The sequence below is a fragment of the Xenopus laevis genome, chromosome 8L, assembly GCF_017654675.1.
Source record: "Xenopus laevis strain J_2021 chromosome 8L, Xenopus_laevis_v10.1, whole genome shotgun sequence".
Lineage (NCBI taxonomy): Eukaryota > Metazoa > Chordata > Amphibia > Anura > Pipidae > Xenopus > Xenopus laevis.
In genome coordinates, this window is record NC_054385.1 from 62,970,687 (window position 1) to 63,042,278 (window position 71,592).

General features: G+C 38.8%; 4 protein-coding genes across 16 annotated transcripts in view; 2 read left to right on the top strand and 2 right to left on the bottom strand.

Annotated features, from left to right (window-relative positions):
- The first annotated feature begins 809 nt into the window (after positions 1–809).
- On the top strand, positions 810–7,026 carry rsph6a.L (radial spoke head 6 homolog A L homeolog). Its single transcript, XM_018230068.2, has 8 exons — positions 810–1,050; positions 1,541–1,775; positions 2,061–2,519; positions 4,850–5,137; positions 5,431–5,575; positions 6,045–6,162; positions 6,611–6,843; positions 6,877–7,026. The coding sequence occupies exons 1-7, from the start codon at positions 950–952 to the stop codon at positions 6,840–6,842; spliced, it is 1,578 nt and encodes a 525-aa protein (XP_018085557.1). The 5' UTR covers positions 810–949; the 3' UTR covers position 6,843; positions 6,877–7,026.
- Positions 7,027–8,682: 1,656 nt separating this feature from the next.
- On the bottom strand, positions 8,683–30,502 carry dmpk.L (DM1 protein kinase L homeolog). 9 transcript variants are annotated; one of them, XM_041572822.1, is made up of 16 exons: positions 30,222–30,502; positions 29,927–30,140; positions 25,498–25,589; positions 24,171–24,254; positions 23,892–23,987; positions 23,418–23,566; positions 23,177–23,270; positions 22,899–23,099; positions 22,287–22,535; positions 21,209–21,285; positions 18,892–18,994; positions 18,098–18,222; positions 17,316–17,419; positions 15,008–15,078; positions 14,444–14,518; positions 8,683–13,200 (listed from the first exon to the last, which is right to left on the bottom strand). In XM_041572822.1, exons 2-16 carry the CDS (start codon positions 30,057–30,059, stop codon positions 13,102–13,104), a joined length of 1,752 nt encoding a protein of 583 aa, XP_041428756.1. In that variant the 5' UTR covers positions 30,060–30,140; positions 30,222–30,502; the 3' UTR covers positions 8,683–13,101. The 9 variants fall into 9 exon arrangements, 8 of the variants coding, with proteins under 8 accessions (XP_041428756.1, XP_041428757.1, XP_018085559.1 ...); XM_041572823.1 differs by having other exon boundaries at positions 14,444–14,514; positions 22,272–22,535; positions 30,222–30,501; XM_018230070.2 differs by having other exon boundaries at positions 22,272–22,535; positions 30,222–30,501.
- Positions 30,503–39,059: 8,557 nt separating this feature from the next.
- On the bottom strand, positions 39,060–54,413 carry ccdc61.L (coiled-coil domain containing 61 L homeolog). Of its 3 annotated transcripts, none has more exons than XM_018229199.2 (14): positions 54,245–54,413; positions 53,532–53,758; positions 52,660–52,742; positions 51,589–51,749; positions 51,359–51,511; positions 50,878–51,088; positions 48,511–48,593; positions 48,138–48,331; positions 42,046–42,124; positions 41,893–41,951; positions 40,939–41,014; positions 40,334–40,403; positions 39,481–39,565; positions 39,060–39,382 (listed from the first exon to the last, which is right to left on the bottom strand). In XM_018229199.2, exons 2-14 carry the CDS (start codon positions 53,677–53,679, stop codon positions 39,288–39,290), a joined length of 1,497 nt encoding a protein of 498 aa, XP_018084688.1. In that variant the 5' UTR covers positions 53,680–53,758; positions 54,245–54,413; the 3' UTR covers positions 39,060–39,287. The 3 variants fall into 3 exon arrangements, with proteins under 3 accessions (XP_018084688.1, XP_018084689.1, XP_018084692.1); XM_018229200.2 differs by having other exon boundaries at positions 53,532–53,687; positions 54,245–54,402; XM_018229203.2 differs by lacking the exon at positions 54,245–54,413 and adding an exon at positions 54,009–54,194 and having other exon boundaries at positions 53,532–53,687.
- A 12,684-nt stretch (positions 54,414–67,097) lies between these two features.
- clptm1.L (cleft lip and palate associated transmembrane protein 1 L homeolog) overlaps positions 67,098–71,592 on the top strand; it is a 12,884-nt gene continuing 8,389 nt past the window's right edge. The window contains exons 1-5 of one of the 3 annotated variants that reach the window (XM_018230072.2): positions 67,098–67,255; positions 69,829–69,950; positions 70,307–70,430; positions 70,557–70,715; positions 71,513–71,592. The exon at positions 71,513–71,592 is cut by the window's right edge and continues 38 nt beyond it. In XM_018230072.2, the coding sequence (XP_018085561.1) occupies positions 67,229–67,255; positions 69,829–69,950; positions 70,307–70,430; positions 70,557–70,715; positions 71,513–71,592 (512 nt within the window). In that variant the 5' untranslated portion in view covers positions 67,098–67,228. Of the gene's footprint in view, positions 67,256–67,332; positions 67,502–69,511; positions 69,623–69,828; positions 69,951–70,306; positions 70,431–70,556; positions 70,716–71,512 lie in introns of those variants that run through there. The other 2 variants (XM_018230073.2, XM_018230071.2) reach the window with 2 other exon arrangements.

A 71,592-nucleotide genomic window follows, 5' to 3' on the forward strand; every position in this document is an offset into this window, starting at 1 on the left:
TGAGAGGGCATAAAGCGATTGCAGCTAGGCAGTCAGTCTAGATTTGGTTATCATATTAATAAAAATCATAGTGAAACCCAAGGATGTTGTCAGCTGCTACTTGTGTGCAAGGTGAATAGAAGCAGGCCTAGCTGCAAGAGGATGAGGAACATACTTGTTTGTAGCAAAGAAAAAGCATGTTTCCAAAGGAAGAATCTTCTTCAAAGTTTCCCAATAGGTAAAAAAAGCAAAGGGTTGTGATGTGCTGTATGTGGTAAATAGACCCTGCCATCAGTTATACAGCACACTCGCTTTTACTTTTACATATATCTTTGCCCCTGTGCTCTTCCTTCTGTCATCCACAATAATGACTGTATCAGTAATTTCCGTCTGTGACATCAGACATTTCCAAAGCCTCCCGACCCTCAAACATAATGTGATAAAATGTACTACAGGACTAGCCATCTATAGCAAACATTCCCCGAGTCCTGCACTGGGTTCGTATCAGTAAAATTGTACAACTTGCCATCTGCATCCATGTGAATCAACACGTACTTTATATGTAGTGATCCCAGCTGTAATTGAAAGAAACAATCACTGTATGAAACGTGTAATCCATATGGATTCAGTAAGTGAGATATATTTTTAATTTTAAATTAAATCTTTTTGAAATTGGCCTCAGGTGTGCATCCACAACCCCCCCCCCCCCCCATCGTTATATATTTTTAATTGACAAATGCTGTACTTTCACTATATCGGGATTTTGTAGGACTACAATTCCCAGCTGGCCGTGCGCATACAAGCACACACCCCGGAAATATGGGACAAAGCGTCTATTCGTATCCCAGCAACAAGCTTCTGGAAAGCTGTTACCGTAGCGACAAGTAGAGTTTAGTCTTCGCAGACTGCCCTTCTCTGTAGTTTGGGCAAGTTGTATCCAAGCGTCGGTGGCTCTTGAAATCAGTGTAAAATGGCGGACAGTTCGATCCCTGCGGCGCTAGATCCAGAAGAACTGCAGATACAAAATGCTAAAGCTTTTCTTCTACAAACGGACAAATCCGGCCTCAGTCTGTGAGTACTGCGCTCTCCTGTTGGGCTTGGGAGGGGGAAAGTGCGACTGATCAGGAGTGCAGTGGGTGCTATAATGGTTGTGGGCTGATCAGTATATATATATATAGGCAAAAATCTTTCAATTTCAATGTTGGCTAAATGTCTAGTGAGATATATAGTGAATAAGTACCCCCTCTTGTAATATATAAGGATATAAGTTACTGAGGAGTTCTGAAGGCCGAGTGTTTTTATACATATCATGGAACTCCGAGGTGGCTTCTAATATCCTCATATTTTGCAACAGGGGGAACTTTATTATAATACACAAATTTTGTGTCATGTGACAGAAATGACATCATTACTCACCGTTTATAAGGATATCATTTACAGAATATTCATGTCTCTTGTGTATTATATATGTGTATATATAGATAGATAGATATATATATATATATATGATTCACGTGAACTTTTACTCATGGCCTACTTGTTTCCAATGGTATCTACACAGGTATGAGCACTTATCTGCACTTTTGTCTCAGATTCTGTCCGAGCGCCCACCCAACGCTTTGGAGGTATTTGAAACACTGAGTACAGAGTTACACTGGTCTAGACTGAAGCAAGCGCCTGATGCCCTTCGTGCCCCGAGAGAGGAGTCTCATACCTATGACAAAGCTAAGGTTCACCGGGCACTCTTCACACGTGGAGACGGGGAAGGAGAAGACAGTGAGGCAGAAGGAGAGATGGTAAGGGAAAACTGTTGAGTAGAGGGGATTGGTTGGAAAGAAATGAGCACATTAAAAGTGGAACGTCATAGACTAGAATGGGGAGTAATAATAATACAGACTGTAATGGGACACATTGTTAACTGCACTGGGGTGTTAAGCTGTATGGAATATGTCAGTGCTGTATAGGGAGATGTTGTCATATGTACAGAGATCACGTTAGGATCCACCTATTTAAGATATGTGTCTGTAAATTTTAACTAACCTCATATTAGTTTTTTGTCATATTTTCCTATCATTCTTCAGACAGAGTCCCCTCTTCCCAACCTTCTTGACCTGGCCCACCTGTTGCAGCAAGGTGGTGTGAATCTAGGGCGAGATGAAGCAGTCAGAATATCCCTGGCTCTCAAACGTCTTACAGACACCCATCCACTGCAGGTCTGCCGCTTTTGGGGCAAGATTCTGGGCAGTGGGGGTAGTTACCTGGTATCGGAGGTTCAGTTCCGGGAGGGGGAAGATGATGAAGCAGAAGAGGGAGGCGAGGAAGAAGAGAAAGGAGAAGTAGAAGACGAGGTGGATGAAGAAGAGAATGAGGAAACAGAAGACCTGCCACCCAAATCCACATACCGCCCTCCACCTTTGATACCCAAAGAAGAGAATGGCACCGGGGCAAATAAATATGTGTATTATGTGTGTCCAGAGGCAGGAGCTGAATGGGTTAGACTGCCACCTGTTACCCCAGCTCAGATCATTGCAGCACGAAAGGTACCTACTCTATTCCTTTACCATTTAGCTCAGTGACCTAAGAAATAAAAGTGCAAAGAACTAGAGAAACAGACATGACACTCTAGCAGGTGACAACAAGACAAGGTCAATTGATTACTTTGCAATACATATACTTAATGGGGATATAAACCCAAAAAATAATGTAGGGAAATTCTCTCTAGAAACAATGCAGCAGACATCAGCCTTTCATGCTTCTTCACTGGTCTGTTAACCACTGGCTAATGCTACATTGTTTCCAAAGTCAGAACCAAACGGGGCAGAAAATAGAAAGGGAGAGGCAGATGCTGCTTTCAGTTACATGTACTTCTTGCTTTAAAACCATTGAAAAAGTGTCATTATTGTACTGATTACTGACAACAGCCTGTCATATTGAAAAATGACCTACATGCATTTTATATATGGTACCCACAAGGATGCACATAATTATACTGGGGTATTGTTTAGACTGCTTAGGAAACGGCATAACTGTTAGTGATTGCATTCTTATTTGCAGACAACGGTGCAACACCCATATACACAGTGATTTGCAGTTCAACAATTGTGGTGTGCCAATAATTAGATTCACAATTTACAACAAAAATTCAAAAGACAAAGCCTTTGACAAAACTTTTTTATGAGCGAAATATGCGTCATAGGTTTCCCAATGAGGGGGGTATACTATTTTTAACTTTATGTGACTGCCTGAGTAGAGACCAAATGATACTTAGCAGTGGTGGGCGTGAAGAAGAACACCAGGGGAAAATAATGTTGTACTGGTGTCCTGGTTTGTTTTCCCTTGCGAGGCAGGGATAGAGGTTAGGCTGAGCCCACCTGACTCTACGTTGCTCTAGATTAGCTCAGTTGCTCACCAATGCACACTGCAACAATTGGTCCACACACGAGCAGGGTTTTAACTTATGGGATTTCTGTTTTTTGGTCTGATCTATTGTACCGAATAGTTTTTTTTTAATGCAGATCATTAAAAGTTAAATTTTATAGTACTAAATTCTGCTTTCTCAATAAGTATCTAGAAATCATTAGTGGGGAGGTGCCAGTATGGGTTTTCCTTTTCTCTTTTGAATTGTTGTTGTAGACTGTTTTTATTCCCTATTAAGGAGATTCCTTCATAGGGAACAAACTACTGGGCTGCCAACCTTCAATTGGTCCTCAGTAAGCTGCAGGGACTGGCAGAGAAAAATTGTACTTTGAAGCATCTTTTTCTAAAAATGGTGCTCTTACGTTTTTTACTTTATCATAATTAGATCTCTTTACTGTAGAAAAACTTTTTTTTTATTAAAGGGATTCTGGGGAAAACAAGTTTTTTTTTTTTTTTTTACAAAATGCATTCGTTTATAGAACTCCTCCAGCAGAATCCTGCATTGTAACCCATTTTAAAAAGGGCTAACAGATTTTTTTATATTTAAATTTGAAATCTGTCATAGGGCTAGACATGTTAGTTTCACGGGAGCCCTCAGTCATGTGACTTGTGCTCTGATAAACTTTTTACTGCTGCACTGCAAGTTGGAGTGATATCACACCCTCCCCTTACCTCCTAGCAGCAGAACAATGGGAAGGTAACAAGATGACAGCTCCCTGACACTTGCATTGCTACAAATGCTCCCATTCCCCATCTAGTGGTAGATATAAGAATAGCACTCAATAGTTAAAATCCAAGTCCCACAGTGACTCCTCCAGTTACATTCAGTAGAAGAAACAATAGCTTATCTGAAAGCAGTTCCATTATGAAATACTGGCTCTTTCTGAATCAGACACAATGGCCTGAGATGGCTGCGTACACACCAATATTACAACTAAAAACTACAGTTATTTGTTCAAGAATAACATTTGAAATGGTAGAATTAATTATAAGCATACACAAGGAAATGTAGTGAAAAAAACTAAACCATAAAAATTGTCACTTTAACTTTTAAAATGTTATTAAATCTAATTACTCTTGTAGAATTTTAATGAATGGCAAAATCATGAACACGTTGGAGAATACTGATGACTTGTTTATCTCATTCACACAATAGATGTTCTTCAGCCTCCTATAGCTAATAATTGGACTTTGCTAGCTCTGAGCTGGAGAACAAATTGCATCAATATTTTCATGCAAGATTTCCAAATATCTGAAAAATGAAAAAGTGAATTTTAAAATATAAGCTTTATAGAAAGGAGCAGTTGGAAAAACAACTTCAACCCCACTGCTTTTAAAAATTATTAATATTGCTGCTCGATGGACTATGTAAAACCAGTGATGAAGATTTAGCATTTTGCTTTTACGTGATATGTACTCTAATCTCTGTTATATATTTATGTCTTTGCACTAGATTAGACATCTCTTCACAGGAAACCTTGATGCCCCTGTTATCACGTACCCCCCTTTCCCAGGAACAGAAATAAACCTGCTTCGTGCCCAGATTGCCCGTATTTCAGCAGGAACCCATGTTAGCCCACTAGGATATTACCAGTTTGGAGAGGAAGAGGGAGAGGAAGAGGAGGAAGGGGCGGTAAGGGAAACATATGAGGAGAACCCAGAATTTGAGGGGATCCCTGTGAGTGAGCTGGTAGAGAGTTTGTCCAATTGGGTACATCATGTCCAGCACATCCTTCCACAGGTAAGAGGGTCATTCTTCTCACACATAGCATTTGCTATTGCTCTAGTAACACAGGCAACTTGAATTTCCTTTTATTTATTTTACTTGATTGCCTGCTCTGTGGCTCAGTACCATTACCAAGTATCCTGGTAAAAATAATTGTTTTCACACCAGTCACAACATATTCACTATTGGAAAATTTATAAAGATGAGCACATTCCTCAAATAGGAGAGGACCTGATTTGCATTTCGATAGAAAATGTCATCTCCTGTATACGGATACTGATAACATACTTACAGAACTATTTTTTCAGGGCCGCTGTATCTGGGTTAACACTTCTGTAAAGTCAGAAGAAGAAGCGGATGAAGAGGAAGCAGAGGAAGAGGAAAAAGAGGAGGAAAATGAGCCAGAGCCAGAAGTTGGTCCCCCACTACTCACGCCTCTTTCTGAGGATGCAGGTACTGTCTTTACTGTTCTTGCACCATTATTGTTATTTCATAGATACTAACTACAAAAAGAGTAGTGACATTTTGTGGAGTGTAAGTAATTTTAGATGCATAGGCTCCTTGTACACACACCCCTCCCCACCAGCTGCATCTCCAGATAATAACCCTGTCCCCCCTTACCTGACCTCTGATGGCAGAACCTGTGAATTGGAGTGGCCTGTTCTCTTATTACATTGAATTTCTAAAAGGAGCATAATAAGTGTCAGTTATTTGTGTTTCATTTAGGCTTAGGCTGTGAATCTAGCCTTTAAGGCATTCACTCTGGTTCTCCTAGTTCGGTATACAGCCTACAACATGTGCCTGAAAGTTTATGTTTCAAATACATTAATATGTCTGTACATTAACTCTGATGTTGAGGAACTACAGTTTCTGTTTTTTTGTGTCCCAAAACACATTGTGTGCTTTCTTTCTTGGTGTGCAGAGATTGGACAGACTCTACCATGGACGGCATTCCTCTCAACACATCTAATTCCACATTATGCTCTTGCAGTCCTCCGTTCTAATCTGTGGCCCGGAGCTTACACTGTTGCAAGTGCCAAGTAAGACTTTGTGTTTCCTCAATTCTCAGTTGTCTCTTTCTCTCCCTGTTCCCACTGCAAAGATTGATTAGTTATTGTGTAGAACAATGGGTTCCAAAAAAATACAGAAAGCTTGCTTTATTTCATTAATATGAACATCTTAGAAGTAATGTCTGTACAAGATCATTTCTGTAGCTGCTTAAGGAAGTCCCAAATTTTGTTTCAGTTGTTTGGTTTACATTGGTTGTAAATATTTTCTTGTGCAATAAAATATCAGAGTTTTAAAATCTGAGTTAGATGATTATTACTGGATTTTTAAACGGACATTCAACTTCTGGTGACAGTCTGATTAACAGTCCCAGTTATGCCCCTAGGATTTGTCAAAATTGCAGGGTGGTCATTGATTCTTCATAGGATAATCTTTGTATTCTAACGGATAATGCCTAATTTGTTTCACTTGTATTCTCAGGAAGTTTGAGAACATCTATATTGGCTGGGGTTTAAAATACATCCCTGAAGGTTACAGTCCCCCTGCACCTCCTCCACCACAGGCAGAATATCCCAGTGGACCAGAGATCAGTGAAAGTACTGATCCCACAGTTGAAGAGGAACAGGCTCTAAAAGCCGCAAAGGAGGAAGCAGAAGCAGCTGCTGAGGAGATGGAAGAGGAAGAAGATGAAGAAGAAGAAGAGGATGATTAAGGTTGCTCCAGTGCGTCATGCGTGGGTGATTAAGGTTGCTCTAGTGCGTCATGCTCTGTCCAGTCATTTTCACTAAATTGCTATTTCTTTTGTAGCTGTTGTTTAAGAAAATACAGAAATTTTAAGGGGAAGTATATAAACACCCTTGTTCAATATAAGTACAATGAATAGGACTTGTACTGAACATAGTTTTTGCCTGTTGTTTTAATCATAGTGAATCTATAGTTTTGTTATTTTATGACCTAAACAGGGAAACAAACTACTGTTTTGGTCCTTGCAATGTAGATAATTCGATTACCAATATATATATCCCTCTCCCTTTATCATTTGTTTTGTTAGCAAGAGAAAAGCATAGATTTTTTGTGATTAAAATAGTAGGCATAATGTATGTCCAGCACAAGCCCTAATCATTGCACTCATGTTGAACAATGGGGTATACTCCCCTTTACACAAGACAATACATGTGTTGAGAATTATCAAAGCTATTTATATATAACACAGATCTCCCTAACTCATAAAGAGGTTTGTATGCCAGGTTATTTTATGTTTATTTAAATACAGTGCCTTGCATACGTATGAAACATACCCTTCACATGTTTTGCCATGCCATTAAATAACAAATGCTACACTAAACGTTGTTACACTACTTTGAAATAAAAATCACAAAAAAGTTATGGTATTTTCTTTTCTTTCAATCTAATGTTTTATGAAAATCTAAAAAAAACTTAATTATTATGTAGAACTTAAATATTATGCAGTGGTTGTCAAACTTTTTCAGTTAATGTCCCACCTTTGGAAAGGGCCCCTTTTAGCTCATGCTATGGGTAGAGAAACATCTGTTTCAGGATTATGTAGCACAAAAATCAATATTTGCCCCCAATCTCTCCCTAACTGGACTTCAAGCTGGGCTTTCAAGTTTATCTAGTAGAGAAAATGACAATTCTCACCCTAACTGGTTTTTAACCTGAGCCCCCAAGCCTCACAGTTTAGGAACCACAGATGTAGAGGCACATTTTCTACAATAACAAATCTTTTGAGAAGTGTACAACAGCTTTGGACAACATTTCAAAATGAGTTGGCCCATTATTTTTAGGCAGATTTTTTCTTTTTTTCTGGTTAGTCAGATGCACTTGAATTTTCAAATAGTCCCACAGATTCTACATTGGATTTAGATCTGAGCTTCGTAGGACTTTCACTTTGTTTTTGAGCTGCTCCAGTGTTAGTTTGCCTTGTGTTTGAGATAATTGTCCTGCTTGCAACATGAACTTTCTCCCAAGATTCAGCTTTATTATTTTGTTGTATTTATCTGCACCTGACCTTCCTTGTAAGAAGCTGCCCAGTCCTACTAATGAAAAGAAGCCCAAGCCCAACATCATGATGCTACCAACACCATATTTCACTGTAGGTATCAACAAAATCAGGAGTTCTGATTTGTATGGGAGACTCAAAAGGAACCAGGTGAAAGCATGTAAATTACTTGATGGAAATAATATCCTACTAGTATACAATAAAACAGATGCTCCCTGCCTAGCAAAGACTCGAAAGGCAGACGGCACTTCTGAAAATGGGGTTTATTGGAGTTCCTGCTGGAAAAACCTAACGCTTTCGGGAGTTATCCCTTAGTCACAGGGCAAGCCAACTGTATTAGGAAAATGCATAATTTTGTGGAGAGCCAATTCAAATTAAAGCCACATGGAACAGCAACAGAAGAGGATAGAGAAAAGTACTTACCCAACTTGACAACATCACTTGGGTCCAGAAAAAGGCTAAAAAAAACAACTGATTATTGCCTCAAAAGAGACATTTCAAAGTGTATCTAAATGAATTGTAAAACACAAAATAAAGCACACAACTCTTTATTAAAAACTATGTACAGTCATATCTACAAAATGCATAAAATATATACAGACTGTTTCAACAGTGATGAAACAAAAATATTTTACAATATATTATTATGTCTCCCTAAATAAAGGCACATCTATATTGATATTTCTAAAGCAACTATCAGTATAGATGAATATTTAACAATATATTATATCTGCCTAAATATACATTCACATCTCTATTTATTTTTGGAAAAGCCAATGTTGTACTCTGAGTGTGTATATTTATTTATATTTTGAAATTTCTGCATATAAATTAGTGACTGTACAGATGCTTATTTATATACACACGTGCACACATAATATGCATTACATGAAGCTACACAAAGGTGATTTTGGTGGATAAACATGTCCTATCCTTTGATAGGAGGACTATTTCTGGATGCTGAGCTATGGACAGCTGGGGTGCTTAGTTCTCAGTGCAAGGCTGCCATATTTGCATCCCCCTCTGAGGGCCACAATACTGTTTTATTTAGCAAGATACTCATTGGCACTGCAATGGTGTAAGTGTAGTGACTTGTGCAAAGTGTACATCACATCATCTGGACCATGCACACACTGAGATTCATAAAAAGCTGGTTAAATAGATATAAATGTGTTTGTGTAGCTTGCGTTGCATTCAGTCACACAGTGCTGTCAAAACTTATGTCATAGGCAAAGTGTGTTATGAAAAAAGTTCCATTCAGAGAATACACAATTTTCACACACAGGACACATCATTATGTCTGAACAAGGCAAAGCACGCTTTGTCCAGCACCATAAACTGCACAGGACTAGGACTCTGGACGGAAAACTATATTTCATTGGCACATTAGTCAGAGGCTAGTCATTTAACATAAATGATATAAGCTGCAAAGAAAGCAGATTTTCTTCACAGGCCCAGGCTTTATATGTAATAAATAGGGGTATGTTGCTGCCCCCTGAGGCAGGATTGGTGCTGACTGCAAGAACACAGTAACTTCATCACTGTAGCTTTTACACGAGATATAACAGAAAGTATTTCAAGAAATCTATCAAACAACATGCGTTTCCCCATATTGGTAAACAAACTTATCTCCTGCCAACAACCCTGCTTTGTTTCCTTAGATGGTGTTATCTCAATAGAAAAATTATTTTCATTATTACAACATTTAAGTGATATATATAGTGCAAATGAAAGGAGCGCTCTGATACATCAAACAGATCATACAAACTTGGGTTTAAAGTTAAACATAGTTATATAGACTGTAAACACTAAAAAAATAAACAGTGAAAAATGTCCCTTGGTGGTTCAGGAGAACATGGTGATTATTGATACAATATTGTCAGTTTTAGAGACAAAGCACATTTGCTTCCATGCATATTGTATCAGTGGGAAGTGGGCACAAGTATTGGAGTTGGTTGAATCCCTGCCAACAATTAATAATAGTTAGCAAGCTCCAAGATTTGCTTTAGGCTAATGTCATATAGGACTGAAACTGAGCCAGCTGAAAAACGCAGGCCAAGAATCAGCCCCTATGCTGGCATCAGTCTTGCTTGCACCCGGAACCATTACATCAGCACGGGTGCAGGTACACACAGCGGATTTTGGTGTCATAATGTGAGAGTTTGCATTTTAGAGCCATTTTAGAGCCAAAATCCAGCTGTGCACCAGGGCTGATGCAATGGTTCTGGGTGCAGGCAAGGAAGAAGTTGATGCCAATTTCCACAGGCTGACTTCAGCCCCTTTTTAGCATTCTAAGCATTAGCCTTAGAATTACCAAGTTCAATAAAAACAATCCTCTGGCTTCTATTTAAAATAGATGCAATTGCACAGATTTTTTTTTTCTGCATAATAAAGCATTCACAGGTAATGAAATGGAAACAATTCCTTCTGGTAAAACATTGTGAGCAGAAAACAAATCCCCCAGAAACCCATCAGAAACCATTTAGTCCAGACTACTAGACAGGTTCTTAACTCATGCAAGAACCAGGGCCAACACTGGCACTGTACATGTATTGCTTCTGTCTGCCTTCCCTTAGTCTGTCTGTAAGTCCACTGGATTTGTGTGTGCAAATTGGGGGGATGTCTCCAAATCCAACTAAGGAGACAAACTGGTGAGGGGATGGGGTTTGGGACAGGGGCTTAACTTGGGTGCCTGCTAACCTAGACCCGGCACTGACCAGAACTAACCCACCGGTGCCAAGCGCAGCCAGAACACAGATGCAATTGCTTTTTACATAATCACTAAGGTGCAAGCTTTTGAACCCCTTAGTGTTCCTGCAGAAACAGTTCTGTAGTGAACAGCATGACCAGTGCTCCAACTTTATATGAATTAGATATGTTTCCTTCATGTACAAAGAACAACTTCCTAATTTACACTAACTTGAAATACAAAAGAGAAAGTGCAGATGCAGTTATTATAGTCAATTTGTTCCTTGCTCTGGCTGGTTATGAAACACAGTGGTATTTATTAGGTTTAAATCTAAGAAAGTATTTTGAGACTGGAAAGTTTGATGCTCTTGTTATGTAGTTAACTACTGCCGTTATTTTGCATGAAGGACTCACACATACAAACACTCTTAAGGAAATAATGCTAAAATACTGCTGGTGAATATATTTATAAAAAAAGTCCAATAAAATAGAGAAATAAACCCCCTTTTAACAGACAAAATGAAGGGGGGTCTTATGTTGTTTGCACTGTATAAGACTGGGAAAATCCTTTTTGATTTAGTGTTAAAGCAAAAGGCACATACTGTTCCAAACTGTTTGATGAAATATGTGAGTTTTCACCTTATTACATGAGAGAAAATGATCATATTTCAAGATTGCAACACATTTTAATTTGTTGGAGGCCTTATACTGCTGACCTTAACATAAAGGTATCCTGCAAACAACAATGCGTGTAACCAACCTGTAGAAATATGTGTCACATCAAGTCCCTTTCTAGTTGGAGCACCTTATTTGGAAGCTTGACTTTTTACAGGGGAACTTAAAAACAAGCCAGATGGATAATCCTTGATTCTCATACAAGCACAAGCAGACCAAATGATGGTGTTATAAAGTGTAAAAATTATAGATTCAATTAACTAATATAATGGACATTTGTAAAAAAAAAAAAATGTAAGGCTGGAGAGATATAATGCAAAATAGCTTTACTATCTCAGTAAATGATGTTTCAGGACTGTGTACATGTGGCAACTTGTATGTATCTGGTCTTGTTGGGCATCTAAAGTGCTGTGTAAAGGATGGGAAGAGCAATGCTGGCAAGCACACAAACCAACACACCACTTCTAATGCTAAGAAAGACTGTGTCAGTACATAACACAATATATTCAAAGGCAAGGCAGCCTGGGTTCCTTCATGTATCACTTCTTTAACCTGGCACCCTTCAAGCGGCAAACTCTATCACTGTATCAGCAAATGTAACACTAATAACCACAGATACAGACAACTAAACATGATATGGGCCTGTTTATCATCAAGCAGCTCATGTCATCAGCAGTGGTAGCTATCAATGAGCAAGGGTTTCAGCGGCACAGCCATGTGATATATTAGCAGCTGCCCTGCTATGTACCCTGTCCTTCTAAGGCTTTATGAAGAGAGTGTGTTATGGTGAACAAGGTAAACAAATTACTAGTTATAACATAAGTCATGAAGGCTTCCCTCGCTTTAAGACTTCTAATTCTATGAACTATCTTATAAAAAGACACAGTTTAGTACCAAAGGCTGCCCACAAGTACTACAGTATCTCTCCTGCTTAACTAGAATTAATTGTCTATATGAATTAGTGCAATTGCCAATAGGGACAAATAAACACTTTAATTTTCCAACCTGAAGCGGACTGCTCAAAAGTGTTAACTGCATTTATGTGACTTGTAGATTCAAGTATATGTAGTTAATTGCACAGGTAAAAATCTAATTGGACTGATGTAAAAGCTCATGTTTAAACTACATGAACGATTTGACATGACACTCTTGTTAAGAGGACATGCTGAATACTGTGTTTAGATCAGACAAGATAAAAAACATCTGACCTTGAGCCAGATTTAATTTGATAAGAAAAACGTTGGTTTTATCATGTAAAAGCTCCATTGAAGTCTATGTGAAAATCTGGAATTGAATTAGGAGAAACAACTTTCTCTAAAAATCAAATCTGCCCAATCAGATTACAGTACAGCAGGGGGCGATCAGATTTTGTAAGATCCCACAACAAAATGTTGTTCTTCTGTATAAGAAGATATTGCGGGTCAGATAAAATCCGACCAACAAAATCTGATTTTGAGACTTTTACTTATCTTGATCCAAAACAAATCACTGTGTACAGAATAGGAGAAGGCTACATTACGCAGACTTTTGTTTCCTTTCTCAGTGTGACATGCTTCAGGATCTGACGCTTGTCTAGCAAGGATGACCTCTATGTGGGACATATCCGACACAGCAGATAGGATGGCCAAGAAGTGTCACTGGAACACAACAGGACATAACCCACCCAGGTGTTAAGAGGTTTAGGTATCTGTGGAAAATAAAGCAAAACAGTGATGCAGGCAAAAACTAATCAGTCACTTCAATAATAAAAAAGTAACAGTGGCAACAAATATTGTGAGACACGTTAACACACAGAGAGAGTAAGACAGACAAGGATGAAGGGATTCTAAAATATATAGTAAGTTTCCATTCCAAGATGAGATGAAACACAGATACAGTGACACGACAATACCAAGATACAGAAGGCATGGGATACTGTCCCTTATATGGCAGAATTATATTATTACAGTAGGACTTGTGTATGAACAGGCCACTATTTCCACTATGAGGTGCCATCTAATAATTAAGAGGCACAGAAATGGTGAAAGATGACCCTCTTTTCACCCTGTTTGGCACTAGGCATGTTTATGCTGTTAATAAACTAATACTGGATAGCTTACTGAGTCAATCCAGTGGCTTTACGGCTTTAATGCAAAGAGCACCCCTGATAAAGTACCACCTGATACATGGTTGAACACCTCTGGGTCAATCCCCTTATCCAGTGCAGCTTATACAGGTTTAGGACCTAGTAACCAAAATGCTCAGGACCTGGGGCTTTCCCTATGTGTTATATACAAGGCTGAGTGTTTTTAACTGCGAGATGACTTCTAATATCCTCATATTTTGCAACAGGAGGTACTTTATTTATTATAATACACAAGTTTTAGTGAGTCATGTGACAGAGAGCACCATTTCACCTGCCCAGCCTGCTCTGATAAACTGCACACAAGGGCACGTATTGATGCAAGGGAACACTGGATTTACTGCTTGCCTAGCAAATAAAAGAGACAAAAGGAGTCCTGCTGCTCATTCTCTCATATTTCTAATATAGGTGATATTGCTGTTTTGTTTGGCATAGTACTGAGGTAGCGCTGACACTGGGAACTTACACTGACTGTTTAACTCTTGAAAAATTACTGCAATCACATACATAAGGGATCTAGGAAGTGGCAGGGCCAGGCCCCACCACAAAAAAGACTTCCCATTTTTCCTTTCAACAATAATGAGACATAATGATGACATAAGTGAAGTGAACATTTCCTTAATTATGCAGGGATACACTGCAAAACAAATAAAAACTTGGCATGCAAATCTATTCTACAGTGGGAAAATTGTAGATGATAGGAGAGCAGGTGTTTTTATACCCAAACTAGTGGCATGCAGATAAACATGAGAACACATATAAACTGACCCCTCAGGGTTACACAGCAAGTGACATGCAGGTGACATACCCGTGAGAAGAGCAGCATGTGGCGGTGAACTGGTGTCACTAAAGGGTGACAATAGGAAGGTATACAGCTATCTAGCTGAGAAAGACAGAGAAAGTTTTCCAGTCAGCTGTAGAGATGCCAGTGTATTTGTCCCTCCCTCAGCCCGGTGGGTGCTTAATTGCTGACTTTCCTCCCATTCCAACAACCTTCACATCTACATTGTTGGATAGCCAAGAGTTAACACTGGGTTCTTGTAAATAAACAACAATAAATGCGCATTTTTAAATCTTTTGTTGTATGTTTGCACCAGCCAAGAACAATAAATTCTAGTTCACTTCTGAGTAACGGACAGTTACCACCTACCATAATTATTTGCATCTGCTCTGTCAGACAGCTTGTCTTTTGCCACATAACTGAACCATCTAAATCTTGGCCTGTTTATCTAGAAATCAGTTTTATATTCTACTTCTCTATACTGTTCCTTTCTTATCCCCCCCATCATCTTTTCATTCTCTTAAAGCACATGTTCCTACTCTAAAGTCAGGTTCTTCCATGCCTTCCCCAACAACTCTAGAAATGTCTCACTTGTCTATTCTTAGAGGTAGTTTCAAATTCCTGATTGCAGACTTCCCATCTCCGGGGGAGAAACACTTCTTCTGAAAGAGGATGTGGTGGAAGACATGAGAAAAGAATGTAACTGCGCACTGAAAGAGAACAATAGCTATAGAAAAGATGAAGTACTGTAATAATGAACAATAATGGATATACTGGAGATAAATGTTAAAGAGGAAGAGAGGTCAAGAGTGAGGGAGAGGGGCTGATACTTTATATTTAAGGGAGAGTTATAGGTGTGGAAGAAGCAATGGCCACAGTGAGACAAAGGAACAGTATAAAGTGTGGGAGAGGGGCAGCCGACAGCAGAGGTTTTTGTATTTTTTACACTCTATCGCCCTAATACATCCACCAATTTGCAGTTTAAACTTCGCTCAAGTTCCTTTTTAACTCACAACAAAGTTACAGATCCAAAGTATTTCAGAAATACAGCTGACAGTGACTGAGGGGAATAACCTTAGAGTTAAGGAAAAGGATAGCCTAAAGTGAAGAGAAGAGACAGCCCAGAGTGAGGGAAAGGGATTATCAAGCATGAGGGAGACAGACAGCTCAGACTGAGGAAGAGAGAGACGGTTCAGAGTGATTGAGAGGGACAATCGCAAAGTGAGGGAGAGGGACAGCTCAAACTGAGGAACAGAGACAGCTCCAACTGAGGGACAGAGACAGCTCAGTGATTGAAGGGACAACTCAAAATGATGGAGGGGCAGCTCAGAGTACAGTTCGGTGTGAGGGTGGGGACAGACAGGTGTGAAATGGAGAGAAAGCTAAGATTGAGTGTAAGACAAAGCTCAGAGCGTGTCAAGGACAATTTAAGAGTGATGAGAGGGACAACACAGAGTGAGGAAAACAGGCAGTTCAGAGTAAAGGGGCCACAAAGAGGGAGAGGGAGAGAGATTCAGTCCAGAGAGAAGGAAAGCGGCAGCTCATAGTATGGGAGAGGGACAGCTAAGTGTAGGAAAGCTCGATGTGAGGAAACGGAAGACTTAGGGGGGAATACACAAAAGTGGAGAGAGCCTGTTTTTGGGGTAAAAGTGGTGGTAAACTGGTGTAAAATACTTTCTCCATATTCACAAACAGAAATCCGCCTAAATTCCGACTCAAACGTCACTTTTCATTTTCTAGTGAAAGAAAGACAGTTTACAGACACTTTTATGAATTTGTCTTTCAAACGACATAAAAATGGCACAAAAACGACATTTTAAACAACATTTTCTCCTGACATTTTAAAAATGGAGCAAAGCTTAGTATTACTCTTCCCCATGTGTCAGATCAATTCTAAAATAAACTTTTCTGCTTTGGTTCACCCTATCTTCACTTCACACCTCTTGTAGGTGCCCCATTGGGGAATTATTATCATATTATCAAGAATTAGCATTTTATAGTCTGGGCACAAGTTTCTGTCTAATCCTATAGGTGTAAAAGCCTTATTAACAAAACAAGTAAAACACTGATTAAACAAAAAGTGTAATTTATACAATTTGATATGTAAAGTAAAACGTTTTTAACTGGCACATCATTTTACTAGTTTTAGCTTAATGAATGAGGCAATATTAGCAATTTGAGTGACTATATTATCTAAAGGAAAAGTAAAGGCATTTTTTTTAGTTTTGGCAGCAGACACTTAACCTAAGATAATAAAAACTATTTCTGAAACAAATCCCTATATTATGCAAAATAGCATTTCTTGTATTTAGACCCTTATATCTTTTTACAGAATTGGAATTACACAAACATGTAGGCAGATTTACAAAACCCAGGTTATCCTGAAAAAAATGATGTATAATTTTCCTAGGTAAAATAAACAACCTCCCCCAAAAATTCCAATTTGATGTATGACTGACAGGTGTAGTAAGAGCTACAGACAAATTTAGAAAAAATGTCATTAAAATGTGGTGCAAAAGACAAAATCTGAAAACTGTCTGTTTAAAAGAGAAATTCACAAAAGTGGAGATAGAGGTTTGTGAATTTGGTGGGAAATCCAACATTTTTATCTCTACTTTTATTTTGTCTCAGTATCAACACTTTTGTGAATTCCCCCCTTAAGAGTCAGGAAATGGAATAAGAGAAAGAGTTAAAGGATAGAGTGCATTAAGAATAGTAAAGATCATGGGGAGAAATAGTGAGAATATGAGGGGGAAAAGGATAAACTTATAACAAAAATGATTTATAAAATAGGGAAAAGTAATAAATATTTGGGAATGTGCACAGAAAAAAATGTAAACTCTCAGCAAATATAGCAATATTAGAGTTAGTAGAGAGCATAACAGCACTGGGGGCTCACCTCGCCTCTCTTCTTCTCTTTTCTCCTTCTCTCTCAGTTTCTCCTCCAGTGTGCGGATCTTGCTCTGTAGCTCAGAGTTTAACAGATCAGCTTCATTTAATTGACTGGGAAACACAAGCACAAAATTATATTCACACAACCACACATAGGGAAATATTTATCAAATAGAGCTTGCCGCAATTGTTCAGAGACAAATTTCACAGATTTTTATTCACTTGCATAAGATTAATATTTATGAAAGGTGACAACTCTAATTTCATCCTTTGATGAATATGCTCTTAAACATTCTGGGGTGTTCCCCTCTATTGATATCTTGTGAGCTCTAGTTTCCCTCCTGATAAATGAGTTCCAATACAATATATAGATGTTTGGGAGATACATGTAGAGAAACTCACATCTAGAAGTCAAAGTGAATAAGAACACCCGTGGAAAAATCCAGAAGGGAGGGGTATGAATGTACAGCTCATTGCTGTGTTGGATGGTATATCAAGGTGGATTGACAGATGAAAATATAAACACCAAGTGCTCAAGTTTCAGCAAAGATAAAATTTATATATTTAAAATTTATAAAATGATATAGGCACACTGAAATGTTTGTACCTACAACTATGTCCGGTACCAACACAGTCAAGTTATCCATATAATAAAGCTTATATATATATATATATATTGAACAAGTCACATTGTACTAGTACTGGGAGTACATTTTTCCATTTAACAGGTAGGGTGCTGCTAATGGAATAGTGTAAAAAACGTATACAGAAGGCTAGATGGGTTCTCACCTAGCCAGGTGCTGATTGTTTGATTTCAAGAGGCTGATTTCTGTACTTAAGGAATCTTGAGTTTGTATCTCACTCTCTAGAGCACTTTGTCGGTCTGACGGCAGCATGGATTCAAAATGTGAAGCCTAAATACATAAAAACAGATGGAGAGAACTCTTCCACATGAACATATATGCTCGGTGTTCAACTAAAATCTCAAGGAAAAGGGTAAACAAAGACAAAGCAAACTCAACTCCACGGTCCAAATATGAATTCAAAGACTTCAAATAAATACAGAACTATAAAAGTCATATGGTATAATCCATTTAAAAAATGAACTCTATTTCATGTAAAAACACAGAAAATGCTCAATATTATTGAAGATGGTCCCAGGAGCCCTTTTTCCTTTTTTAAGGCATTGCACATAAATGTTAAAAAAAAATTTACATACTACTACTACTACTTTATTTCTAATGTACCTTCTCTACATAAGCCCAACTGAATGAGTTCATCCCAAAAAATAATTCCTGTTTCTATATAAATCATTAAACATCAAAAACCCTCTACCTTATTATGCCAAAACGCTACCATCCACCCCAACATCACTGCGCATTGACAGGCATGGTCAGATATTGGTGTGGAACACAAAATTAATTTTCACACTGAAATCTGCCCAAACATTACACACAATTACCCAACTATAAACAATTTATATTCTCTGTGGCTCTATCACAGTGGAAGAAAAAATACCTGGTGTGCCATTATTATAATGCTTATACTGGAACATCCTACAGTTCTGGAAAATATATTCTTACCAAAGTATCTCCATGTGTTTTGTTTTGGGGGCTGGGTATTAGTCCCCTTTTACAATCACACTCATTCTTCAAGTTTCCCCAGACATGTTCCCTGTCATCCTCTCTGCCAAAAACAAAATGTGTCTTTATGAGTGTTGGAAGTTACCATTTATACTACATAAAGCAGGTTAGAACAAGGCTTTTTACAAGTTTTAGCGTTCAAGTACTAATTCTGAATTGTGGTTTGCCACGCCATAGAACAGGTATGTCAACTCACAAAATGTACAGTTTATTTTATAAATATAAGTATTATATAAATATAATATAAATCATAAAAATACATCCTTTAATTATACCATCCCCAAATTAACCATTTTTAACTGTCTGCTTCAGTTAGACTGTTTCAGATTTCTGTCATTTGATTAGACAATTAGATAGACCAGTGATTATTATAATGCATTACTACTGTTGCATCATTTTTGAGATGAGCAATTTTAATAACCTGGTTCAGATTTAGCAAATGTTGATGCAGCCACTGAGGCTCCTGGTGTCTATTTCCATACACAGAGCCAGACTCTGCATGCAATGCCATCAATGTGCAGTACAGCGCAGTGGGAGACAGGGGGTATAGAGTCAGCAAGCTAATGGTATAGACTGAGCAATTCAGCTAATGGTATAGACTGAGCAATTAAATCTCCTCACTGAAATATTCCACAAACATAGACTCCTATAACTGCACCTATATTGCATTTTTCAATTTTTAACTCTTTTCATCCATAATTTTACTCCTTTTTAAGAAACAAAGATTGAGGCCATAAAAAAATAAAGTACTACAAAGAAAAAGGCAATAATCATCACTATGATCTGCATTCTTGTTAAGCATCGCCTTAAGCATCACTTATAAGACAGATCTTAGTGTGTTTGGGAGGCCAGAGTAGTAATCTGAAGGAGGTTCTGCCAGGTCTAATCTGACTTTTTGGTATAACCTAGGTAATGGGTAATTTAAGATGGAATAGGGTTCCTTGCTGGTTTGGTTCTCTGTCATTAACCCTTAACGTGACAGGTGGAGGTGTGCCTACTAGGGGCAATAGATGTTGATACCCTTTCTCAAAGTAGGAGTAAACTCCTTATAATAGTTGTATTATATGTTTGAAAGAACATTATATTCAGTGTCGGACTGGCCCACCGGGATACCAGGAAAACTCCCAGTGGGCCCAGGCGTCAGTGGGCCATTTCCTATTTCTATGAGAATAAAGAGGCTAAATAGATGGAATAATAGGTTATAGTATGTAAAGAAAAGAGAATAGGCGAATAGAGGTTGAGTGAGAAAATAATCTTAGAGTGGGCCCCTGGTCTAAAGGTTTTTGGGCGGGCCCCTGGTCTAAGGACACTAATTATATTGCATTGAATGCAGGTGTCACCTCTGGACAAAATGCAATGGCTAGAATCGGTAGAAAGGGCACTCCCTCTATATAAGAAGGCTTATGAACGAAGGGGTCACCCGGAGGATTTTAATGCAATTTGGAAAGATTGGCTGATTGGTGATTAAAGGGTCTGGAGATGCATAGGGAGTTAATTAAGCCCATTTCACATTCAGCACACCTGTGTGCACCCATATAATTGATACACAACCTAACAAGTGCAGATTGTGTCTAGAGCATTGTTTAATGACCCCTAGATGTTTGAATTTCATATATCTATGCCTTGAACATTTGTTGTATTTTTTAATCTGTCTCAGCTCAGCTATCTAAAGCTACACTTCTTTAAAAAATATTATAAATTGTTTTCAAGCATCAGTAAGATACTCTTTAGTCTGGACAGTATTCCTTTAGTATTCTAATAAAGTATTTTTTGCAGATAAAAATGTACAGGTCAGAGTGTCATTAACTATCCAGCAAAATTGTTTGTCTGATTGGTTTCTCTATTAGGTTTTCCTCAAGAGGACAGTGAGTAATTTTGTCACTCAGTCAGTGCTAATGATAGAAGAACATGTGTTCATGTCATAATGTGGACTGCTGGGCGTTCTTGTGCCTTTGGATGATAGGTGTGGCACAGCATGATCTAAAAAGGAATGCAACAAACCTTTCTCTCAGTAAGCAGAGTATAAAAGTATCTGCCTCCATATAAATGCAGCATTTCAAAACAAAAAAGATCAGATTTTCTAAACAGGCATTCTTCATTTTCAATACTTCCTCCCCATTTATATTCCACAATTTCCTCATGTCTAATATATATATATATATATATATATATATATATATATATATATATATATATATATATATATATGGAATATAAAACAGATTAGTTGGAATAGCATGTAACCATTTTCGCTCACCTCACTGTATAAGAATAGCCAACAAATGGCAGATGAACTCCAAGAGGAGAGCTGTCTGCAACATCAGAGATTGTCTCCTGGGAACCAGAAGATAAAATGTTTTTTAAAATATGAAAAAATAAAATAAAAAATGAATCATGTTTTTTTTTCATCCAGCCATCTCCCTCAACTTTTACTAGAAAATCTAATGTCTGTTTAAAGAGACAAAATGAAAACATTTTGAGGGACAAGATAGATAAAGGTCCAAAAATTCACACCAGTGACCTTTCACCTCAAAACAACACAAACCGAGTTAAGTTAAGGGCTAGCAATGTTACTACAATATCACTAGAGTGAGTATTGTCTACAACAATAATAATAATAAGGGGTTCTGATTCTAAAACGCTATTGGGAACTGCACATACAGTAGGTTGCTACGGTTGTCACCTCTATATAAGAAGTGCAGTTGGTTAAAACTGATTATACAGAGTTCCTACTACTTGGCTGACAACAAACCTCCTTATGATTACCACAGATTTTGTATAGCTTTGGGGTAGACTGTGTAAGTAGGCAGTGTTCTTATAGCACTGGGGGCATGGCTAGCTGAAAATGGTCAGCTAGCAGAAAACACCAGGCATAGAAGCACTGCAGACAAACTTATAATTTGCATGAAAACTATATATAATAAATATTCCTCAGCACTTAACTCATTTAGCATGAACATTTTAGTATACAGAGGCCTTTTAAAGAAGTGCATGATCTAAAATCTGTTGATGCTAAAATTCATTAACATAAAGATAATGATTGAAAAAATACTCAAAATTGTCTTGTGGGCCATAAAATTAACTACTCAGAAAGAATGCAGCAGTCAATTCCCAAAGGACAAAGAATGAAAAGTATAAGACCTAACTTTGGTCAAATTATGTTGATTAATACAAGTAAATTGTATTCTTTAAAAGCAGATGCACTGTTCCTTTCAAAAAAGCATAGCGTGGTGAAGAATATGCCAGCAGGATAGAATGGTACCATAACTTATCAATGAATGTTTTAAAAAATAACAGACAGACTAACAACAGATACTCACACCTCCACCACTGACCATCTCTGAAAGCTGATCTTCAACCACATCGAAATTTGAGGTATCTGTGGCTCCCTCTGACTCAGGTACATAAGGGGGGATACTGTCCCGCAATCTCTCCCATTCAAGGCCAGCAAATAGTGGGTGATTCTGGAAATCCTGAAGCCCGCCTTTTCCCAAGCGGGATTCTCGCTCACAGATAAGAGATGAGATAAAGCTTAATGCCTCAGAGGGAACTTCACTGGAAGAGGGGGGGAATCTAAAGTGCTCCTGGTGGGGAAAGGAAAACATGTAAATAAAGTAAACGTGTGAGGTATGCTGGGTACTTGTGTGTCTTTCTTCTGGGGTACTGAATCACACAGCAAAAATCACAGATTTCCTAAACATAAAAGAAGACTATGGTAACTATGGATTCAATATTTTTCTGTTGTTTTATTGTAGTTCACCAAATTTCTCATGAGCCTTTGACTTTAGAAAGGTCAAAGGTTATATATAAATGTGTTATCACTGTACATGGCTGCAATTAAAGGACCATAACATTATTAATCCTCACAGTCACACTCCACAGGGGTAGGCCAGTCACGTGTCCCTCAGTGCTTGTCACTAAGGTTGTTTTTGTATCTTTACACTTACTTTATAGTGAATAATTTTTCCATAAGTTTCTACTACTGAATCAGCATAAAATGGAGTATAGCCAAAGTACATCTCATAAGCACAGACTCCAAGGGACCACCAGTCACATTCCACTCCATAAGACAAGCTTGGATCTTCTACAGCAAAAAGTATTTCAGGAGAAAGATAATCAGGGGTCCCCACTGCAATGGAGGAGGAGACCTGCAATAGCAAGAGAGAATATACAAATATAGAACATAAAAATGTAGACAAAATGAGGATAAGAAGGTAGGTCTTACTGTGCCATCTTCCCGAAGTTTCAAACAGGAGCCAAAATCTCCAAGACGTATGTGACCAGCACGATTTAGAAGCATATTATCTGGCTTAATATCCCTTAGATGCAATAGCAGTAGAGGAAGAGTTAACAAGATGAAATGAGAAAAGATATGAGGAAAAACAAAATAGTTAAATACTGTAAATTTAATCACAAAGAAACAAATACATTCAGGCATACTGCAGAAGGTAAGGCGAGCAACTAACCTGTGCACGAAGCCTAGAGAGTGAACTGAACTGATAGCCATAACCATTTCTGCCAGATAGAATACTGCCATATGAGTGGGAAATCCATCTGAGAATTTACTTAGAAGGGAGAGTAGGTCGCCACCCACATAATAATCCATTATAAGGTACTGAGGTGATAGAAAGTGTGTTACTGACATACCAAATGTGTTACTGTCTGTTTAATTGAAATAATATGACATAATATTACAGAAAACAGACTTACAGGATATGATTTATAAATTATTATAAATGTATATAATACTAGAATAGGAAGTCAAGGTGTACATGGACAGACTCATGTTCATTTATGTTATTCCCAAACTTGTTAGCTCTGGGAAAAACAGAATGAGAAGTGAATAATTTACTCATGTCTCTTTGCTTCACACAATTAGTGAACAATATCTCCCTAGGCCCTATGTCTCTGTCATAATATTAGTATAGCAAAAGACTTACTAAATAATTGTCATCCTGAAACGTAAAGTGTAATCGAGTTATCCATCTCTTGTCCCCGTTTACTAAAACTTCTCTCTCCTGCCTGTAACAGGCCACCTATAAACTCAGGAAGAAAAAAATATATAAGATGTACATTTTACATATAGCCCTTCCTTCCTTCTCTCTCTCTCTCGCTCTCTCGCTTTCTCTCTCTGTGCCGTAGCTATTTACTTTTTTCCCCCAATCTCTGGCTCCTTTACACACTCTTTCCCCCTTTTTTAAACTACAACAAGCTCTTACATCTGATCTCTTCAGAAGATCCCACTTATTCATTATCTTCATGGCATAAACTTGGGAACTGCTTCTTTTTCTCACAACTGCAACCTACAAAATAATACAAAAAACACAGTTGGTGACTGACATGATTTCTCACTAGCCCCTCAAGATACTTCATGAATTGAAATGTACTGAATGTGTCAATGAGCAGTACATCAGCAACATAATATGTTGTGCCTTACAAAGAAAGTTTGTCAGAGGAAGGTTGCTGATCTACAAGGTTTATGCAAGACAGGGTCAGAGCGGCAAACCTTGCAACAAAGAAAGCATACCAGATGGGAACATCAGCAAGACAGGCTGCCAGTATGCAGAGAGGCTTCTGCAGCCCCACAGAACTTACTCTCTTATTATGGCAGGAAAATCAAATGGTTTGCTCAAGGCTACAAGCTGAAAAGGGAATTCACCATAGAAATCAGACCAAGGCTTATTTCTTATTATGTATAAAGTGGTAAATGAGTGAAATGTGTTGCTAGCATTAATTAACATTAGCATAACATTAGGCTAAAACAAGTCAGGTAAGAAGGACATGTCTGATGTACCAATTGTTCAACATAAATGCAATGCATTGGGCTTGTGCTAAACATACTTGTTTAAATCACAAAAACTCTGTGATTTTTGCTATTTCTTGAGCTACATTAGGTAAACAGGGAAATCAAAACTACTCCATTTCACAAGATAATTAGATTACTAATCCACAAATAACCCCCCTACCTAATGGACTCCTGTTAATAAAACAGTCACAACAAAGGGTGATGAGGTTGATATACTGGTAATCGAATTTCCTACCTTGCAAGGACCAAACATGGAGTATCTTCAATTTCCCTTTCCCGTTAAGCACAAGAAATAACAAAAAAAACATAGATTTTCATGATTAAACCAACAGACAAAACATATTTTCAGCACGTCAATTTCTTTGCACTTGTTGAATCATGGGGTATACTGCCCCTTTAAATGAGTGCACCATCCAGCCAAATGTGCTACCTTACCCTTCTTACATCAATGTTTGCAGAGATGCGCTAAATCCAAGATTATGCTCATCTAAAAGGTGTGACTGAACAACTGAAATCACTACCTGTTTTTAGTTGATGCCATTTGTATGGATTTTAATATGCAAATTATAGGTTGGATACAGTTTAAGATTGTGATGATTATTTGGTGGAAGATACGGTTTTCAGCAAATGCAAAAATTATGGTGTCAGTACATCCCTAAAGAACAGTTTCCCTATAATTAAATCAGAGATGTTACTTTAATGTTTGGGTTATTTTTTTAATTTTCTACCAAAATCCTCACCTCACTGAACGCTCCTCTTCCAATGACTTTAAGGATGTCAAAATCACTTCTTTTCATTCTCTGCTCTCGTATATACTGGGCCACAGGGTCAGCTGTTAACAGGGAAATATACACAGTTCTTTATACTGACAACCAAACAGATTTGGGAACATTCAGACTAGATAGGCCAGGATGTTCTTATCTGTCAACATTTTCTATGTTTAAAAAAAGGATGATAATATCTTGGTACCTGTAACAAGATGTTCCTGGGAGAATGAGGGAATATGGCAACACATGCTGCTTTAGAACAAATGTTTTATTGAAATTTGATTTCACCAATGGCCATAGCTATACAGCCTGATAAAGATTTCAAAAGTGATAGCTTCCAGTAGGGATAGCTTTATTACTCTCATCTTCTCAGGTTTTTTTTGGTACATCATTGCACTGATCACTATAAGGCACAAACCAAGGGCAACATTTGTGGCTTGCTCCTGTCACGCCACATTTGTAGTTATTCTTGCATCTGTACTTTAGAGAAACCACCTACTTTAGAGAAGTAGGGCAACAGTGGGTCAGTTTTACCTTTAACCAGCAATGTACTGCCTAAGCAGCTGCACATGCTACACTATGTTCTGCCATATCAAGAGAATCGGTAGTGCATCGTAGCAGATCTGTGCAATATATATTGCTGAAGGATGACTGATATTTGGCAGGCATATAGTGTGGATATAATGTACACTTGGTGTACTGGAAGGAAGTATACTGGGAAATGTGTGATGTTTTGTGCACTATAATACAGCAAAAAAATGGTGCACAAAATGTAATGCAGGGGGAGTCAGGTGCAAGGGTCCATGCAATGAACACGGAGCAGTGTGTAATTTACAAAAGGGCCACTGTGGTGAACTCTGTACTATGCACAGTACAGCAGGGACATCATACAGTTGTAACATATAGCACAGGATCTGGAGAGAATTTCGTGCAATGGATTGCAGGGAGGTTATAGGTTGTGTGTTGGAGAACAACGAGGGACTATGAAATATACTGCTTTGGTATATGGTGGTAGAGAAACAATGATATTACTTGGTAGTAACAGTGGGAAAATAAACAGAGATAAGACAGGAGTGGCAGAAGCACACAGAGCCTAAAAAAAAAGTAATTTCCCAGTTTTGGCTACTTGCCTTCTAATATGTCACTTCCATTAACCTCACACTCCTACACTGGGTTATGTTTCTATATTTATCCTATCACTTTTAAATTGGTCCACTCCAGCTTCTATATCAGCCACAATGCACCACTCTATACCTACCAACGTTCTTTCAGCTGAGGTAGATAGAACAATATATCACACATCTGAAGGATACTGCACAGACTGTGTATGCATGGAAACACACACATAAACAGCACTTGGGTAAAAAGTACCAGAAGTTAAGTATACAAAGGGTGCAGTGAAATTATGCTGTTTTACTAAAAAGGAAGGGAATGAATAGGGTAGCATTATAAGAGAACAGATGTAAAAATAAGGGGCAATAAGAATTGATGGATATGTGAAACAACATGCATTGGCTGCAGAACATACAGAAACAACATGGCTTTGGAATAAATAATAGGAGAACACAATTTGGGAAGTGGTATATTTATGTGAAATAGTATTAGAAAATAAAATGTGAGGGGAGCGGAACAAGAACGCTGGGTGTGAGGGGAGCAGAGTAAGACCGCTGCCTTATATGGGCTCTGTCAGTCCACACTCCTACACACTCCACATATGGTTAATGTAAGAGCTTTACCTCCGTGTCTGGGGAATTAACCCTTTGGCCGACAAGCAACGCATTGGAATATAATAATCACTGACCATAAATTAGTTAAGGAGTGACAATTTAATGGTTCAATTCTACCAGGATAGAAAGACTCCCAGAACAGACCATGAGCTTAAAGATTTCTAGGCCCCACTGTTGTACTGTGGGATGGAGTGTATTGTAGCCCGCTCACACACCCTGGCCTTCGGCAGTTCAGCGCCTGGTGCACAGTGTTGGAGGGATCGGCACCCTCCTCAGCAAACGATCCAAGAAAACACTGGCACTCAAAAGCAAGCAAATGCAGGGTTATAGCCTTGCGTATTTTATTCTGCAAACGTGCAACGTTTCAGGGTCAGACCCCGAATGCTTGACAAAGGGATTTGACCCCGAAACGTTGCACGTTTGCAGAATAAAATACGCAAGGGTATAACCCTGCATTTGCTTGCCTTTGAGTGCCTGTGTTTTCTTGGATCGTACTGTGGGATGGACCAGTAGCTTGCAGAAGCCCTATACACACACATATATATATATATATATATATATATATACACATACACAGGTATGGGATTCTTTATCTGGAAACCCGTAATCCAGAATGCTCCAAATTACAGAAAGGCTGTCTCCCATAGACTCTCTTTTATCCAAAAAAAATCTAAATTTTTATTTCCTTTCTCTCCATAATAATAAAACAGTAGCTTGTACTTGATCCCAACTAAGATATAATTAATCCTTATTGGAAGCAAAACCAGCCTATTGGGTTAATTTCATGTTTATATGATTTTCTAGTAGACTTATTGTATGAAGATCCAAATTACAGAAAGATCCCTTGTCTGGAAAACTCCAGGTCCCAAGAATTCTGGATAACAGGTCCCATACCTGTAGTCATATACAGTGTATGTATTATATATACACACACACTAGAAAGATAAGGGGCTCCCACGTGACCCATGTCACTCACACACCACACTGAGCTTTCACTCTGTAGGAAAGACTTGTTCTGGACACAGTTATTATGCAGGTAAAATGCAGTGTTTGCGGTGTACTTTTATCATCCTTATGGTAGGATATAAATATATTACTTCTTGATTCTATAATTATTATACTATGTTATGAAGAGTAAAAAGAAGGAAAGATCTCTGTGTCACTGTGCAAGGTGGATGGACATGTCCTTATTATTACAGGGCGTTTAGATGCAGACACTCCCTGCATTATAAACTAACCAGTCAGACCAGTATAGACGAATGTATGGATATATGTATAGTGAGCTAGACACACATATGTGCAACAGATACACTATTTGTCAGTCCCTAGATGTCCAGGGCACTGCAGTCCATCAGAACTACAACCCCCAGAATCCTAAATAACAGCACCAGGACAAAGCTTACACTAGGCCAATCAAATAAAATTAGAAAAGTGATTCTATCACTATTCTCCTGGGTACCCAAAAGACTTGTGGATCCATGCTATCTGGCAAGCTAAAAAGTAGAGTATTGTAGCCCACCATGTACTAACTAAAGACATACGATTCACGTGAAGCTGGCATGTAAATGCCTTTACCATTTGGCACCATATGTGAAAGAAAAGCCCTACCCAGGACAGTGCTGCCCACGCTACAGGCTTTAAGCTGTTTTCAGCAACTCCCTGCAACTGTCTGAAATGCTGAGTTAAGCATCAGCTGGAGAGTGTTATGTATATTTATGTATGGTTACCTTTCTCCTAAACAGTTTTGTTATAACATTACAGCTAGTGTTTCTAGACTGGATAGGCCTGGGTCAGAAGTTTAAGCACAGCTGTGACACCAGCCCGTGACAGACATTGTCATCACACAATAGGGTGATGCTTACTGACGGAAAGTGACATTAGAATAGGCACAAAGCGTGACATAGTTTAATAAATACCAGTGATTCTAAAACAGCTAAAGCAACTGCAGTATCTGAAAGGCAAATGGTCAGTCCCCGTCACACCAGATGACAGTTAGTTCCTCATAGCTGCCAACTTCTGAAAAAAAGTTTCCACTGACACTGCTCCTGGCTCTGGGTGCCAACAGAGACTTGTTCTTTAAACTGGCACAAAGCAAACAACTTGTTATACACAATATACCCAGAATGGCCTCCTGTGATTGCAGCTCATTGTATAATGCTGAGTGTAGACTTGTCCTTATTCTTTGTACCTTACAAATGAAAGCAGTCAATCTGGATTTTCACAGCTCGTCTCTGGAGTTGGCTGGCAACTATGACACCTGGGCATGTCCCAAATTGGGACTCAATTGTTTATTCACAGCAGGGTTATTCAGTCTACAGCTTTGGTTGAAGTTCAGCTATGGATGCTGGGAGTTGAAGGGCAAGCTGTACACTGGGTGGCACAATGCAAAGTATTAATGACAATGCTTATTAGAAAAATGATGCCACAGGTGCAGCCCATGAGAGATAAATGTATAGGGGGCCATGGGGATTCTTTACTATCCGGCTGTCTGGGGTTGGCAGAGATTGTATCTACATGCAATGAATGTTTATATTGATCCATGCAAAGTATGAATAGAAAGCTAGAAGTGACACGTACTAACTCGCTGTGCTGGCACGACAGGGAACACTGGCTGTCACTGGGTATCAGTGGGTATTACTGGGTATCAGTGGGGCAGTCGGCACAGGGACACTCACCCCAGCTGAGGAAGTGGGCGATGTGCGTCTCATGTGAGAGAGGGGAAGAGGCGAGCTCGTTGCACACGCACAGCATCAGGTCGAGCAGGGCATCCAGAGGCAGGGGCGCCGGGGGCAGCTGTATCCCCTCCATCCTGTCAGCAGCACTCGCACTCAGTGCCTCCTCCTCACCATCACACGCTCAAGGGGACACATGCTCGGGCTCTTCCCGGCTCTGAAGTGATATAAGGAGACAAAAGTCTTCTCAGAGCCGCTGTCAGCAAGTGGCCGCTCCTCTCCGTGGTACGATACTTACTTGCTGCTACTCCTGAGCACTCACTGGCCGGCACCGACCTACAGACTGTTGCTGCTCCCTGTACTCAGTGGCGTGACATCAAGCACTAGTGCCCATTACTATTGCCGACTCCGCCACAGCATCAACACTTCTTCTTCTGACTCACAGGAATGAACAGGAGTGGCTCTTCCACCACAAGCTTCCCCACTTCTCTCCTCGCTTGGCTTTCCCTACTCCTGGCTCCCCTCACTGTCGCCCCGAACTTCTCTCCCCGTCTGTCCCTTCCCCGCTCCACCCACCTCCTCCATTTAACCCCTAAATACTCGTCTCGCCCGTGCTCCTCTCCGGTGTGACCACGCCCCCGTTGTCACCAACTCTTTCCAGTTATATCTTTTTCTGGCTGCTTTCTTGGATCCCCAATATCTTTTTGCACCCCAGAAAATGAAAGCAGGTATTTGGTTGGAAGGAAACAAGTAAATGGACTTTAACCTATGGAATCACGTGACAGCTGAGCCAAGAACATGTTTTATTAATTATTTCCTACAGAAGTGGATGGGCCCGAGGCAAATGCCATGATTCTATAGTTGTATTAGAACTACAACAAACAGCATCTCCCATAGCCCTCAGCTGTCATTGGGTTGTAATGTAGACAGCCCTGACACAAATTGGTGGGTGGCACAATAGAGCATATTTATTGATGCCCCCAGACTGGTCTTGCTTTTTTGTCTCTGCCCCCAAAAACAGCATTCATATTCCAAAATGTAAGTCTTGTGTTCCTCTAGCTTTTTGGCTACTAGAATTGTATGTGCGCATGTGTCCTGACTTATAGCCAGGCCCAGATTTGTGGAAAGGCCACCTAGGCTGGCAGGATTTTAGGGGGGGGCAGCGTGCTGCCTAACCACACCCACATTGGTTCAAAAACACTAGGGAATGCGCTGGAGATACAATAATTTTTTACATTCCCATACACCAATCCCCATTGCTCCTGTCCAGATGATGAAAATTTGCACAAATAAAGGTGAGGGGACAGGGGCGATGAACGGCAGTGGGCCTAGGGGCATCCACTATGTAAATCCAGTCCTGTCTGTCACCCCGTCCCCTCCCTTTTATTCACTCAAATGTCATCAGGACCAGAGCAATGGGGATTGGTGCACAGGAAATGTAATAAAACTATGGTATCTCCAGGGGGGACAAGTGTCCCGGGCCCGGCAGTGCTGAACTTTTGAAAGAGCGCTTGAGAGCGCCGAAACCTGCGGTCATTTTCGAAGTCCCGAACAGCCAAAATGTGGAAGTGCCGAAAAGCCGAACAGCCGAAGTCCCTAAGCGGCGAAAAGACCTGAAGCCACGAAAACAGCCAAAGCCAAACTCCCGAAGCTACGAAAATAGCGAAGTCGAAGTCCCGAAGCAGTGAAAAGACCTGAAGTCACGGAAACACCCAAAATTGAAGTCCTGAAGCGGCGAAAAGACCCCAAGTCACGAAAGGAGAAGTTGAAGTCCTGAAGCCACGAGTTCAATCCTACTGAACACCAATTTGTGGGGGTTTTTTTTAATCCCCTGGCTACCAATGTATTATTTTATTATTCTATAGACCCCTGCCACCAATGTTTTTTCTTTTTAAAAAATATTTTTGGGGGCCCCAATTTACTTTAAATTGTAAGGGGGGCCCTGGCACCAATGTTTTTTAACTCAATGTCTGTGTGGTTTTTTAATTGTGATGTGGAGTGGGCGGGATCTGGGGTGGGGCTTGGGTGCCAGAGTGGGCAGGGCCCAGAAAATGTTGTAAGGGGCCCTGTGTGGCGGCCCTGGTGGTTGGGCAACATGCCACCCCCTAAAATCCTGCCAGCCTTGGCCCGGGCCTTGGTGGTCTCTCCACAAATCATCGAGGCCTGCTTATAGCTGTGGCTGTTGTAGTTCATATAAAAGCTGGGGAAACCCAAGTTGGAAATCGCTAAAATACAGATCTGGACTGGGATTCACAAGAGGCCATTGCATTCCAAGTACAGAGAGGCCCAAGCAGCCCCATCAACCCAATAAATAGTCACTGGCTAAAACAATTTACAGCAGCCCCTCTGCCATTTGCCAGAACCCATAGATTGCCAGTCCGAGCCTGCTAAAATAAATACAGTTATAATAATAGAGATAAACATACACAGAAGAGGCTTCCACCCTATGGCCATTTAGTGGGCTTTCAGCTGAATTCCCAAAGATCCTGTGTCTTTCATTCACATAAGTTGAGGATGATTCACGAACAGCTGAGGAGCCAGCGGTTGGCAATTCACCCTCTATAAAAAAAGACTCCTGTGTGTGCCCATGTTTCATAACATCTTTTGACATTTTTTACATTACTGTATAAAGTATTTGCCAGCTAGCAAAGGAATGAGGTAGATAGGATATATATATATATATATATATATATATATATATAAGTGCACACATACAAAGAGCAATAGATAATGGATAGATGATCTGTGGATAGGCAGATAAATAGATAGAGCTGCCAGAAAAAGATATACATTTCTATCCAATTCTTTCCATGTCTTGCTCTCTATTCATAAGTTCCACAGGCTCTAAATATAAACATCCGAAAACTCTCCGCAATGGAATGTAACCAAACATAGTGCAGATCAGAGCACACCATTTAACTTCTCTCATTCCCCAGAGACATCTGCGAAGTAGCTTCCCTCTTCATTATCGGAGTGGTTACCCCTTCTGTTCCCATAGAGACTTTCAACAAACTACCATGCCATGTCATTTTCTTTTATCGATAGTACTGCTGTACACACCTACCTGCTACTTTGTCCTTGTCCTACTACAGAGAAGCAGATCATAAAAGGATAATGCCTCGCCTCACACATAGTTAAACATCTATCACCAGTAGCTATCAGCCCTCAGAATCAGCAGACAGAATAGTCTTAACCATTCCACTACAATAGAGTTCTATATTCCATCTTACATCTTCCCATGCTTGCAGTGTTCATATAGCAGTATAGGTTGTCACATCAGTCATGTATATCATATAATCTGTGTTGGACTGGAGTTTCTGGGCCTCCACCCCATTGTATACCATCCCCAGTGACCCAGTTCATCCCTGCATAGAATTGTTATGGTTTGTTTTGGTAATTTCAGCCTTTATTAGACCACGGGTAATGGCTGTTAGTAAAGGTTGCCATAGAAAGCCCTGGTATTAGGGATGCACCGAATCCAGGATTCGGCCTTTTTAAGCAGGATTCAGATTCGACCAAATCCTTCTGCCTGGCCAAACCGAATCCGAATTTGCATATGTAAATTAGGGGCGGGGAAGGAAATCACGTGAATTTTTGTTACAAAACAAGGAAGTAGAAAATGGTTTCCCCTTCCCACCCCTAATTTGCGTATGCAAATTAGGGTTCGGATTCGGTAGAGTCTTTCGCAAAGGATTCGGGGGTTTGGCCAAATCCAAAAAAGTGGATTTGGTGCATTCCTAGCTGGTATATATCAGACTGATACAACATGAGGGGTCATACACTCTCTTTTATCTTTCAGTTGTTCCCAATCATGTAAGCAGACAGGTAAAACCATTATAACAGAAGGGAGAGAAAAGGAGCCACAGCTCAACCTTAATGAAGATATGCTGGATGCCTGTGCTCTGTTAGATCTATAAGTCAAGAGCCTTAATATGAATCACAATGTTCAAAGTAATACCAACTAAATAACATGCAGTGATAACCAGTTATAAAACACTGGAAAAAGTGAGGTTCACTTTTGAGTTAACTTGCACTATGATGGAGAGAGTGATATTCTGAGACAATTTGCAATTTTTAAATATTTAAGGTTTTTATGAGCTTTTTATTCAGCAGCTCCCCAGTTTGTAATTTCAGGAATCTGGTTGCTACAGTCCAAATGGCCCTAGCAACCATGCATTGACTTGAATAAGAGACTGGAATATGAATAAGATAGGGTCTGAATAGGAAATTAAAAGTAGAAATTACAATAAATTGGTAGACATACAGAGAATTTGTTTTTAGATGGAGTACATAGCAATTTCTCACCAATATTTGTAGCTGTTCTGAACCATAGTTCTCTGCCAATTTGTGAAGCACTTACAGCAAAGATCTATTCTCAACTGCTGTAAATATACTGACAGCTGAACAATGAATATGTGAGTGTGATCCAGAGGATTTTTTTAGCTCATGCTGCATCAACATAGTTGCAAACTAATACCAGGATTAACATTTTGCATATGCAAAGGAACATTGATTGGCATGGTTTAATTTTCCAGTTTATATGCGTTGTCCTTATGAACGGAGTGCAACTCTGTTTGCTTACTAATTAGCCCTGATTTGACACTCTTGGGTTTAGTGTGCAAGCCCCCTGCCCCAGCAGCGAAGACAAGTTAAGACACCTCAGGACCCTTCCCCCCACCGCAACCCCAAGTCTACCTTTTTTTCCCGCTCGTGGCCACCACCGGGGGCCCAGGAGGCAGTGCCAATAGTGGGTCTGGGCCATTTTTTTTTCCCAGTGTCCGGCCAGGCCCAGTCCAACTTTGATAATGTTGGTCGTCTTTAGTAAAATATATCATTATAACTTTAGTACATTAGGTAAGCTATACAGTATGTAACTGATATTTTAGGGTTGCCACATACAATAGGACTGGATAATGAATAGGAGAGGACATGAATAAAAACACATATAAAATCATAGCCTCACAGTGCAATTTGTTTTTTTGGATGCCAGGGTCAGTGACCCCCATTAGAAAGCTGGAAAGAGGCACAAGAAGGCAGGAAATAATTAACAATTTATGTAATGGTCTTTTTTTGTTTTTAAATAGTTTTTTAAAGGAGAAGCAAACTATATTTTTCCTAAGCAGAGCGACATTAGAACAGTTTTCTCACCAGCAGGTGGCACTGTTGTAACAAAATTCATTATATTGCCAGTTATTAAAACTTAAATAGCTCTGAAACTGAAAAAAATAATGTAAATTGCTTAATTTCTTAGAACAGCACACTGAGAAAAGTTACAATAAATTTTTGGTTTACTCATTGTTTAAGAACAGGTCATTTTAGAAAACATTAAAAGGTGAACAACTGCTTTAACCAGAAACAAATCATTATAGGAACGAAGTAAAGCATAGTTTATTTTCCATTTAGGTCCATGTTGCCTCTCGTCTCCTTAGTATCACATTCCTTTTCCATATTTTTCAGGGACAGTAAATGTTTTAATATTATCCATGTTGAAACAGTGTATGAGTATGAGCTAGTGAGAATTATCGTTTGGCTACTTTAATTTTAGTAATTTTCCATGTGCAGTACAAAGGGAAACATCTTGAATGTTCCAAAACTAGCATACTAAAAGCATTTGGAATGTCAGGAATAATTGATCATCGTGCACACGGATTCTAGGCTTTAGGAGGACTGCTGTAATGTGCAGAAATCACAAATTAATATCCTCTTTCTACATGAGGTAAATTTGCTTAGGCAAATGATGCCACTGTTGTGACAATAATTTATTTCCTACCTAGATGCAAGTGATCCTCTGCATTGTAGTGTTTGTTAGTGACCCAACCAATTGGATTATAATGATAAATAAAGCATCTCAACACTAAAGGGGTAGATGATTTAATTTTTAAAGCAATTGTACCTCTGCTTTATGGTAATCGTAATAAAACACAAGAGATCTTAATTTAACGTGTTTTTTTAGGGTCTGTTTTTATTTTATTTTTTTTTTATTTCCCTTATTCAGGATTATATTTTCCACAGTTATGTTTTCAATTGCTCAACCAATTTTAGGTGGCAAGCTTTCTACTTATTACAACAGAATGCCTTATTTTTAGCAATATTATAAAGTGATCTCATTTAAAGGGGGCTAATCTAGGATACCTTGAATGGTAGTTAGAGTTGTACAAAAGACCTTTTTTTACAGAGCACGGGGATGATAGAGATCCATCCCGTTGCAATCTGATAGCAAAAAGGAAAAAGATTGCCAGCACACAGTTTGCCTTTAAAAGTAATTACAAAAATGAGGTGTGGGTACCATACTTTGGCCAAAATATGTAAGCTCACGTGCCACGTCAAGGCCCCTCATTGTACGCAAGTCCTACACTATCAATCAGCATTATAAGTTTGCAGTTGATGTAAAATCAAGTCCCCCAGCAAACAGTGTGACTGAGTAATAAGACCATGTTGATTTAAACTTAACTCAGAAGCTCTAGTGAGAAAGCAGGGAGCTTTTAAGCCCCAGCCAATTAAAATATACCTGTAGAGAATTCCTTGTTCTCAAGGCTAAATGGCAGCTAGAAGCAATATTTGGCTTCAATTCATTCACAAAACTGCTGCCCTCGGCCTAACCCCTGCTGTGACGTTGATCAGATGCTAGAAGCACCCTTGTGCTAGCGCTTGACTAAGTCACATACTGGAGTTGACCAGCTGCTGTAAACAATAAAAAGTCATTATTTGTACTCAAAAATAAGAAGAATTATTACAAAAATATGAGGTGTTAGTACCACACTTTGGCCAAAATATGTAATCTCTTGTGCCATTTCGAGGTCCCTCATTGTACGCAAGTCCTACAATATCTATTAGCATTCTAAGTCTTTAGTGCATTTAAAGAGATACTGAAACCTAAAATTAAACTTTTTTTTACATCTATTATAATATTGGCTTTGCAAGCTACTTCTAACTTTGCCATAAAGTATTTGCATGATGCTTTTACATTACCTGTCTGATCCCCCATGTTCCTGTATGAGGGGGCTGCCATATTTGTGCAGCTGGAGTCCGTTAGCATTAGAAACTTTAACGAACAGACTGAGATGGGACAGTCAGGTTGGCAAAGTCAGAGAGTCAGAGTGTCAGAGAGCCAGAGTGTCAGAGAGTCAGGCTTAGGAACTTCAACTAACAATTATATACAAAAACAAACCTGTCAGCAAAAAATGATCAACATGACCTATAGGTAACATTTAATGTACATTCAGATGCTAAAATTCATTTTTTAGTGTCAGTATCACTTTAATATCAAGCCCCCCCCCTCAAATCTGAGTAGTAAGACCATGTTGCACTAACCTTTAACTCAGGAGCTCTAGTGAGAAAGCAGGGAGCTTTTGGGCAGGACTCCACGGACGATTCTGGGGCGATCAGATTCTGCGCAAAAATGCAGGCATCACGTCAGATGCAACGGAAATAAGGCTAGTAATGCTATAAGGATCATGTGGCATTGTTGATGCAACACAACTGTCGGATGCAGAGTCTGCATCTGACAGTCTCGCCGCATCAATGCTGCGACACGATCCGACAATATAATTACTTATTTCCCTTATTTCCGTTGCATCCAGCGCGTCGGATCGCGGCGGAATCGTCCATCCTTGTTCTAAAAGCTGAATGGAAGGATTTGACTACAATTTGCACACGAAACACACCGATTTATTTCTCTAGCTTTCACACATTGATAAACTAAATTGATATTGATTTTTAAAAATCCCATAGAAATGAATAGAAAGTGGCTTACATTTTTTCTGTGGTGAGCTCTTATGTCACATTTTGATAAATCTGTCCCTTAGGAGTTGCGGTTTACCTTCTTTTTATCACTAACATTAAAGGACAAGGAAAATCTATTAATAATATAACTTACCAGACAGAGCAAATAATAGAGAAAATCCCACAATCCATCAGTGCTAAGGTCAGACTTAGTCTGTGCACTAGCCTGCGTGGGGAAGAGACACATGTGCATTATTATTGGGAGCCAGCTTTTTATTCATTCCAAAACAGCACACAGTGAAGAGCGGATGAATTCCAGAGGCCATCTTGATAATGTAGCACAAGGCAAAATGGCATCTGCAACAGAGCTGTAGACGGTAGACTTTGCAGAGGAAAACACAGAAACAGCAAAGGGGCCTCTATAACATACACTTAGAGGAAAGAGTTTCCTTGTCCTTTAATATGCTAAGATGTATTTTGCAACCATTTTGTTTCTCTTTTTACTAAACCTGGCATGCACTGAGTGTCCTAGATCTCCCCCACCAGAAAAAGAAAGATATATAATGTATCCCTCTTCTAAAACAGAAGTATAACATTGCATCATCTGTTATGTCCTTACTGTGAGTACAAAGACACTGGTTTTCTTTATGTAAAAGACAAACATATAAATGAAAAAAAACTGTTTGATTAAGCACATATATATTTGTGATCAAAACAATGAAACCTTATTGAAAGATCTCCTTAAAATACAAACAAAATAAATAAAATTTATGTATAAAACAATGCAAAAAAATAATAGTCACATTTAAATAGTGATCGGTGGTGCAGATGTATTTAGAGTTCATGTAGATTACACAATTTTAAAAAAACCTGATCAGTTAGATATCTGCTGGCCAGTAATGATCACACCAACCACTCCATGTGCTGTATGAATCATATTTCTAAATAATCCGAACACATTTGGCTGTTGTAGACTCTGCTAGGATTGCCTGCCTCTCTTCTACTTTGCCTTTCACTGGATCTTAAGTAAGATGGAGCATTATTGTGCAAAATGAAGTAACAGGAACTTGGATGAAGCAGAGCACACTCAAATGGCTTACCAGAGAACGCCTGGTGCACAGGGTGGAGGTACGGCAGTCCCCAATGTATAATTGAACGAAAGAAACTCTGGCACTCAAGGCAAGTGAAATGCAGGGTTCCCCCTTGCTTTTATTTCTTGTGCAGACGTGCGACGTTTCGGGGTTACCCCCTTTATCAAGCATGCTTGATAAAGGGGGTAACCCCGAAACGTCGCACGTCTGCACAAGAAATAAAAGCAAGGGGGAACCCTGCATTTCACTTGCCTTGAGTGCCAGAGTTTCTTTCGTACAAAATGAAGTAATCAACCGGTAATTTTGATTTCAACACAATATAATGAGGCTTTACGGGGTGAAGTGTGAGAAATGGCAGATGGATCTGTCAGATTACAGAGTGGTCAGGTATTAGACAATGATAAATGTCAGCCTCTCTCATTCTGATCTATATAATAAAAAACTAAGTGAAGCAAGATTAATTAGAAGGGAAACGAATAACTGCGTCCTAAAAGATTCCAACAATGCAATATGGCATAGGAATGTTATTTTGTCCATTTCAGTGCAACCACTTAAGTCAGAGTATCCAGATTCTTCATGTAATCTTGGAGTGCCAGCAGTCGGGCATCAATATCCGAGAGATCAGAAACTGGGTTAAAACGATTTTCTGTAAGGAGGCAAAAAAAAAAGGCAAAAATGTTCTGATACCTATAAAACTAATGGTCCAAGCAAAGACTGTGCAAAACAGAGAGGGTGGGATATTACCTTTCTCACTTTTCCGGTCAGTTTTCCTGTCATATGTTGGGGTACTGGAAAGCCTTTTTCTTCCTGAAGATCTGTTCCTTGTCCCCTAAAATAAAGGGTAATTCAATTTCTTAATTTTAGGGATTAGAAATGGACAGCAACATAAGAATGAATAGATGTACCAAAGAGCTATTATCAGCTCAGTAATGAGAAGTTTCGTTTTACTGGAGTTATCTAAACTACCCTTGCCGTCCCTCGTATATTTCTAGCATTCTGAGCAGATGCTGGATTCTATGTCTGATGAAAACCGGAAAGTGATACTGACACTAAAAAAAAAACAAAAAAAAAAAAACGACTACTTTTTAAAATATGAATGTACATTAAGGGGCACATTTACTAAGGGTCGAATATCGAGGGTTAATTAACCCTCGATATTCGACCCTCAAAGTAAAATCCTTCGACTTCGAATATCGAAGTCAAAGGATTTACCGTAAAGTCTTCGATCGAAGGAAAAATCGTTCGATCGAACGATTAAGTCCTTTGAATCGAGTCCTTCTTTACAAATACCGATAGGATTGTGTGCTTCAGCAAACACAGAGCACAGTCCTACCAGCTTCTGCAGTAACATTTTAGCATGGCATGCGATGTGGGGGAGGTGCAGGGATGGAGAGGAGCTGTGCAGCAGGGGAAAACGGCTAGTGGAGAACACTAAACAATATTTTCACTTTCTGATGTTTGGCCCATTTGCATTTTCTTATAACTTGCAATGTGAATCACAATAAATCTATTTTGAGCATGGGTAAACTGCCTTATTAAGCATAATTCACAGTATAGTGACCCATTAAACAAGAAGGCAGCAATTTGCTCTACTTACATTATTGTGGCTGTTCCAGGTGGATGGAGCAAAAGGCTTTCTCCCTCGTGTTGTAAACCTCTTGCCATTACTGGAAGGACACAGAGTTTGTATTTTCAAAATTGTAATTATGACACTGCAAGCTTATTTTGCTGGCATAAATATGTTGCAAAATAAAACTAACGTAAAGCAGCTAAGTAAAATATGGTGGTAAATCGTACATCATAAAGTAACAACATATCCAGAATAGTGGCATAGTGGATATGCAGTAGGTATAGGCACCCTTTAGCATCATATTATTTAGATGAGAGTTCACCAGCCTGGACCTGCTAAAATGACTGGAAAAAAAATGGCACTGGTGTTCTTGATAAATTGGTATTTTTCTTATTCTTGCACAGGCGTGGTCTAATTCCATCTAACTAAAAGACAAACATGTTGGCCAAAGCGAAGGTAATATGCCAAAACTTGATGTACTTGCATTTTAAGAAAATCGCTTTGATTTTCAATTTGATTTTTGGCAAAATTCCATCAAGTTTTAACTTTTGCCCTTTAACAAATTTGCTCCTAGAGCCTTCTTACAGATCATTATCTGGATAATGCAGAAATGTCACTGCATCAGTAAGTACCCGCTGGCTAGTGGTTCGGTGTCCTCGGTGTCATCCACTGAGCTTTGATAAGACCGATGACTTCCAAGACTTTCAACTGTAATTGGATGAAAAAAATACTGTTTTAATTCATAGAAAGCCCAAGGATTTATGGTTCAGATAAAGGGCATTATAAAGATAAATTATGAATACTGAAAGCTACTCCTATGAGTAAAACTATGATGTTCCTATGTCAAGAAATGTTGCATGAAATGCACGTATGCTGTAAAGGTAATTATACATTACACCACCACAGTTGAAGCAAGGTTTCATTAAGGTTTTTTTTTCATTGAGATTTAAAGCAATACTGACATGCTCCTATAAAAATCATAGGAACTAGTCAGTATCAAGTAAATGCTGCACGCGGAATAGTTCCTCTCAAACCCTCCCTCAAAGCCGCCCCCAGACCCCGCAAACCTATGTTCACCTGACCCTTCGACACTGCTAAATGATATTCTGTACCGTTCGTGTGATGCTGGGCTGGGGCCAGCTCGATCCTTCCATAGGCTGATTATGAATTAAAACAGGAATTTAGCCTATTGAAGGATCACTCCGCCCCAGGCCAACATCACGCTGAAGCAACTCGGAAGATTTGTTAGCCGTGTCAGCCGGTTTGCTGCACACAGGTTTGCTGGGCTGGGGGCTTTGCAGGGAACTATTCAGCGTGCAGCATTTAATTGATACTGACACGTTCCTATGATTTTTATAGGAACGTGTCAGTATCGCTTTAACCAGTTGTCCTGACAAAAGTATGATGACGGTAAACTATATGAATAAATAATTGATTAAAAACCCACAGTGGCTAAATGTATCCCTCCAAAGTTCTACCCAAGAACTTTTCAAACTTGTCCAACATCATTATTTGCATATAATCTTGCCAAAGAACATCAATAGATAATCTGTCCTGTACATGAAGAGCATGGCTATAAAACTTACCGGATGAACTGCGTCTCTGGCCTCTAATACTTGATGGGGATGCTGAAACTCTCCTACCCCTGTGATTTTGCAATGATATGCGGATATCATTAAAAATATCATGCAAAAAAAAAAAAAGGGGGGGGGATACTTTAAAGGAACACAATAGCTTACTTTTTTAGTTCAACGTCCTTCTGCCTACGCTCCCGGTCTTTGACATAAGCTGTAGGATCAAATCGTGGGGGCCGGAGACCTAGGAAAGAGAAGTAGTATACAACATTATACCCCATACTTTAAATTTATCTTTACTACACTAGGCTATTTTACATCTGTGCTCCTTTACTGAACTTGAAATGTATTTACCTGCATACTGTTCTTGATTCTTCTGAATTGTTATTTTTAACAGAAAAGCTTGGAGCCCTTCCTACTTGAATTATGTTGAGACTCATTTGATTTCTGTTAGGAATATACCGAATCCAGGATTCTTTCTGGGATTTGCCCAAGATTCTACCTTTCACCAAGATTTAGATTCAGCTAAATCAAAGTACCTGGCTGAACCAAATCCAAATTCCAAAAATACATTGACTTTTCATTACAAAAACAAGGAAGACAAAAATTGTAACCCAATGAACAGCTTTCCCCCTTGATTCCCTAATTTACATATATAAATTAGGGTTCCGGTTCGGTTTGGCCGAATCTTTCACAAAGGATTCAGTGCATCACCAGTTTCTGTGACAGAAATCCAGATCTGCTTTATTTATCTTGCTAGCATTAGCCTGCTGCCTTGTGAATCATGAAAATGTATTCTAAGTCCCAGGATTGAAGCAGGAATCTATGCTTGCCCTCCCAAGCTGAACTGTTGAAAAAGAAGGAAGGAAGAGAATTGCGCATTTGCAGCTAAATATCATTAAACTTATCGTGGATCATGTAAGATGCATACATATTAATTAAAATAAATTGCAATATGCTAAATATTTTTAGAACACTGGACTGCATCTTATGTGAAAAAATGTTATTAAACAAAACACTGTCAAAATGTAGGCTCTGAGGTCAGATAGGTCTCTCAAAGGAATGTTCTATAGTGCTCTGCCTTCTCAAGGACTCCACAGACTGTCTGAGATTATTTCATTGTAATCCAGAACACAAACATGGAATATAGTTGAAAATTAATCAGCTAAATGGAAAGAATTTAATAGGCATGCTCTAACAGAAGTGCAGTTTCCACAGACTTGAAACACACCCATTACTTATTGCTACAGACTATGTGCGAACATTCAATACCAATGCAGCTTCTGAACTGCAAGGAACACTGGCCCTGCAGAGTGAAATATGATAACTAAACGTATAAGTAAAATCAGAAAAGATAGATAACAGTCAAACTTACACTTCTACTTTGTACAGTGAAAGACACTTTCTCAGTTAAAGGGTACTTAGTGGAGGGAAAAAATGTTTCCCTTTCTGAACGTGCAAGCTAGGATATGGAAAAACAAAGTACTATGCCGTCTGGAAATGGAGCTCTTGGTGTGGGGGCACCCATGTTTGGTCCACACAATTAGAGAGCCTTTCCAGGTTGTGACATCACATGTGTGTGTGATCAAGCAGGGACACTAAGCCTCAGTTGCATGCTTGTGACCCAACATGGCTGCCAGCACCAGGAGTGTCCTCCCATTGTGGGTGCCATACCACTTTTTGCACAAAATAATATTGTTTACCCAATGGAGTGTGGGCTCCATTAGTCTGCACCTTCAGTGAGAAAAACAATTTACGCCCCATAGGTGCCCTTAAGAATTGCTGTACTGTTTCTTAAATAATCAGGTTAGTCTTGAGTATTGCCTTGTCAGCAATCTGTCTCTTAATGCAAGTATAGTGTCAAAGTTGATGAGAGCTAGCACTAATAAATAATCTAGGCAAAGGGAGCACAAAACTATCCTGTACCTAATTATACATTAAAATATGACTTTACCCCTGCATAAAGACAGATTGCCGAGAGGAAGGAAATACCAAAGAGTAACTTGTTTATTTCAGAAAAAGTACAGGTACAGAATTTTTAATTGACATTCTACATTTAGAAAGTTTCTAGTTGTCATCGTGTTAGCTCTTCTTTAAAGGAACAGTTCAGTAAAAAAAAAAAACTGTGCAAATAGATAGGATGTGCAAAATAAAAAAATGTTTCTAGTTATTTAGCCAAAAATGTAATCTATAAAGGCTGGAGTGACTGGACATCTAACATAACAGAACAGAACTATCTGCTTTGCAGCTCTCCAACTCTGAGTTAGTCAGTGACTTGAAGGGGGGCCACATGGGACATAACTGTTCAGTGAGTTTGCAATTGATCCTCAGCATTCAGCTCAGATTCAAAAGCAACAATTATGACCCATGTGCCCCCCCTCAAGTCACTGATTGATTACTGCCTGGTAACCAATCAGTGGAAACCAAGGGAGCTGCAAAGCAGGAAGTAGTGTTCTGGCTGTTATGTTAGATATCCAGTCATTTCAGCCTTTATACATTAAATTTTTACTAATTTAACTATATTATAAACAGTTTTTATTTTGCACAGGCTTCTATTTACCCAGTTTTTATTTTTATACTGAACAATTCCTTTAAACTTTTTACTTTTTAAATTGTCCAACTAAGCAGGATGTGCATAGGTGCCTATGCCCCCTGCTTTACCAATCGAAAAGGACTGTGCATTTGTCTTAATGTTTTGAAGAGGGGCATGTGTGAAAGAAGATATCGGATTTCTGAAATCAATGTCAGTTTCCTCTGCATGTTTAATACTAGATAAACCACAATACCTACATGATTACCTTCAGATAATTTTGATACAAAGAATAAGAAGTCAATTCCAGGGGAATACGTTAGCAAGTCAAGAGTGGAAAATAAGTACAAGAGGCATATATAGAAAGAACACAAAATAAAAAACCTGCTAAAAAACAAAACCTAAAGGTAGCCATACATGGCAGATTACTGGTCTATCTATGCTGCCAGCTGATGGGCCTGACAACCGATATATTGGTGAAAATCAGTCAGATCGCTCAGGCAGGCTGGATTTTCCCCGTCAGATCGAAGATACATCTATGCTTTTATGTGGCCCTTGTTCATACGGCCTATACTAGCAGCAGCTATGATTTGATTGTTGGCTCGAGGGCCACAAACAATTGGATCAGCCAGATATTACCCACCTTCGGAGAAAGATCTGCTCACTGCTGACTTTGCCAACAACCTTTGCAGTCAATAAAGGTTTTGGTTGTGGGGTTAGTTACCTCAACCAAATAACATTTTTAGTTAGAATAAGAATTTTTCAATAATTATACCAAAAAGCTGCTAAGAATACATCCATCTGTAACAAATTTAAGATGGATACAACTTACATCCCAAATAAGAAAATGGTAGCATCTCTTTAACACAGCTTCACACAAAAGGTTCTAGAACAGAACAGGAAATAAGATGGCAGCACAGTGTTCACTAGAATGGTTACCGTGATCTGTGCATTTTTTTATTGAAGGAGCTTGGACCAGGGTTTGAGTTTAGTGATTATAATCACTAGGGATATGCACAACATATCAGCACCCCTCCCTTAACAAGGTTTAAGATTAGCACAGGGAAGACAAATACATGCTTAAAATGTATACACAGCCAAGTGCCATTTTACTTGTACTATACTTGGGGCAATCCGAAATATTATATCACTTCAAATGCTACCTGTAGTTTTAAAATCAGTTTACCTGGCAGGACCAGGGATCTCTGAATTTAATATAGCAGAGCATCTGCCAAACAGATGAACAGCTTTAAATAGGTGGTGATATAATGTTAATAAATAGTTACATTCAAATCAGTTCACAATTTCTTGTAATATTCTTCTAACTACTCAAAATCTTCACATACATGCATTCAAGTCCTAGACCTGAACCAATTTTCTACAATTTCTTTCCACTTTATAATCAGGCTTTATTATAAATATTCAGCAACTCTTAAAAAACGTTTTTTAGAGAAGCATACCCTCTTCTAGAGTACCAATGCTTCATGATACACTATAAGCTGCCACCACCAGCTAAGAACAATATTCTTATTACTGAATCTGCCTGATTTGGACATTATGAAATGCCACCACCTTATGAAATTTTAAGCCCTCCTCCTGAAGTGTGATAGCACTGATTTAAAAGAAAACTATATTCCCAACATTAACACACAGTCCATGTGTAAAGTATGGCTTAATTTGAATAAAGCATCATCATAAAAATTTACTTTCTAGAAGCATGTGCCATCGGATTATCCCAAATAGAAAAAAGGATATTTGTACTAAAGGCTGCCATCTGGCTTGTACCAATCACTGTGCTCACACACAAACCAAGGGCACACATACATATGCTATGTTATACCAGCTAATGAATGGACACAGCTTGTTCTTATACCCCACACTTCTTTCTTTACAATTAGCAATTATTCCTGCCATTTGATCTTTAAAGGAAGTCACAAAATGGTGGCTCGTTTACGGATATGTATGTGCCACTTTGGTAAGATTCTTTCATAGGTCACTTATTATGGTATAAATTGGATAAGTATTCATTATTACTTTCCTTTTAAGGTATTGTTCACAATCCAAAACCTTTTTCAGTACAGTTGTTTTCAGACTGTTTAAAAGAAAATTACTTTTTTTCAGCTGCTTTCCATTTTTGTTTCTTACCAAAACTGATCTTTAAATTTAAATTGTCCTGTCTCTGGTGTTTAGTAATTCAGGTCCAGATTCTGAAATATTGCAATTTGCTACATCATTTGAAACATTTCTTGGCAGCATATGTGGAATATTAGCAACTATTGTGTCAATTCTAACAGCTGTCTTTAATGAAATTTAGAGATTCTGCTCAGCAGGGCCAGAGATAATAAATGTATCAACTAATGCAGGGGTCCCAACCTTTTATACTTTACATATAACTCAAGAGTTGGAGAATAACACAAGCATGAAAAAGTTCCTGGGGGTGCCAAATAAAGGCTTTGATTGGCTATTTGGAAGTCCCTATGTGGACTTGCAGATATGAGGCTCTGTTTGTCAGTACACCTGATTTTTATGCAATCAAAACTTGCATCCAAGCCAGGAATTCAGAAATAAGCACCTGCTTTGAGGCAAATGGGAGCAACATCCAAGGGGTTGGTGAGCAACATGTTGCTCATGAGCCACTGGTCTGGAATCGCTGCACTAATGTATCAATATAGAACAGTTTACAGTCAGTGACCCCCCCCTCCCAAGCTGCTTCAGAAAGACACAAGAATGTGAAAAATGAAACTTTAAAGTTCAATATTAGAAAAAGTGTCACAAATAAATAGAAGGTAATTGAAACAGAAAAGTCTTTATTTCTGGAGAACTTACCAACTTAAAGTGGAACTGTTTGAAAAATGTAAATCTCATACGGTTCAGCATACTGAAATAAGAAACGTTCTAAATATAATCAATTAAAATTCTGTACTCTTTCTGAAATAATAAAGTATTTCTTCACTATCCCTCTCTCAGCATCTGTTTCTCTTCATTCAGAAGTTGGGTGTCATATTTTCATTGACAGATCCAATATATCTTTTAGGGGGGCTCCCTTTCTGTTAAGAGCCAATTCAAATAACGGATTCTAGCACGAACAAAATCTAACAAAATAACTGACTTTGGCACAAACCCTGCATGTGCTGAAACAGAATTTCAGGTGATTTAATAGAGTGAGCTCTAATACATCTTCAAGACAAAGGGAGCCCACCCCTAAAAGATACATTGGATTTAACAGTAATTCAAAATCAGACTCCCAGCTCCTGCATGAAGAGAGAAAGATGCTGAGAGGTGGAGAGTGAAGACTAACTCGATTATTTCAGAAATGATTCAGAAATTTTAAAATTAATTATATATATATATATATATATATATATATATATATATATATATATATAAAATATCTTATTTCAGTATAATGCAGCTTATATTAAATTCATTTATATTAAATTATCTAGTCTTGGCAGGCAAACAACCCTTGAAGACCAAGGACAGGTCAGGTAATATGCAAAGCATGGTCCTGTGTGTAAGTCACTGGTTACCGACTTAGCAATGGTTTCTAAAACAAGAATAAGACTGGAAAACTAAATATAGTATCTGTAGCTATTGACACTTTAATATGCTTCTCTCCCCCAAAATTACTAAAGAGGAAAATAAGATTTAAAATGATAAGACCAAAAATGCTTATATAGTGACTCTAGTATGTTTCAAGAAGCAGTTAGAATAAAAAAGGACTTACCAACAGGTGATGGGGATAACCTTGGCTGCCTAGTTAAGCTTCTCCTCTCACAAGAACTTCGTCCACTTCTTTCTCTTGATGTAGACCTTTCCCTCCTTGTCCCCGCTTCACCTCGTGATCCACTGCGGTGTGTGGGTGCCAGGCCAACAGATCCTGCTCGGTTCTGTGGGGAGGGCCCAGTTGGAGTAACACGCCTATGGGAAAAATGAAGATATTTAAAAAAAAAAATTTTTTTTTTTACAGAGTTCTTTACAATAAAAAAATTTAAAAAAAAAAAAAAACACAAAAGAAAAATAAGTAGCTTTTGTGTGAGACACTTGTAAATAAAAAAAATAGATCTGTTTCAAGCCTCTAGGCTTTCTTCGCTTCTTACCCTCGCTTGTACATTGCTAATTCATTACTCAGACTTTTCACCTTCAGCCGCAGTGTGCGTTCCGAAGCCCGAGCTTCATCGAGCTAACACAAAAAGAGAATGAGCTTATTGTGAATTATCTAAATGATGAAGGTGGATTTTAAAACATCTTCATCATTTATTTATATGGCCCGACAAGTTACGCAGTGCTTTACCTTTGTTTATAATAGACCGGAAAAAAATGGTGAAAAACAAGCAAGGGCTTACAGAGAACAATAGGATTAGAGGGCCCTACACGCGAGAGTTTACAAACTAAAGGTTAGGGTACAATTGAGTTCCAGAGAAAAGCAGAGGCCCAAGAAAAGTCTTGTAGACGAAAATGAGCAGAAGCAATGAGAGGAGAAGGAAGGCGAAAGGCAGAAGCAGAGCGAAGGTTGCGTGAAGGAGAGTATTTGGAGATGAAATATAGGGAGAGGCTTTGCCGTTAAAGGCCTTGAATGTAAGTGTGAGTAGTTTTAATTTGATTCTAGAGGAGATCGGGTTGCCAGTGAAGAGATATGCATAGGGGAGCAGCTGATGGTGAGCGGTGAGATAGCAGCAGCATTTAGGACAGGTTGTAGTTGTGAAAGGCGACTTGTTGGAATACGAGGAGTAGGTTGCAGTAATCAAGGCGGGAGATGATGAGAGACTGAAAAGGTGTTTTGCAAATGTTTTGATGTGTGGTACAAAAGACAAATAAGAGTCTAAGATAACTCCTAGGCAGTGTGCCTGTGTGGTAGAATGAAAGGTGGTGTGGCTTACTGAGAGTGATATCTGAGGAACAGGGGAAGATTTTGGAGGAAATATATTGAGTTTTGTTTTTGAAAGATTTAGTTTCAGGTGGCGCTGTGACAGCAGAGAGGCTGTCTATAACTTGGGAAAGGACAGAAGGAGAGAGGTCAGGAGTAGACAAGTAGAGTTGGGTGTCATCAGCATAAAGGTGACGACTGAATATGTATTCCTAGTGAAGTAGTATAGAGCGAGAACAGCAGAGGGCGTAGAACAGAGTCCGGAGGAACTTCAACAGAGAGAAGGAACATAAAAGAAGTAGAGTTAGAGAAGGCAACTTTAAAGGAACAGTCAGACAGATAAGATGTAAACCATGAAAGGGCAGTGTCACGAATGCCAGCTGAGTATAGAATGTCTAGGAGGAGCGGATGGTCAACTGTGTCAAAGGCTGCAGAGAGATCTAGAAGGAGGAGTATGGAATAGTGAATTTTAGACTTTGCCAGTAGAAGATCATTGGTTACTTTGGTGAGTGCAGTTTCAGTTGAGTGTGTTGGGCAGAAGCCAGATTGCAGTGGGTCGAGAAGGGAGTTGTGAGAGAGATGCTGTATCTGGCATTTGTAAACAAGCCTTTCCAGCAATTTTGGATGTGAATGGAAAAAGGAAAACCTGACGATCGTTGGCAGGAATGCTGGGATCAAGGGAAGGTTTTTTGAGGATAGGAGTGATTAATGCTTCTTTGTATAAAGATGGAAAAGTACCAGTAGAATGAAAGGTTGAATAAGTGGGTAAGTGCAGGAGAGAGTATATCAAAGATTGGATAAAGGAGGCAAGATGGTATGTAATATGTTCCCTTTAAACCTTAACCAGAATTAAAAGAAATGGATATTGACAGTCATCCAATTCGGGAAAGCCTAACTACATTTTCAGCAGCTTGTAAAATTTTACTTTCATTTTTGCATAAAGTGTTCTGGGCTTAAGTAGTCCAGATCTTTATTGTCATCTTGACCGCATAAGAAACTTACAGTTATTACAAAATTATTAACATATTGCTACATGAGGCAGGGATGTCACATGGCTTCTGCAGCATACAAGTGCTGTGAATTATAACCTTCCTATTCAACGCCATTCAGAGTTTTACTGAATATTTTCAAGGGAGAAAAAATGGAAGGTAAAGTTTATTATTAATCATTAAAACCCCCATGACTGTATGAGGTGCAGACTAACTGGACTTGACTATTTACAGACAGAACCAAGGCAAAATTTGCATCTGGTTAGTGTTTTTAACCTCTTCATTTCACCAATAACATTCAGGACAAACAGACATTTTTATTTTATTTTTTTTTAAACATCGGGGCATAATTATGGTGTATAATCTAGGAAAACATTGTTAAATCAAGGAAAAGGCTCCCACATTGAAATGCTTCATAAGAAAAATTGTGTAAAATGTGAGAAACCCTAAAATCAGGGTATGTAAAATTGAGGTTTCACTGTAATTTTTAATGTATCAAAAATATTTGGAGATATGATACTCTATTATTTCTTATGTTGCATATGAGTAGATGCCAAAGGCTGATTCACCCAGAGTTTTAAATGACTGTACTCATGAGGAGTGATCATTACCTGTTCTTGTAGTTGTCTGCATTCCTCACGCCTCTTTGTAGCAGCTCGTTGACTCCGAATTCGCTCTTTCTGTAATTCTGCTTCCAAAGTCTCAACTGCCCTTTTCAAGATCCGTACGTGACTTGCCTCTTTGCTGCTGGGAATCTCTACATCTTGTAATCTCTCTAAAGCAATTTCTGCCTCACGCTTTTCATCCACCACCCGCAGGAGCCTTGAGAAGAGAAATAAAAAAGGATAAGATCTCTATGAGGTTATGTAATATCAGGAGCAAAATTGGTACACTACTTATCACTTATAGGAACCAATCAACAGGTAACATTTTCTGGTCACCTGTTTAATTGCCATTGATTACTGCTCCTGGGAAAACTTTGTGCCTTTTATTACAAATGGGGGTTAGAATTTCACTGAGAAAAGGATTATTTTCTAGAACTAACTGTTAACTCACACTTTTCCTTTTTATAAATATCCTACTGTTACTCACTCTTCTCGCAATCGCCGAACTTCACTTTCCCTGGACCCATCTCCAGTAGACACCCTAAGAGCTGCTAGCTCCTCCTTTAATTCTCGAATTACTTGACGCAGATAAACAGGGTCTGGCTTTCCAACATATGGCAGCGGTAGAGGGTAGTGTATCCTATTAATTTAGAAAAACCAGTGAAAAAAAAGAAGAATAAAGCAAACTTAAGTGATATTAGAGGACAAAGAACTAACCTATCAAACTCAACGGAGTAGATAAGTATCAGGTAACGCTTGGAGCTGAGCGCAGAACTTTTAGGGGGTGGGGCTTGACGAGAAGCCCCTCCCGCTTTCCTATGCCGAAGCAATTCCAGATCTGCATAAGTCAAAAGGTCCAGTGTCACAGACTCACTGCTCTGTTTAAAAAAAAAATACAAATAAATGTTTTAGCCAATAAATGTGTTTCCCAACTTTGATTTGTTTGGTTTATTTGACAAATTAAGTTAAGCAAAGTACAAGATTATAAAAGATGTTTAGATTGATTAAAAAGAAGGAAGTGCTGTTTTGTTTAATTATTAGTACAGGTTAGGCTTACTGAAAATTATTACATTTATATATATCGGATTTATATGCCTGCTATGATTTTAAATTAGGGATGCACTGAATCCACTATTTTTGATTCAGCCGAACCCCCGAATACTTCACGAAAGATTTGTCCGAATACTGAACCAAATCCTAATTTGCATATGCAAATTAGGGGTGGGAAGGGGAAAACATTCTTTACTTCCTTGTTGATTCGGTTCGGCAGGGCAGAAGGCTTCGGCCAAATCCTGCTGAAAAAGGCAGAATCCTGGATTCAGTGCATCCCTATTTGAAATACAATGGCTTATGAATGGTATACATGTGTTAGTAAGTTTCTAAAGGCAATAAAAAGATTTAGCCTTAGAACATTTGTGTACGATAACTTACTCAATGGAGGGAAATGTATACAATAACATTTAAAAATATATATGAAAGTTAATATGCATAATAGCCTGATCTAATTTTCCTGGATCATTGCTGCTATTGAGACGCTATGTAACTATGAGTAACTATGTATAACCTATTATTTCATGTTTCATGCTTTACAGAATCATTATGCCATTGCCTTTTGGGTCCAATAACTCTTAAACACTTAACTAATGTTAATGCTTCTGACATAAAGCCCAAATACCATGCTACAGTCATGTTTGGCTTGATATGCAGAAAAGAATGCGCTCTATAACAAACTTCTGCCACCACCTCAAAACAGCTGTCATAGAAATGTGTGGGAACACAAAAGGCTACCTGAGTAAGAGCAGAATGTAGCATGTTGCAGAAGATGGAAAACTGTTTGAAATTTCCAGTCTTATGTGTGAGGTCCTCTATAACTGGAAGAGAAAATATTAAACATTATTTTCAAAGAAATATGACTTGTCTTAGAACTAGAATGCCTGATTTACGAACATAGATGCTAAATTGCATTAGCACACTTAATCATAACAAGTGATGATTCTTTTATGGATTCTGCTACAGTTAAGAAAATTAAGTGAAAACCTGATCTTTTTTGCTTTATTGTCACAAGGCTAATTTCTTAAGATTGGTTTACAAAATAATTAGAAACATTTTTTCTTTGAACCAGAAAATCAGTCAAAAAAAAAAAAAGCCCAGGACAAACATTTTGCTGTTGACATAAAAAAAATATAAACAGATTTCTTTTCACGTGAACAATTTAAGATGGCATACAACTTTCAAACCATTCCATAAATGACGCTGCTCATTCAGGTATAGCTACAGTGATCTGATTTGAGCACCCCAATCAGGTTTTTGAGGATTCCTTGATGCAAACTTTAACAGTGACTGCCTAGATGGAAGGTTTGCTTTATAGGCAGAGCTATATAGTCTAAATAATCATGAAATATAGACACATTACTGTGCCACTGGAATAAGCATCAAGCAAACGCCAATAGCTAGGTGGACCTGACAAGGAACTATAGTTTATATTTTCTTTCAATTTAGATAAGAGACATATACAAGAGATGATCTTGTATTAGATTAGATAAGAGACATATACAAGAGATGATCTATTTGGAGCTGCAGTTAAATACATCAAGTTCTATACATGATGGCAATTTAAAAAAAACCCCATTTAAAAGAAAATGTCTCCCACTTCTACTCACATTGAGCATCAAATTCTCCTCTCCATTGTTCTGTGGTCACAGCATCCTCCACTTCTACTTCTAGGCGATCACCAGTGACACGGACTCGCACCGCATGTTCCAGCCCACGAAATACACACCGGGCTTCAGCAAACTCTGTATCCTCCATTGTGGATTCTATTGCAGATAAAGGATAGGAATAGGAAGTCTTTATATGGGTGACAAGGCACTGGCTGAGCTGTGTAGGGCTGGGGATGCAAACATTACATTTGAATCAGTAAGTGAGATAACAAAGGAGACATTTTTGTTTACATCTTACTCTAACTGTAAACAAACAAGGCTTTTACCTGTAGTTCAAGGAATCTAATCCATCACCATTGTGATGCTATGGATTGCAGGTAGAAGTTGGACACCATCTTATTTTACGCAAACACAATCATAAAACAGTATATACATAAGTAAATAGTAGTTGATTAAAATCTGGGGCGCTGCACTTACTTGGATTCCCGGGCCCCCTGTTGTTAGTGAGCTGCAGACTTCAGTAAAGGAGTGCGGTTGCTAGGGTGCAGTATAGAAGCTGTGTAGGGAACAGAATATGCAGCTGCCATAGCAACCGCCTTTCAATCTAAGGTTTTGCAGTTCACTGACAGCGGGGACTGTAATCCAAGTAAGTGCATAATGACCGTCAGTACCGTTTTTCCTAATACATCCCGCTGTCCCTGATCGCTACTTACATCTCATGAAAAACTGTAAACTGCAAGCCGCTTCCTCCTGTCTAGTGTCTAACAGAAAATCCCACCGCCAAAACTCACATCACGCGAGACTGGAGTAACGACTACACGTATGCGCAGTGACGCATCAGAAAGCCGCTTGTGGGCGTGACTAGTCGGCGTAGCTCTACGTTACGCAGTCGGACGTTGTTAGCTGGGCGTTGCTCACAATTTGTTTTTACTCTGCTACCACCGCCTACTTCTTGTTAAAGAACAAATTCTTTCGAATTGGTTTCCCGCTTTTCTTTCCGCCACCTAATCTCCTAATATTTACTCAGACGTTATTTATAATTTCTGCTCCACGAATTTAAAAAAAAGGTCCTTTAACTGGTTGTTAGTACCTGCTGCCAACAGAGCATACTCTCCCAATATGACTGAAAAGGGTTTTTAAGCAAACTAGGGGCAAGTGAAATTGTCATCTTTTTAAAAGCATTGTTCACCTTTGAGTTAACTTTTAGTATGATGTAGGGAGTGATAGTCTAAGACAATTTACAATTGTTTTTCATATTTTTTTATTTGTTGCTTTTGAGTTATTTAGCGGTTTATTGGGCAGCTCTCCAGTTTGCCGTTTTAGTAATCTGGTTGTTGGGGTTCAAATTACCCTAGCAACCATACATTGATTTGAATAAGAGACTGGGATATGAATAGGAGAGGCTCTGAATAGAAAGATGAGTAATAAAAAGTAGCAATAACAATAAATGTGTAGCCTTACAGAGCATTTCTTTTTAGATGGGGTCAGTGACCCCCATTTGAAAGCTGGAAAGAGTCAGAAGAAGAAGGCAAATAATTAAAAAACTATAAAAAAAAATAATGAAGACCAATTGAAGGGTTGCTTAGAGTTGATCATTCTATAACATACTACAAGTGAATTTAACGGTTAACCACCCCTTTAAATGTAACTTATGTTATAGAAAGGCCAATTCTAAGCAGCTTTTAAATGGGCGTCGCTGACTCCCTTCTAAAAAAAACAAATGCTCTGTAAGGCTACAAATGTATTGTTATTGCTAATTCTTATTACTGATCCTTCTATTCAGGCCCTATTCATATTCCAGTCTCTTATTCGAATCAATGCGTGGTTGCTAGGGTAATTTGGACCCTAGTTGCTAGATTGGTTAAAATGCAAATTGAAGAGCTGCTGAATAAAAAGATAAATAACTTGTGGTTAGGTTAACACATCTTCTTTAAAAGAATGATGGGAGCAAGATTTCTGTAAAGAAAAAGTTAAGTGAAATTGTTAACCAAGGCTGTAACGGTGGCCATACATGGGTAGATTTAATCTGCCTTTTTAGGCAAATTTTCTTCTTACTCCAGCTTTCAAATGGGGGTCATTGAGCCCATCTGAAAAAAACTCTGTAAAGCTACAAATAGTTTTTTATGACTTATCTTTCTATTCAGGTCCACTCCTATTCATATTTCAGTCTCTTATTCAAATTAAGGCATGGTTGCTAGGGTAGTTTGGACCCTAGCAACACTATTGCTAAATTGCAAACTGGAGATCTGCTAAAAAAAGATGAATAACTAAAACCGCATATAATGAAAAATGAAATCCAATTACATATTGTCTCAAAATTATTCTCTACATCAGGGATGTCCAACTGTCCCTTGTGTGGCCCTCCAAATGAAAGTCTGCCTCCTGTGTCTTCATACCATGTGTAAAATTTAATAGGTATCGCTACAGAGATTAACTGGCCCCTGCATTGTTTAAATCTCAAATTCACACTGTAATCCCTTACATTGTTCACAACTGTGACACCTCTATTGTTCACACCCCTAAAACCCTCTACTGTTCACACCTGAGACCCACACTGAAACTGCCCACATTGTTCACCATCTGAGAGACAAAGGCTACGTTTAAAATAAATTTACAGGGGATTGGGGGCAGACTGAGGGGTCTTTTTAAAGGTATGTTAAAAGCAATGTAGCTACCGGTAAATTTGTATTACCTGCCCTGGCCTTGGCAGGTTTTTTACCGGCTAGGCCAGTAAAATACCGGCAGGGTGGCAACACTACATATGAGTGATATCCCTGCAGTGAGCACCAACCATTTGTTTTTTTGGTGTGCTATTAAGGTGGGCATGGTTTTGTGGTAACACGGGTGTGGTTTAAAGTGGGTGTGGTCTAAATGAGGCGTGGCTAACATTGGCTTCCGTTATCAGCCCTCCACCATGTAGACCAGAATAATTTCGGCCCTCGGTAGCACAGAAGTTGGACAGTACTGCTCTACATCATACTAGGGGACCCATTTACTTTCCTCGGGTGAAGGAACAGAATAAAAAAAAACTTCGAATTTTTTTTCGAATGTTTTTTTGGCTACTTCGACCATCGAATTGGCTTCTTTGACCTTCGACTTCGATTCGAACGATTCAACTAAAAATCGTTAGAATATTCGACCATTCGATAATCGAAGTACTGTCTCTTTAAAAAATACTTTGAACCCCTACTTTGCGACCTAAAACCTACCAAGGTGCAATGTTAGCCTATGGGGAAGGTCCCTATAGGCTTTCTAACAATTTTTTGGTCGAAGAAAAATTGTTCAATCGATAGATTAAAATCCTTCGAATCGAACGATTCGAAGGATTTAATCGTTCGATCGAACGATTTTTCGGTAAATCCTTCGACTTCCATATAAAAATGCATACTAAATACATTATGTAAACATAACACTACAAGACTTTATTGTCCTGTCATGATTGCATAAATGTTATGTACAACTTTCTTTAATAAAAACAAATTTAAAAAAAAAAAAAAAAAGTTAACCTAAAGGTGAACCACCCCTTTTAACTTAAATTTTGGATAAATGGTAAAAAATAAAATATGGCAAGCAATTGAAAAAAGTCTTTATTTCTGGAGAACAATCTGAAAACAACTCGAATGAAAAAAAGTGTTTGAAAGGTGAACAACCCATTTAACTTTTAGGGCAGATTTACATATGGTCGAATATCGAGGGTTAATTAACCAACTGTAAATTAACCCTTAGGTTTGTTTTATTAAAGAAAGTTGTACATAACATTAATGCAATCATGACAGGACAATAAAGTCTTGTAGTGTTATGTTTACATAATGTATTTAGTATGCATTATTATAACAACAGTATTAACTATGTTACAGTATAAAACTATCAGCTCAAATGAAAGACAGCATATAAGACCCTATTAAGAGGTATGTAGATAGGAGGATAACAACCTGTTTGTTAGGTGGCTCCTGGGGGGTTCATGGATTGAAAACATCTCTGTTTTAGGTTAACTTTTAGTATATTATAGAATGGCTAATTCTAAGCAACTTTTCAATTGATCTTAATTTTTTCTTTTTTAACTTTCAAATAAGGGTCACTGACCCCAGTTAAACAATAAATTCTCTGTAAAGCTACACATATATTTTTATTGCTACTTTTATTACTCATCTTCCTATTCAGGCCCTATCCTATTCATATTCCTGTCTCATTTAAATTAATGCATGGTTGCCTTAATTCCAACACTTTCAGTTCAGTTGGTTTCAGATAGTTCACCAGAAATAAAGACTTTTTCCAATTACTTTCTATTTTCTATGTGTGAACGTTTTTCTAATATTGAAGTCTAAAGTCTAATTTTTTACCTTTCTAAAGCTGCTCTGGGGGGTTGCAGACTCTCTAAACTGTTCTAAATACATTTTAGGGTAGATTTATCAAAATGTGAGTTTATCAATGGGTAAAAGTTAGAACCATTTCATAAATAAGGTTCTAAAAATCCCATAGGAATGAATAGAACGTGGGTGAGTTTTTATTTATTATGCTCTAAACTCACATTTCGATAAATTTGCCCCTTAGTTGATACATTTTTTTTATCTTTGTCCCTGCTGAGCAGAATCCCTGAGATACACTAAAGGCAGCTGTTAGAATCGATACAATAGTTGCTAATACTCCAGAGATGCTGCTGAGAAATGTATTAACTAAGGGGGTTATTTACTAAACCTCGAATTTAATAGAATTTTTAGAGATTTATATACCCCAATGCTGCAAAAAACCCAAATCTGAAAATCCGCTATCTCAGACCTGTCGATGTCCCGTATAAGTCAATGGGAGAGGCACCTATCTCAATTTGGAGTTATCTTCGCTGGATTTAGCCTAAAAATCCAACTTTTTCTGTGTTTTCGGACAAAAACTCAAAAAATTTGAGTGATTCAGGAAAAAAAGCCTGAAAAATTCGAGCAATTCGGGTTTTCGCCTGATTTTATCTAGTTTTTCTGCAATCTGATTAATTTGGGTTATTTTTTAAATAAATAAGGTCAAATCGAACATGGGAATTTAGATGACAAATATCAAACAGAAATGCAGGTTTCAGTCAGCAAACCCCTTTAAAATCATACAAACAATAATATTTTACCCTCCTTGTAATGGCATAAATATGTGAATAGGTTTCTTCTTCTTATGCATAATAGAAGAAAAAACTGGCACTGAGAGCTCGATGCATGCGGGCAAAGCCCTGCTTTGCCCGCATGCATCGAGCTCTGAGTGCCAGTTTTTCTTCTATTATGCTGACTACAATTGGGGTTGCCGATCCCTTCTGACTGTGCACCGGGCCAACTTATGCTGGAGAGGCCAGGGTGTGCTGGTGGGTTCTGGAAATTCTTCTTCTTATGCCTCAGTTTGTGACCCACAGAATTGCGCCCATTTTTCATGTAGCGTCCTGTGTTTCTCTTGGCCATAGGTCCCCTATGTTTTTTCACGTGTGAGCCACATTTATATAATATAAATTATATAATATAAAAAAGAGTATGGGAGCAACACAAGCAGGACAGCATAAAAAGTGCTTGCAGATGTTATTTAAGGGCTGTGACTATTTGGTAGCCCCCATGTGAACTGGCAGCCTACAAGAGGCTCTACTTGACAGTACAGTTTTATGCAATTAAAACTTGCCTCCAAGCATGAAATTGAAAAAGCAGCATATACTTTTTGGCCACTGAGAGCTACATACAAGGGGTTGGTGAGCAATAAATTCCTCACGAGCCAGTGGTTGGGGATCACTGCTCTTGGCTGAGGGGGCAGTACCTAAAAGTGTGGGAAGATTCCCCCTGTTACCCCACACAGGGGCCAAATGTACTCCCGTAGTAGCAGCCACACAATTTCTGGTTCCTCAAAGTGTTATACACATGTGCTTGCAAAGGCTACACATAACTAAAGAAGGGCTATTTTATATGTCTCTTTTGTGTGAATCTATGTATACACTGCTGTCTTCTACAGTTGAAGTGGCATGAGCAGGAATAAGACAAAGGTCTCTGGATTAAAGTGGTTTATGGGTGTTACTACCCTTCTTCCTAGTCATCTCCTGGATTACCAAGGCCAAATTTAGGTAATCTTTCCAAGGTTCAAATTCCATGGTGCTGCTATAAAGTGCCATTACAAGCAACCTTTTCAGTTATATTTACTTTTGATATAGGTGGTAGTGGTTTAAGATAGATACACAGCCCCCCCCTGTATTTGAAGTACTTAGCCGATCCTTTATTTAAAAAAAAGTTCCTGCTGATAATGCAACAGTTAGAGGCATAAAGACTATGCGCTTCTCCCGGCATTGTGCAAGAGCTGCCCAGAGGATTTAAACCTTTGAAACTAAAACCCTGCGAAGAAAATAATATATTTTAACAGTATTTAAAACTATTCACCTTACCAGGTTAAAATATTTTTTAAATGTCTGTTATAAGGGAATAGGAATGATTGGTAAATTTGGTAACTAATACACTGCATTTAAAGTGTTTAATTACAGCAAAGGTATTGATACATAATGGCAAAATTACTAAAGGGTGAAGTGGGCTTTTTTTTTAACGAAAATTCGACCAAATGACAATTCGCAAAGACATTGCCAATTTACTAAATGGCGAAGAGGACAATTCACTAGCGAAAAAGCTCAGCGCTAGAGAAGTTTTGGGCTGTTTCAATAGGCTATTTTTGCTCAGGCAAACGATTGTTGCTCCGCAAATTTTTGAAAGTGCAAACTTTTCAATATGTTACCCTTTTCGCCAGAGTCTGTTTCGCCAGGTATAACCTGATTGATAAGATAAAGCTACATCCTCAACAATCTTATGTCAGTGACATCATATCCTGTATGCCAAAAAGTCATAAAAAAGGACAAAAAACTTTCATGTTTCATATTTTAACGTAGGATTATATTTGAAAATTGTACCTGTTGTAACTGTTAAATATATTTTATTTAACCATTTGAAGCTCATTTCACATTTGCTTTAGGGTAGGCTCATGTCTAGGGCAATAGAGGATCTATTTTGTATTTATTTTGATTCCTTGGACATTTTTAATAATAAATGGCCACTTCCAGCAATTTCACCAATATTCTTTTTCTCTGTAATAATAAAACAGGACCTTATACTTGATCCCAACAAAGATATAATTAATCCTTACTGGAAGCAAAACCTACAAGCTGGGTTTATTTAATAATTACATGATTTTTTAGTAGATTTAAGGCAGGCATGTCCAAAGTCAGGCCCGCGGGCCAATTGCGGCCCGTTTTCAAATTTACACCGGCCTCCGGTAAGAAGATCCAGTGCAGGTGAAAATTCTATATGTTAAAAGGTAAAATTAATATATTATACTGGAACACCCGTGGCTTGAATGACAAAATTAAGAGATCAATAGTTATGGGACAACTGAGGAAATCAGGTGCGGACTTGATTATGCTTCAGGAAACCCATCTAGTAGGGCAGCTGGTACGAGCTTTAAAACCTAACTGGGTGGCTCTAGATGCGTAGCTATTCTAATCAGGAAAAACCTCAACTTCGTTTTAGAACATATTACTACAGATAGAAGGGGGAAATATATCATCCTTAAATGCAGAATTAACGGGTCATCGATCTTATTAGTAAATGTCTACTTACCTCCCCCTGCAGATCTTCTTCCCCTCAGTAAAATATTCCAAAAAGTAGCCACCTTAGGGACACTCCCAACATTATGGGGTGGGATTTTCACATGGTACCAAACCCCAGGTACCAGAAGGACAGACTAAGGCTCAGCGTATATGACACTATGGCCTTCCATAACTGGCTTGAGGCAACCAACTATACTGATGTTGGGAGCAGGCCCGGACTGGCAATCTGTAAGTTCTGGCAAATGCCAGAGGGGCTGCTATAAGGTCCCATAGAAAGTCACTATTTAGTGGGCTGGTGGGGGCTGTTTGGGCCTCTGTGTGGGCTGATTGGGCCTCTGTGTACCTGAAATGCCAGGGTCTATTTTAATTCTCAGTCCAGCGCTGGTTGGGAGGTGGAAAACCCAGATCTTAGGCAATATTCCTATTATACAACAGACATCTCAGCTCTATTTAGAATTGACCTGATCCTGACCACCCGGATCTACTCCAGTTGGTCACTAAAATCCATTTTGGTACTCGTATCTGCTCAGACCATGCCCCTCTATTGCTGACACTAGAAGGTAGAGGGAGCAATCCCTCTGCCGCCTGGAGACTCCCACCAAAGTGGATCTCCAATCCCAAGGTGGCGAACACATATCTAGAGCAAATGATGGGATACTGGGAACTGAATACAAACACCGCCCCCGAGCAAATAGTGTGGGATGCTTGTAAGGCGCATACCAGAGGTTTATACACCTCCCTCATCGCAGCAGCAAGGAGGGATATTGAGGCTGAGGTGACCAAAGCAAAAATAGAAAAATTAGCTGCCACTAGAGAGGACATGAGGTTGGTTCAAAGAAATGTTGATTTACTGATGATAGAAAAATTCTCCCAAAAAGAACTTTACCTTTAGCAACATGGTTTGACAAGGGGTATAAAAATGGCAAATTACTAGCCATACTAGTCAAAAATGATACCCCCACACAGCAATAGCCAGCATCAAAGGGGAAAATGGAGAACTAATTACAGATAGAGAGGAAGTAGTAGAGCGCTTCTGAGTATACTTTCAAAACACCTATGCAGCCCTGTCCCTACTCCCACACCACAAGCTTCTGGAATACCTGGAAAATATAGACTACCCTACCATCCCTCTAGAAATGAGAGAGTACCTAGACAGTGATATCATTATGGGGAACTAAGGGATGCTATAGCGGCAATGCAGGCTGGCCGCACCCCAGGCCCAGGTGGCCTTCCTACCAAGTGGTACAAGGCCAATTACCAATTATTGTCCTCCAAACTTAAACCTATCTTTAATAAAGTATTAGAAGACTATACACTTTCTGACAAATGTTTTATAGCCCACATTATGCTTATACGAATGAGCGCTGGCGTCTGTCTCTTTTGCTAGTGAAGTTACACCTGTGCCCGTTATTAAATTGGCGAAGTGCCTGAATGATGTCACGCTGGCAGGGCCGGATTTACATAGTGGGCGCCCCTAGGCCCACTGCCATTCGTCGCCTCTGTCCCTTCCCCTTTATCGTGCAAATTTTCGTCATCAATGGGGATTGGTGTGTGGGAAATTAAAAAAATTATTGTATATCCAGGGCATCCCCAGTGTTTTTGAACCAATATGGGTGTGGTTGGGCAGCATGCCGCCCCCCTAAAATCCTGCTGCCCTAGGCCCGGGCCTAGGTGGCCTTTCTACAAATCCGGGCCTGCACGCTGGCGAATTTTCGGAAGTGTTAGTCACTTCGCCCCTTTAGGAAATCTGCCCCATTGTGAGTTACATCTCTGACAGGGGCGATCCTGGCCCCTCTGCTGCCTGAGGCAGCAGCAGTTTCTGCTGCCCCCCCTCCCCCGGAAATTCGCTCTTAAAGTACCCAGGGGGGTGCCCCTGGTACCTAGTGGGGCACTGCCGCCTGAGGCCACAGCCTCAACTCGCCTCATTGGCGAAGCACCCCTGATCTCTGATGTTCTAGAGTTACCAAGAATAATGTCATCTCTGATTTGCCTGCTTGGAGTAGAGGAAGATATGGACATCAATAACCACACCAGACTGTGCTTCTTCAACTTCTTTATTATGCAAAAAAACTAATATTTTTAATTCGAAAGCAACAGTCCCCCCAACGATAACAACCTTGTGCAACCTGATTAACAACTGTCTGCCCAACAGAAATTAATATACTTTGCCAGGGGTTGCCTGCAGAAATGTGATGCAGTCTGGGGTACTTGGGTGTCCTTCCATGACAAAAAAACAAACTCCACGGGATGTGTGGAAGGATAAGTTTACATATTTACTGTTGATTCCTTTCCCCTCCTCTCTCCGATACAATCCTTTCCTTTCTCGCTTCTCTTCTTTACTTACAATTGTTGTTTGAAAATAAAAACTTTAAAAAAATAAGGGTATGTAAAATTGACATATCACTGTATTTATGTATTAACAGGGGCATGCAGAACTATAGATGAAGTGGACTCTGCAGGGTCATGATTCATACTGTGCTACATACAGTGATACAATGCTGGTGCCCCTTCAGCAGTTTGTATGAGATGTGAACAGATGAACAATATGGGCACTCAGTCTGGGTCTGAGAAGTGAACAGTACAGGGCTTTAGGGGTGTGAACAGTAGAGGTGTTATAAGTATAAAGACTGCAAACCTTACTGTCTGAATTTGAGGTGTAAATAATATATGGGCCAGTTAATCTCAGATACATTTAAATTTTACACAAGGTAAGCAGACAAAGCAGGCAGACTTTCGTGTTGGGGGCCACGCAAGGGGAGCTACCTCTGGCCCATGAGCCGCCAGTCGGACAGCACTGTTTTAGAACATCAGCCTGTGCCAGTGCATGTACTTTTTAACATTCCCAGTTTGTAGACATTTATTAGCTAGTGCACATCATTTTGCTGCGATCTTTCACCTTCAGTCTTGTGACAATATAACACTAATGGCCTTTAATGTGTTACAAATTCTGCATTCTTTAAATTCCATCTCATCTGATCTCAAGCAGCAACCCCTGCTATGAATACTCAAAACACTACAGGTTTTATATTTAATTCCTTTTTGCAGGCTGTTAAATGCCTCCTTGTCCATATGTTCTTCTTCAAATTGTTGAAAATATTTACACAGAGCCACGCACACACAATGTTATGCAGTTATACAGTTATACAGAGTCTGGGAATGTGATCTTGTTTGCCTTAAAGGTGTTTTTGCACTCACATCCTGACAAAGGATGGGTTGCGTCCCTAAAACATTGATGCACAGGTGGTCACAATAAATGGGGTGACTTCCCAACTTTATAAAATTGTGTATGTAGCTCAATCAGAAGAGCTGTGACAATGAGGCAATTTGGGAAACTCACCTCAGGCAGCAGCACCCTGCTGGTTACCAGGGGCGACAAAACTTCAACCAAATTATAGGACCCACTCAGCCACCAAAAAGGTGTGTGAGGGAGAGGGAAGGGTGGCAGAGGGGCAGGATCGCCCTGAGCTCAGTGTTAATCTTTACATTGTTGTGTTATTCAATTGTTAATTCAAAGGTGAACAACTCCTTTAAGGTCTTTGGCCTCAAATTGAGGGAAAATTATCATCCATCTTGTTAATACCATTTTTATACAAGACATTACTTTATTTGCTTTAGTAGCCACTGGGTAACTCTGTGTATAGTTACGCAGTTTCCCATCCACAAGAAATCCCCAAATCCTTCACAAATAAGGTGACTCCCCAACACATTTTGATTTAGTGCATAACTCACATTTATATTATTTCTGCCTAAGTGCATAACCTTGCATTAATCAACATGTTTTGTGATAATAGGCCACATTCCTACTGGTTGGTAAGAATAGCTGGCAGTTTGGAATTTTATGGTGTTGTCAGTAAACAAAGCACCAAAAGAAGTTGTTTGCACAACAGTGGGAGTTTTTATTTATACACAGACCTCTGGTATGTATGTATATATACATGTTACTCAAAGCACAGTATAAAAAAGATACAACTGCTAAACAGGTTCTGCTACTTTTTTGTGATAATGACTCTTGCTACTTTCTAACAGTTTCGCAGTATACAACCCCCTTTCCCCTTAAAGGGGCTGTTCACCTTCCAAACACTTTTTTTTCAGTTTCAGTTGTTCCCCAGAAATAAAGACTTTTTTCAAATACCTTCCATTATTTATTTTTTACTGTTTTTCCAAAATCCAAAAAGTTTAAAGTTGAATGTTCCTGTCTGGTGTTTGAGTCTGGCTGCTCAGTAATTCAGGTGCAGACTCTAAACTGTTACAATTTTGCAACATTGAGTTGATACATTTCTCCGGAGCATCTCTGGAGTATTAGCAACTATTGTATCAATTCTAACAGCTGCCTGTTATGAAATCCAGAGATTGTACTCAGCAGGAACAAATATAAGAAATGTATCAACTAAATGTATCATTCTGTTTTGTTGGCAAAACATCGCTGCTAATAAGATTAACAGTGAACACATAATCACCCTGCATAATTGATTCCTGCTAACAAAACCATCACAACAAAGGAAGAAGGCAAAGGTCCCAAACATGTAGTAAGTTCGATATCACGCTTACCAAAAAGCATGTTCAGCACAATTGAAGTACAGAAAGGAAAAGTGTGTCCCATATCATTGCACCATCCCATTATTTAGTCTGAGTTCCCAACCATATAAGGTAAAACTTAACTTTTATTAAATATATCCAAATTAACACGAGAAAAATAGTAGTATTACTATTATTTTTCTCGTGTTAATTTGGATATATTTAATAAAAGTTAAGTTTTACCTTATATGGTTGGGAACTCAGACTAAATAATGGGATGGTGCAATGATATGGGACACACTTTTCCTTTCTGTACTTCAATTCTATATGTCATGTGACCCTGCACACCATTACTTTGCGATCTCTCTATCAATGGGAGGTGCTACCTATTACCTTTTGTTGCAACCATGTTCAGCACAAGCCTTATTCAGTGAACTCATGTTAAAAATGTTTAAGATTCATATTTTAAAGTGAGAAATCTGGCTTTATATGGTTTTCCTAGTCTTGCATGAATCTAGGAGGGAGATGTGTGACCATTAAACTCCTTCTCCACATTACCTAGACTGAACTAATAAAACTTTTACATTGTAATTCTAGTTTGCCAGATTTATGGTAAGATTTATGATAAGTGTCCGTGACACATCATCTGTTTACATGTTTTGAAAGGCAGCACATCAAGCGTTTCCTGTGCTGTGCTGATTAATGCATACATCTACACACACATATTTATATATATATATATATGAGTAGGGTTGCCACCTGGCCGGTAAAATTTGCTGGTATTTTTTTTCCAGAAAAGTTGGCCACCATATATATAGGGTTACCATCTGGCAGGTAAAGATGATGGTTGATCCCAATGTTATTAATAGGGAAAAAAGATTAATATATAGGAAGGCTGGTATTTTTTCCCATAAAAGGTGGCAACCCTACCTATATTTAGGAGAGTTTTGTGCATCTGTCTTACACACGTTAATGTCATACTGAACATTTTGGAGCCAGCTCTCAACAGCACCCATCAATTCCCAAAGTTCTTTGTTTTCCAGACCAAAACCATAAAAATACACCACGTCATGCCAATGCTAATAATATAATAATAGAGAAGACGCAGAACAGACATAAAGACAACCCTAGCAGTAACTTGCAAAGTGACCATGATTATTTAAGTACCTGGTAACTTTCCAATAGATTACACAACATAGGCAAAGGTTTCAGAATTCAGAGCATAATTATGTATGCAGATAAGCTTTATTTAAAATGCATTGTTGATTAAATCAACTATAACCCCATCTTAAAGAGAGTACAGATGACTCAATCATTTAGCTCAACCAATAGAGAAAATGTTTGCGCAACTTTGCTATTTTACAAACAAAATGTCCAATTACAATTAGCGTCCAATGCCCTTAAAGAATATGTCGCTTTTTTCTTCTGGCCAAGGAAACGCCCATAAGAGATTCTACTAGCTGTCTGCGTCTGTTTTAGACGTAACGAATGCCTATTGGCTAAGAGTGAGACAGGAAGCCGAAGACGGACGTCTCTACAGTTTCTCGCGATACTGTGCGCGCACAGTGACAGAGCATAGAGTAAGATGGCGGTGCCGGGGGCAGAGACTGAGGTGAGTGAAATTGGTGAGATCGTGATTTAACAGTGGACGTGCGTATGTCCGAGAGCTGCTGTAAAGCTGAGGATGTAGTGACTGCATGTAGAAGGCCGAGCAGTCATACTGTGCGCAATGTATAGGGACACATACTGGATTGGAGGGGACTTGGTGCAGCAAGTTGATGTACAATAGGCTCTTTGTACGGGGTCGTTCCATTGAATTTGATCAAGCTAGACAGCAGATAAGGCGATGAGTTTGCGGGTCTCATTCATTGTAAAGCTAATTTTTACTATTTCTACGGCTGACTTTAATCTGTACGTTTGTATGACTGGCTGTCATTGCGTCATCACGTTTATCTGTCGTACTTTTCCTTTGCACCTGCGAGCTGCTGTATCTGTGTCCCCTTTCTGGCTTTTGTCTGAGTCCCGTGGTTGACCCTTTGCCCAGAGGGGGAGGGGAGCGTGTCATGGTTTTTTTTTTATTCTGGCCACTTGGCTTAATATAGTTATGGTGGCAAGTAGTTTAATAGGATACAGGAAGGACAACTATGCTGTTTGTAACTCTGTAAGAATTACAGGCTCTTGCTCTGCTGTCGAGTAAAGTTTGCCTGTTCTTGTGTACATGTTACACAACTGGCTGCCACTTCCTGTCTCCAGTTCATTCGCTAATGTTTAGAGGTGAAACATAGAGTTTCCATGTGCCAGTCGTAGGGGAGGTTCATTCTCCATAATCCCTTGCTAATCCACCAAACACTTCTCTTTCTGCTTCATCTGATTTACAGACCCTAGAAGGGCCACTTGTGGGTTTCATGTTGATCATAGAGTAATGTATTACATTTTATGAGTAATAAAAGTAAAATACTATCTTTTGCTCAACTGTGAGAAGGGGCCACAGCTAAACACAGAAGGGCCACTTGTTGGGCATCACTGTACTAGAGCAACAATGAAACACTAAATTATAACAAAACGTATAATAAGAGGACAACTATACCGGCTTGTCTGTCAGTGTTGCTTTCTCTCCCAGGGGTTGTAGCTAGGGTTGCCACCTGGCTGGTATTTTACCGGCCTGGCAAGTAAAAATGATGGTTAACCCCAGTGGCATAACTATATGTTACTGGGCCCCGCAGCAAATTCATTTTAGGGCTCCCAACATATCCAGAGGTTGTCCTGTTTTATCAATATTTATTGAAATTGTATATGAACTAAAGCCTCATGGGGCCCCTATACCTCCTGGGCCCCCCTGCAGCCGCAGGGTCTGCTTCCTCTATAGTTACGCCCCTGGTTAACCCAAATGTTATTAATAGGGGAAAAAAGATAAATATATAGGAAGGCCGGTATTTTTTCCAAAAAAGGTGGCAACCCTAGTTGTAGTAGATTAGGAGCAAGCAGGGGGCCAGGAACAGATACAGTATACATGCCCAAGTTTGGCAATCAAAAAAAAAAAAAAAAAACACACAGCTTTGCCTTTTCTGGTTAGTTATGGGGGAGATGGGCTACTCAGCAGATACTGGTGGGGGTGCCTGTGCAAGGGCCCTGAACTTGAAATGTATTTTCTTATTTTTTACGCATTGCTATCAGTGAACAGTTTACCATAAATATAGTTCATGTAATGTATGCTGGTAGTGGCATTCTGTGCATTTCCTATTGGTTTATTGATTAGGTTTTTTTTTTTTTTTTTTTTTTTTGCACATTTGCCAGGGTCATTGGGTCGTCAACCACAAAGCAGAGAATGGTTAATGTAATTTTGTGTCGGTTTGACACTTGGCTACATGTTCCATCATATAGATACTAATTTTAATACCAAAATTTTGCATTCCAGTTATTTGGGGTCTGCATTTCTGTGTTTCTGTAAAGTCAATCTAAAAACGTATAGAAGAAGGACAAAGGTTTTAGTTCATAGGGCTGACTCAACAGTTTTCTGACTGCAGCTGTGTTTGTGTAGAATCCCATGTATAAAGTGTCATGGGGAAAACTCACAAAAGTGGAGTTGGCATAAAATTGGAGTAAAAGGGTTTACTGGTGGAAATTAACATTTTACTTAAATTTGACATACAATTCAGACTTTATTTTTTTATTTCGGCCTTATTTACTCAAACTAAATGAGTTACTCAAACTAAGTGTTTCTTAATTGCAATCTACTGCCAAGAATAAGTAATCCATTGTTTTTGAACTCCACCTTTGTGTATGGTGTCATCTTCCCCTTTCTGCTTAAAGGAAAAGGAAAGGTTAAATATTAGACAACCCCCCCCCCAGAAACTGCACTCCCCTACTATTGGCAAAAAACTCCATGACCCATGAGGAGCCACATCTAAAGATGAGGGTGGGCAAGTTACTGTGCATCCTTTCAAACCAACATTATTTCACCAAAGCAATAAATGTACAGGTAACCCCCTAACATTTATGGATTTCACTTGATGGACAGGTCTCTTAAATCCACCCCCCGCCCTCCAGTCCAAATTACCTGAGATTTTTTAAAATTCTGTCTTTATTCCATTTTTTAAAATTCTGTCTTTATTCCATTTTTAAAATGTTTGCTACTCTGTATTCCATATTTGCATATTTGTCAGTGCTGGTGGCTGTTTTTTTCAGACCAGTGTTAATGGCACAGTCGGAAGTGAAGCCGCTGTTCCCCCTGAGCAACAGAATCAACAGCAGCAGCAGCAACCACCTCCTCCAAATGCATGGCAAGTTATAAAAGGAGTCCTATTTAGGTGAGCATCATTTTCTACCAATGTAAATATTAGTTTCCTGTCTTTACTCCTTAAACCACTGCATATGTGTGCAGCCAGGTGGTTAACTTTTTACCACGTTAATCAGTTTTTAGGTGCCATTCGTCATACATTTTACTCTGTACCAAGCTGTGGCAGGGAAATTTTAGCTGGTAGTGGCACTTTAATTGGTAGCCATTGCTTCGTAACCCAGAAACAATGAATCTCTCATTGGTACCCTCATACTTCTGTGTCAGTGCCAAAAATTCTATCTTCTTGATTCGAATCACATAAATCCTTACTCATAAACGGTTACTTGTTTATTAATTTTTGTCACCATGCTAATGCGACTCTTTCAGGATTTTAATAATATGGGCCATCAGCAGCTGGTTTCGCAGAGGCTCAACCCCACAGGACCCAGCAACACCCACTGGAGCACCACGACCACCCAGCCGTAATCTTTTTCCCAGAGACACCTTAATGGTATGACACAACTTTAGTTTACTTTTTAGAATATGACACCTCTTCTCTCACGCTGCTGTGGAATTTGTTCAATTTTGTTTGATTGGGAAGATGAGGACAAGTCATTGCTTTTTTTTTCTCTTGCAGGATCTGCATATTTATCTCTCTGAGAAAGAATCCTTCACTGAGTTTAACTCAACTAGTGCTGTTTTCTGGGAACAGCGAGACCTGGTTTACGGGGACTGGAGCAGTGGGGCTAATAGGGATGGTTGCTATGAGCAGTACTCTGATATTCAAGTACCAGAGGTGAGCACAGACATTAGGGCAAACTACAGATATTTTATCTTTCTTATTTTGTTGTTTTCCTTTTTTTGTGATTATTTTGCAAGATATTCATAATGAGTATATTAATTTTAAAGGAACTTGTGAAAACAGCATCAAATAGCAGCTGCTAATGCTTTATGAAAAATATGTAGTTAAACCCCTTTAAATCAGATCACTTTTTCAAACTGTCAATCAGCTTGTTTAAAGTTTATCTTTATCAAATGTCTAAACTGTATGGTATTGTCCATGATTCGCTTGAGTTTTATTTTCTATGCACTTCTAATTAGTTATGGCCATTGTTCTGTATGGAAGTAGAAGTCTTGTGCAGGTTAAAGCATTATAGTGTCATTATACATAGCATAGCTTTCCTGTGTTCATTGTAATTTATATGTATGGCTGATATCTGTTATATCATAAACTTTCATTATACTGTGCTCTAACAATGATGTGACTGTACCACATGTTTCACCATACTATAAAAAAAAAAAGCAACACTGTTTTTGGCTGATATCAATACTGCTTTTATTTTTGAATATATTTAGGAAAACAACTGTTAGATCATATGAAATGGAAGTGTAATGGTTTAATTACTTTAAATGTTATGACTCCTATTTATCAAACCTGTGCTATGTTTTTGTTCCCATATGTATAGTAGTCAGCGTGCTAGTTAGGAGACTTGTTTTTGTTGAATTGAACTATATTGCTAAGAGTCTATATCCTCCAGTATTGGTGTTCAGTGCTGCTGGTCTCATGTAAAAAAAACAATTTGCCTTTTGCAGGGTGTCCAGAATAATGGATCCTTCTATATTCACGTTTTTCTTACCAAGAGTGGCTTCCATCCAGATCCCAGTCAGAAAGC

Coding starts and splice junctions, on each gene's coding strand:
- ccdc61.L (XM_018229199.2), bottom strand. CDS start 53,679: ATGGAGGATACAGAGTTTGCTGAAGCCCGGTGTGTATTTCGTGGGCTG. Junction 51,089..51,358: donor GTTCGGCGATTGCGAGAAGA/GTGAGTAACAGT, acceptor TCTCTTCTCAAG/GCTCCTGCGGGTGGTGGATG. Junction 41,015..41,892: donor CCAGAGACGCAGTTCATCCG/GTAAGTTTTATA, acceptor ATCCAATTACAG/TTGAAAGTCTTGGAAGTCAT.
- dmpk.L (XM_018230070.2), bottom strand. CDS start 30,059: ATGGAGGGGATACAGCTGCCCCCGGCGCCCCTGCCTCTGGATGCCCTG. Junction 22,536..22,898: donor GAAAAATTATTCACTATAAA/GTAAGTGTAAAG, acceptor TTTCCCCACCAG/GAGCACTTTAGATTCCCCCC. Junction 15,079..17,315: donor AAGAGAAGAAGAGAGGCGAG/GTGAGCCCCCAG, acceptor ATCCTCTTTCAG/AAGAAGTGTTTCTCCCCCGG.
- rsph6a.L (XM_018230068.2), top strand. CDS start 950: ATGGCGGACAGTTCGATCCCTGCGGCGCTAGATCCAGAAGAACTGCAG. Junction 1,776..2,060: donor GTGAGGCAGAAGGAGAGATG/GTAAGGGAAAAC, acceptor ATCATTCTTCAG/ACAGAGTCCCCTCTTCCCAA. Junction 5,138..5,430: donor TCCAGCACATCCTTCCACAG/GTAAGAGGGTCA, acceptor CTATTTTTTCAG/GGCCGCTGTATCTGGGTTAA.